The 56,013-nt window shown below is 36.2% G+C and overlaps 5 protein-coding genes and 2 pseudogenes across 7 annotated transcripts; 4 read left to right on the top strand and 3 right to left on the bottom strand.

Annotated features, from left to right (window-relative positions):
* Window positions 1–231: 231 nt before the first annotated feature.
* On the bottom strand, window positions 232–2,094 carry LOC113086872 (activin receptor type-2B-like; annotated as a pseudogene).
* Window positions 2,095–9,117: 7,023 nt separating this feature from the next.
* Window positions 9,118–12,357, bottom strand: LOC113086870 (gamma-crystallin N-A-like). The gene is made up of 4 exons (XM_026255515.1): window positions 12,250–12,357; window positions 10,806–11,054; window positions 9,930–10,075; window positions 9,118–9,518 (listed from the first exon to the last, which is right to left on the bottom strand). Exons 1-4 carry the CDS (start codon window positions 12,268–12,270, stop codon window positions 9,383–9,385), a joined length of 552 nt encoding a protein of 183 aa, XP_026111300.1. The 5' UTR covers window positions 12,271–12,357; the 3' UTR covers window positions 9,118–9,382.
* Window positions 12,358–12,857: 500 nt separating this feature from the next.
* Window positions 12,858–14,907, top strand: LOC113086876 (CD59 glycoprotein-like). Its single transcript, XM_026255522.1, has 4 exons — window positions 12,858–13,005; window positions 13,311–13,363; window positions 14,496–14,618; window positions 14,726–14,907. The coding sequence occupies exons 2-4, from the start codon at window positions 13,312–13,314 to the stop codon at window positions 14,833–14,835; spliced, it is 285 nt and encodes a 94-aa protein (XP_026111307.1). The 5' UTR covers window positions 12,858–13,005; window position 13,311; the 3' UTR covers window positions 14,836–14,907.
* A 1,659-nt stretch (window positions 14,908–16,566) lies between these two features.
* LOC113086874 (CD59 glycoprotein-like) lies at window positions 16,567–17,918 on the top strand. Its single transcript, XM_026255518.1, has 4 exons — window positions 16,567–16,636; window positions 16,756–16,821; window positions 17,179–17,298; window positions 17,568–17,918. The coding sequence occupies exons 1-4, from the start codon at window positions 16,585–16,587 to the stop codon at window positions 17,681–17,683; spliced, it is 354 nt and encodes a 117-aa protein (XP_026111303.1). The 5' UTR covers window positions 16,567–16,584; the 3' UTR covers window positions 17,684–17,918.
* A 1,018-nt stretch (window positions 17,919–18,936) lies between these two features.
* Window positions 18,937–20,814, top strand: LOC113086875 (three finger toxin MALT0052C-like). Of its 2 annotated transcripts, none has more exons than XM_026255520.1 (4): window positions 18,937–19,054; window positions 19,896–19,948; window positions 20,077–20,199; window positions 20,309–20,814. In XM_026255520.1, the coding sequence occupies exons 2-4, from the start codon at window positions 19,897–19,899 to the stop codon at window positions 20,416–20,418; spliced, it is 285 nt and encodes a 94-aa protein (XP_026111305.1). In that variant the 5' UTR covers window positions 18,937–19,054; window position 19,896; the 3' UTR covers window positions 20,419–20,814. The 2 variants fall into 2 exon arrangements, with proteins under 2 accessions (XP_026111305.1, XP_026111304.1); XM_026255519.1 differs by having other exon boundaries at window positions 18,939–19,054; window positions 19,893–19,948.
* Window positions 20,815–22,032: 1,218 nt separating this feature from the next.
* On the bottom strand, window positions 22,033–37,861 carry LOC113086871 (protein-glutamine gamma-glutamyltransferase K-like). Of its 2 annotated transcripts, XM_026255517.1 has the most exons (14): window positions 37,745–37,861; window positions 36,274–36,554; window positions 35,976–36,167; window positions 35,401–35,652; window positions 31,315–31,433; window positions 30,200–30,307; window positions 29,935–30,112; window positions 29,075–29,213; window positions 28,801–28,993; window positions 27,469–27,622; window positions 25,865–26,149; window positions 24,119–24,279; window positions 23,873–24,009; window positions 22,033–23,384 (listed from the first exon to the last, which is right to left on the bottom strand). In XM_026255517.1, exons 2-14 carry the CDS (start codon window positions 36,551–36,553, stop codon window positions 23,237–23,239), a joined length of 2,346 nt encoding a protein of 781 aa, XP_026111302.1. In that variant the 5' UTR covers window position 36,554; window positions 37,745–37,861; the 3' UTR covers window positions 22,033–23,236. The 2 variants fall into 2 exon arrangements, with proteins under 2 accessions (XP_026111302.1, XP_026111301.1); XM_026255516.1 differs by lacking the exon at window positions 37,745–37,861 and having other exon boundaries at window positions 36,274–36,746.
* Window positions 37,862–44,861: 7,000 nt separating this feature from the next.
* On the top strand, window positions 44,862–55,470 carry LOC113086869 (protein-glutamine gamma-glutamyltransferase K-like; annotated as a pseudogene).
* The last annotated feature ends 543 nt before the right edge of the window (window positions 55,471–56,013 follow it).

The following is a 56,013-nucleotide window of genomic DNA, read 5'->3' as shown; positions in this document are numbered from 1 at the left end:
TAAACAAAAACAACTGCTTTCTATGTGAAATAATTTCGTTAAAATTTAATTAAATAGCATCCTCACTCCGGTCTTCAGTGTCACATAATCCTTCAGAAATCATATATTGTAAGTATACTTATGCTATATTGCTTCAAGAAATATTTCTGATTATTATCACGTGTTTGAAAACAGTCGTGCTGCCTACAGTTTGAGGAAACTGTGAAGCAAACATATACATGGCTGTCAGACCTGGCCGATGTCGACGTGTCTGTAGAGTGGTTTTCGTTGGTGGTACGTCCAGCAGGCGAGCACCAGGGCCAGAGAAGAATGGCCAAAGGAAGAAGAGAGTAAACCAGCACACCCCACAGAGACGGCCCGGGCTGAGGAGGCTGGATCTTTACTGGGAGAAAACACACAACATAACGCCAGCAATAACAATAAGAGAAGTGTAAAAAAGAAAACGAAAAAATCACTCAATTATGAAAAAAACAAGCAATGGGTAAACCTCAATTTTATATTAATGCACTAACTCTTGTATCTACCATCACCTGCAGTTACACAACTAGGAGATATTTTTTGTTAACAGATGCAAATATTGATCAGATTTGCTATTGCAATCACTGACATTTTTGCATTAAAGCTTTACCTTTTAACCATGGTAATATCAGTGTAACATACAACACATTGCTTTATTCAACAAAACACTGAGAATTATGACTATTCACATGCCAGCCAAAGAGCATTAATCGAAGAACATTTCACATGAAGATATTTTAAAGACCGGGCACTCGGCTGTGAGGGGACATATGGAGACTGGGTTTACCTGCAGGAGTGATGGCTTCTGGCAGGTGTGTGAACTTCTCATTACAATAGTTTCCTTCACAGCAGCAGAAGAACACCTGCGGACTCTCCTCCGTGGCCACACACTCCTGTCTGCTCACACACACACACATAGAGAGAGAAGACAGTGATTAAGGGGTAGATCTAAAATTAGCCATAGTAAAATGGCACGGACTGTTGAATTCTTAACTGAATGAATTGCTAAATTAGAGCGATAAATCTAAATGTAGCAACTGTGATGTCTGCAAGGAAAGCACATGTGCAAAAACACTATTGTTTTCAGCCGTTCAGAACAGTTTACATGTTTCCAATCCTCACTGATCAATATCTACTGTCTGTGACTCATTTGCATGTTTTCACAAGAGAATATGGCTCTTGGCTTCAATAATTGCATAAGCTTTTATTATACCCAACAAACATGTTTTTTTTTCCAAAGCTATTCAAGCACTTTAAATTTCCCTAACAGTTTGAAATAAAATGATTTTATTTATAAACATTAGAATAATTGATATCTATTGATTTCTATCATTTGGAGTCAGTTACATTTGAATACTTGAATAAATCAACACTGATTGATTAAAAGACAGTACAGACATTTATAATTTACAAAAGATTAACATTTTTAAATCATCAGTTTCTATAACATATTAAGAAATAAAATGTTTTTTAACATTGATAATCAGAAATGCTTTCTGAGAAGCAAATCACCATGTTAGAACGATTTCTGAAGATCGTGTTACACTGAAAATGCAGCTTTGCATCACAGGAATAAATTACATTTTACAATATATTCACAAAGAAAGCAGTTATTTTGAATTACAATAATATTTCACAATTTACTGTATTTATTGCAAAACAAATGCAGCCTTGATGGGTATGAGAGCATCAAAAAAATACACAAATCTAGCTGACCCCACACTTTTTAAAACAACTGTATGTTTAATTAACTCCTGACTGTTATACTAAAAGAAACCTGAGATAACACAATAAATTAATTAACTTTGCATGCCTTAAACCTTATTTTGGCACAACAATGACAAAAGCAGTAGAATCAAACAGTGACATCATATAAAGAAGTTTTGACGTTACCTGTCGTAACAGTTGAAGTCGTCGAGCCAGCAGCCTTTTTTTGACCAGACGGATGGTTCCAGTGGAGTTCAACCAGGAGGCGTAACAGTGCAGCCTCTTGTCTTTCTCCCCTTCACACCTCTCAAAACCGCTCTGATTGGTTTTCTCCGTCCTCCAGTTATCATTGTAGTAGACGCACTCTCTAGTCCACCTCCGCCTGACTGCCTCCTGACAGAAAACACAGAGAGGAAGAGACTGAAATGCATTTCCTTGACCAACAGTTGACGGTACTGTCAAGATAACCAACATTCTTCGAAATATCTTCTTTTGTATTCAACAGAAGAAAGAAACTCGTACAGGTTTGGAACAACCTGAGTACATGATGGAGAATTTACATTTTTGGGTGAAACGATGCCTTTAATGCACAGTATTTACATTAATGCCTTGGAAACTCAATTTATGCAAACAAATTGAAAAATGTTTTGCTTGTGCATTTTTTAAATATATGATGTTTTTTATCTTTCTTCATGCTGACCATGAAGACATTAAAAAGTTGTGGCTGGTTTTGCGTTGTTATCCATCCAGGTATTAGTCAACAAATAACTTGTGTGTATATGTGTGTTGTGTGTGCTGTGTATGATATTATATATATATATATATATAATATATTATTTTCCCCCTTATTTTTTTAAAGAAAGCTTGTCACTTGAAAATCATTACAAATAAAACTATAAAAGTGTCTGTTTCTAGGGAAAAAACAGCATATTATGACAATGTTTGACAGGCTAACATAAGCAAGGAAGTTAATAGCACATTACATGCATAAAAAAACAAAGCTGTCCCTTTAAATTTGACGTATATCCACTTGCCACCCTTTCCCCCTGCAAACATGAGCCCAACCATGAGCCCACCTACTCACTGAACGCCCCAGGATCAAGAGAGACGGGGCCACAGAAGCTTTAGCACAGGGGGTTCATGTTATGAGTTGATGTCATCATGCGTTTATTGGCTAAACACACCATTAACAGATCAATGTTATGGCTTCTTTGTCACTGATACTGGCGCGTCACATGATAAGACTGAATTACATCAGCAGCCCCCTACTTAAAAACCCCACAGCACTCCGCTTTCCTCATTCTCTGACACACACACACACCACACACAAAAAGTGTATTTCTAAGATCCCCTGTGGTGCACTTTCACGCCAAAGTGCCCAGATTTTACCTTCCTTCACCACCCCGCAGCTGACACACACACACACACACACACACACACACACACTTGTATCAAAGGACTCTTTTGTTTTGAGGGGTTTCCTCCTCACAGGGACCTGTAAGGACTACATTACTAATCGAGCTTTCAGGATAAGAGATTTCCTCACTGTTCCCCTAAAACAATGATTCAAATCAATACATCAACAACTAGACAAAGCACAATAAATAAAAGGACAGTTTTGAATATTTGATAGACATATATATATATATATATATATACACACACACACACACTTCATAAAATAACAATAATAGAAAGAAAAATAAAAAGGATATAATTTTCCCTCAAACCTTTTGTTTTTACTTTGTTTTCTTTTTTACACCTGCTAACCTGATGTTTTTATCACACTTGAATAACATTTTAACCAACTTCATCACTTAAACAAAAGTCCAACATTGTTATTATTATTATTAGCTAATTTTTATTTGCCTTGTTTTTAATTAAACTCAATGCTCAACTCATTATTTATAATATTAAATTGACAACACTGGCATTCAACCTGATGCATAAAATATACAACACTAATTTTAATTTGTGTCAAAGTACACCACTGTTTTGAACGATAAACACTTAATCTGTTATGGCAGCTCATGGCAAAAAAAAAAGGTTTAAAATAAGTCCCACAAATTATCACAAGAACTAAACGCACTGACAATATATAAGGCAACACTTCATCCTAAAGATATGAAAAATGCTTAATTTATATTTGAGGTGTCTTATAAACCTGCAATGAAAACAAACTAAAATTGGCAAACCAAACGTTACATGAAAACAAGTTGTTTTGTGGAGATCGATTGTTTCAACAAACCACCAGCTGTTTTACTTTTGTTCGTTGTGCCCTCGCTGGCTTTCAACAACCAGAAATATCACATAAGCAACTTTAAAACGGATTACTAGAGCTGGATCAAACCTAAATAACGAAATATCTCAAACAGAGTTACAATAAATGTCTAATTCGTGCTCCAATTGAAGGCAAAGCTCAGTGGATTGGTTTGGTAACACTCTGGATGCGTCTCAAATCCTAGTGTGCTGCCTAAACAGCTAGCATCGTGGGCTTCACGTGAGAACTAGAACGCTGTCTAGATAGGTTCTTGATTTGGGAAAGTAACACAGCCAGTGACACTATGATCAGATAGTAACGATTTGATTGAACAGAATCTCTGTAAATGAGCGCCTTACCTGTGCACCAGACGAGTGCAAAAGTCAGCCAGGTAACAATCATATTCTTCCTTCGAGGATCCTGGCGATAAACGGTGTCTTTTATTCCGCGAAAGCATTTAAGAATGAAATGAAGCAGATGAAGGCGAAGGCCTGCGCGCTATTCTTCACCCGCTATAATAACAACACGAGCTCTTCACAACAACACGGTGTTTCCCTCAGAAGCGCACGGATCGGAAACAAAGTCCCTGATGCCGCAAACATCCAGCTTTTCATTCTGACCAGGCGGCAGCGGTGAGAGCGAGAGTTTGGGCGCTTGGAGAAGAAGCGAAGTCCCCCTGTGTGTGTCCTGGAGCGTGTTTCTCCCCCCTCTGTCGGGCCAGTTGGATGTGGAAGGAGGGATTGATATGAGAAAACCTGAACGGCGTCCAAAATGGCTCCTGAGAGCCACAGCAGCGGTGCCAGCGGGAAACCCGGATGTTCATCAGGGCCACTGGGGACCCACTGCTGCTTTATCATCAGTCCGATGAAAGCGATCGAGAGGAATAATGATAAAAAGTTTCTTATTAATTGTAACATAACTATTTAAATTACATTAAAACAATATATCAATCAAATATTAAACAAATTATCCTATAAACCTGAACAATAATGTTGTAATAACTTATAATATTTTCGTTATGTAATTAATTAAATTATAATTAGTAGCTATATGTGTCAAAATCAGTCATAAGGATAGATAAAAAAAAAAAAACGTGAAAATCACCTTTAAAGTTGTCTGAATGAAGAAGCAGTGGCATATTGCTAATTAATTTTTTTTAAATACAAAATATCGACATGGAACATGGTCTTTTTGTTATAAATTAAAATTGTATTTTGACCCATACACTGTATTGTTGGCTGTTGCTACAAATATGCCTGTGCAAATTTTTGTCTGGTTTTGTGCTCCAGAGTCACATATTTACATTTACATTTACATTTAGTCATTTAGCAGACGCTTTTATCTAAAGTGACTTACAAATGTGGAAGCAATCAAATCAACAAAGGAGCAATGATATTTAAGAATTCTTTTTTTTTAAGAATATAATTTATTAATTTAAGATTATAATTATATTTAACTTATATTTATTTGTCGGTTGGATGATTATATTAATAATAATAATAATAATAATAATAAAATAACGTTGTTGTCAAATCCTAGGCTTAATGAAGTAAACAAAGAATTGGTCTAACCGTGTTTTTGGTTTTGTGTTGTGTTTTTTTCTAATGGTCTTGAGTCTGGAAATAATGTTAAACAAAATTTCCCCCATTGTATTATTAAACAGTACATGGAAATTAAACATAGCGGCACTGGAGAATATTAATATCACACCCTACTCAAAGCTCATACATTCTGAAAGGCTACTTTATGCTATTTTAAAATACATCACATACATTTTTGGGTACATTCATCACTGGGCCAAAATGAAATGTCTGAAATGTTGCCTACATAGATTTATTAAATATAGCCTATGTAACATCTAATTTACAAATGTGTACGAATTGTTAAGTAATATTTAAAAAATAACAAATAAATAAATGGAATTCAATTAAAAAACATTAAAGTTAAACAGTGTGAACTGTGGTAAACTTAAAGCTCAGAATACTACTACTACTAATCAAAATGGTCTAATATTTGAGCAACAGAAAATTATACCGTTGTTATATAAAATATTAAGTTATATTATAATTCAGATTTAATTAGATACATTTTTATTCAAATGAAATATGATGGACTTTTGGATATATCCTGTTTCATCACTGGCCTGAAATGTTTGAAATATACCTGGTTTATGAGCATTGAAGTAAAACAGTACAAATATTGTGCTTGATTAATAATAATATTATATATATATATATATATATATATATATATATATATATATATATATATATATATATATATATATATAAATATAAACAATCATATTAAACATTGTGGATTTTGGATACAAGTCATGGAACATCCTACTTAAAAAAATATTAATAAATTACATAATTTATGATGATAATAATATATGAACAACAAACAATGATACTACTTTAGTTAGAGATTACTGTCTTTTTACATAATATGGTCTGAATTAATAAAATAAAATAATACGGATGTGCGTATTTGCCACTATATTATATATTTTAAAGCACATTAAAATTAACCCTGCTTTACCATTGGACTTGAATATAAAATGTCTAAAGCTAAACTGTAATTGATTAAAAATAAATGAACATGTCTGTGTTCAGTTTGTGTTCAGTTGTACTGTTCAAACTGTGCTATATTAGACTGAACTGTTTTCAAATGTGGCCTGATACTAGACTACATCATTAATGATGACCTGGACAGACTTAGTGAAGTAGTCAGCGCTAAACTCGGTCATGTCAAACGTTTCTTCTCTACACAACCAATCGATGACACAGCGTGAGAGAAACCCCCAGTGCTGCTTGACCCCAGAGGTCACGGCTTTGTCCGAACACCCCCCAACACCCCCCCCCCAACAAAAAAACATTCCTCCCCCAGGCCCCAGATACTCAGCTGTCATGAAGAAACCCAGGATATTCTCCTCAAACAGGCTTTCCAACAAAACGACTCGCACTTATGTCCAAGCAATGTGCTTGTGTTACATTGAGCTTAAACGAGCTGCTCTGAGAAGAAAAATCAAACATGCATCTGATCCCAATACCTACCAAAAGTTCACAACAAGTGTCAAATCTGTTTTAAAGGAATAGTTTAAAATAATACTAATAATAAAGTAATACAAATAAAACCAAAAAATATACTCATACTCAGGTCATCCAAGAGTTTGTTTCTACATCAGAACAGATTTGGAGAAATGTAGCATTCCATCAATTGCTCATCAACAGATGCTCTGCAGTGAATGGGTGCCGTCAGAATGAGAGTCCAAACAGCTGATAAAAACATCACAATAATCCACACCACTCCAGCTCATCAGTTTACATCTTGAGAAGTGAAAAGCTGCATGTTTGTAAGAAATAGATCCATCATTGAGATGTTTTACCTTCAAACCCTCGCTTCGGGCTAAAATATGCATTTGCTATCCTATTGCTTTCTCCAGTGAAAAAAAATGTTTGTTTTGGGTGAACTATTAAGCAGTCAAGTGTTACTTTTGTATATTTGCATACTTAATTTTTGTATATTTTTATATATATAATTATATATACATTGTGTCTGTGTGTGTGTCACATTACCTTGTGAATATATAATTATAAAGTGATGCAGGACTGGGGCAATGTGGGCGGTGTTTTATTGTGTTGCTATGAAGTTGTTAGGGAGGTTTCGGGGTGTTCTTTTTTCATGTCTTCTGCCCCCTGGTGGATAACTCATATTCTGAAGTAAAATGCTTAACATTTCCTGTGTTGGAATGCATATGATTTTTTTTGCTGTGAAATGTGTGTATCCAAAATATTGGTTATATATTTTCAGAGGTAACTGGGAATGTTTTCGTTTTTAAAGAACATTAATAATATGGAGAGAGAGAGAGAGAGAGAGAGAGAGAGAGAGAGAGAGAGAGAGAGAGAGAGAGAGAGAGAGAGAGAGAGAGAGTCATGATCCACTTGAGTTCCTAAATTTCTGTCTCTAGAGTCAAACAGGCCTAAACTAAAGAAAAAAGTGAGGAATATTAAAGTGACCGTGATATCTGTGAATTTCTTTGCTTCTTCTACAACAAGGCAACTAAAGAGCACTGAAATAAAGCAATCAGGAGGGAAACTGTATAAAGCAGAAGACATTGGTATCAGTTCACATCCAAATAACAGGCAGGACTGAATCTCCATCTGTACTGCATTTTAAAATACTATTACAAATTAGTGAGACAGAATTAGAAATATTTTTTTTTAAGTTGAAATATTGTAAAGTATAGAAAACTCTCCGCAGTCTGAGAGTGACAGTAAAAAGTGACGAAAAACAACAACAAGAATGGAAGGCATTGCAGGAGAGCCCCTCACCCACTCCATCACACCCACAGAATATCAGGAGCGCAAAAGACAAGAAAGACTATAAATACAGCCTGCTGAAGAACAACCCAGAGACGTTTCACAAAGGGGACAGAGCCATCATCACTGATCTGCTACTCTACACAACAGACTGCAATCTTTGGCACACAATCATCTGTAGAAACTGTACTAGAAACATTATAGAAAAATAGGAATCTGCAGTGGCAGACAAATCCAAATGTATGGAGAAAATGACACTAACAAGGCATTTCTAACTGAGAATATCTACCATAATGGAACCATAATGTTCTAGGGAAACTTCACCAGCCTGAAAGCTCTGGCAGAGGCTAAGAAACAAACTGGCCATCTAAAAGTATCTTTCTAGACAGATTTTATCCTCACAATCGAGATGGTGTCAATCTAGCCATCGAGAACATCAATTATATATTTGAATATTAGGCAATTTATCAAATCCTCTAAGAAAATCCTTAGAGGCACACATTAAAATGAAAAAAAACTATTTGATGTAGGCTGTAAAACCATGAGGAAAATCACACACACACACACACACACACACACCACCACCACACTGAATTTTAAATTGTTCAGAGAATTCATAGAATTGATTTATTCTATTTTATTTAATTATATGCATGCATGTATTTATTTATTATTATTATTTTAAATACACACCTGTTATAGATTCAGTGTAAACACTTTGCTTTGGCAATACATTGTAACAATTGTCATGCCAATAAAGCACATATTGAATTCAATTGAATCGAGAGTGAGAGAGAGAACAGCAACTTTTTCACAATTCACTTTTATTTCAACTCACTGCCTCAGCACAAATACAAAATAAAACAAACAAGAATATGTCTGTGCTAATTGCATTTCCTTTTCAAATAACTGATTCATCAATGAAATTCCATGAAGATAAAAAGCACATAGCTGTGTGATTCAGTAATGTACATCAAAGTTTAGGTTCATTTGATTTATTATTTGGGGTAAGTATACTTTTTTAAAACATAGATTTTCCTTTGTAAGTGAGGCTGTTTTGGGACGTAACGGTTTAGAAATAGTTAACCACCCTGCGGATAGACTGGATGTTGGGATTCTCAGCTTGCCAATCAATAAATGAGCAGTAGTTTCCTCTTTCCACAATGTACATGCGGCCACGATAGTCCGGCTCCTCGTACATCACCCAACTAAAATTGAAGAGGGGGAAAAAAGAGAAATTATTTAGTTTTCAATTTATTCTTCTATATGAATGACATTCAAAATTGATGACCATTGGTACATTTGTACATCATTTAAATTGCATTATTTTAAGTTTGCAAAACATGCAAAATTAGTTTTCTCAAATACATCATGTTGCATATATTTAATATGCGAAACTTGATGCAAATAATTTAGCATTAAAAGATTCTGAGTTTCCGCTCTATGTACTTTTTATCAAATTGCTTTAAACAGCTTACAGTTTTGCTACAGTAGAGGTTAAACAGCTTTATCTTATTCTGTGCATTAGACATTTTTAACAATTCAAGGTTTTTTGGACATTGGAGAAATACTTGATAACTAATAAAGCATCTCTTGAGGTTTGGCCCTGAAGAACTTACGCTCCGTCTCCGTAGACTTTAATGGAGTTGAGGCAGTTCTTGCTGAATCCGGTGCTCTGGAGGAAGGCACAGTCGTCACACAGTTCAACACACTGACCGGTGAAGTTCTGACCCTCATAAAGCTCCATCCGGTAGTGCTCCCCGTGCTGACAGACACAGACAAGCACATTATAAAAGAGGTGAGTATCTAATTTAAAAAAAATCATACAGTCAAGACTATAAATCTCAGAGGTCAGAAGTGTGACCCTTGATGGCATGCAATGTCCAAAATTGTTTAATTATTTTAACATTTTTAAGCATTTTGTAATTCTATACTTTTACATTTTTATTTAAATTTCAGCTCAAGTTGTAATTTGAGTTATTTTATACATAAAGTTAAACTACAGTAAATGAAAATGAGAAATGTTGGCAATTTTTTAGAGTTGTAAATAAATCAATATTGCATAAAATACAGTTGCGATCTTTGTGCTTCTGTCTAATTCAACTTTCTTTTCTGGGTTTAGATGTAGTATTGGTTTACTCTAATAACCTTGACACTTTGTCCCACATTGCACAATGCAATTAACTGATAAATGATCCCAAATGGACTATCAAAGGTTAATAAAAATGTATATGAAAAACTTGATTTAAACAATTTAATGATGTCATGCAACAGTGCAGCATGCTACTGTTATTTAAAAATCTTCTTAATAAAGTTTATTGGAGTATGTTCTACATGAAAATATCATTCCAGTTTTTCTACTTCAACGTCACACTCAATTCAGTGTGTCACGCTGTCGTTTCTCTGTAATTGTTTATGAAATTAACTAGCAATGGGTGAAAATGGTTTGTCTTAGCAGTACTCTTCATCTTTTCATGAAGTGTTTTGATCCTCACCATTTTGATTGGCTTGCAGGAGCCCATGTGATCATTGTGGGCGTTCCAGCGTTGGAAGTCAGGATACTCTCCTTTTTCCAGGATGTACTGCTGTCCCTTGAAATCGGGATGATCGAAACACACCCAGGCCCCACTCTCCACACGGATGGAGTTCACCCTGTTCATGAAACCACGGTCCTGGAAGTTTTCACAGTCTCCAAACACCTCCAGCCTCTGGCCTGTGAAGCACTTCCCCTCGTAGAACACTATCTGGGAGAAGAGGAACAACTCTTGGTTTATTGAGTTTTTTGATTCAGCTACAGTCACCGGTGGTGTACAGACTCTGTGAAACTGAAACTACATGAGATCACAGCGTGAGATTCATTAATCAACATCACACTTTCCATCTTGTGAAGTTTCTTACTCCGTCCTGGCATTTACCCAGCAGAGCATATGGAGCAAATGTAAGTTAGAATAGCTTGTTTGGGCAACTGCATTAATCAATTTATGGTTTTACTTCTGAAATTCTTTTTAATGAAATGACAATCTTAAAAAAATGTATGTTTCAAATTGATTAGAGAAAAATAAGGCAGTTTGTAGCAGTGAAATGTCAAATGCTGGAGACATTATCTATATTTCATTATATCTGAAAAGATAAAGTGTCTTGATCTTAATCAAGATCACAGTTTGATCTCTAAGAGGAAATTTGTTCACAACAGTGAAAACCTCAAACACAGACTGCAGAAATATACAGTTGCATTTTGACATCACCAGGCTCAACAATAATTTTTGTTCCATATAATGTAAAATCTTTGATTTCTTAGTTATGCACATGTATTTGCAGTTCGGCTAAACATGAATTTAACTTTTCGGTTGTCAAATTCTGCTTTTTTTATATATTTCACCATAGTTAACAAAGTTGAGGTCGAAATTGCAAAAAATTGTTTGTGATAATCAGGGAAGCATCAGTATGAATGGGCTGAAAAACATTCAAATGTCAAAATGTATAATTACGTATTCATTATAATTCCCAGCTATTAGAGCAAATTAAAAACCTAATAAATTATTTGTTGTAATATATTTATTTATTTATTGTTCGAATAGTTATTCAACTTTTTTCATTTTATTTTATTTCAGGTTTTCTTTTTTCTTTTTTGAGGCCACAGGTAAAAATATGTACATAATGTTATTGTTGAGTTCTGCAGCATGGAATGTGTTCACTTGGATATGTAATGTAAATGTATGCATTCATTTAAGAGTGCATTAATTTGGGTGCATGAGATGCATATACTGGTACTGTAGATATGCAAGTGTACATTATGCAAAAAAAAGAAAAGAAAACAAGAATTTTTTTTTTTTTTTTTTTGCCAAAATCTATTGCAAAATGTACAGTATATATATGAAACTTTATCTTTATCTTTAGCTGGTCAGCAAATGACAATATACCCTGAAATGTACTACTCACCTTCCCTGAATACTGTGACATCGTTCTCTGCCCGGATCCTGAGCAACTATCCAGTGGAGTGACAGAGAAGAGAAAGACAGAGAGAGCAACCGGAGGGAAACATCCGGACTGTCTGATATATGTGGCCTATACGCTCTGAAGAGTTATCGCGAGGTTTTACCCACAAAAGCGGCACAATGGAGAGCTTAGCGATTTCTGCATCATGGACAGTTTCTCTTGCACTGCTCTGCTGATATCGGAGTTCAGGAGGGCGAGAGGCACAATGGCACAATCGACTGTTAAAGCTCTGATTTACTGTCAGTGTTTGGGTGCGAGAACGACTGCTGCTGCTGCTGGAACACAGTCAAAACACAACACAGCTGAAGAACATAAACATGTCCATCCATCTATCCATCCATCCATCTATCTATCGTTCAGTCCATGGTTCTGCATGACCCCAGCTGCATGGGAAGCTGGAGGAAGGATGTTGCATACATCTACATCTCTACATGCGATTACACCACAGAACAACACCCTGTAAAGAAGAGCTGGGAACACACAAAGTCACACACATAAAGTTGAGAAATGTTGTTTCATTTTTCTGTGTAATGACCATATATTTATCTGTGCTGCATATGACCAGGGCTTGGTCTGTTTGCAGAAAGACAGAGAGAGAGAGGAGGGAGCTGATAAGAAACTGTAGGATAAAACTGAGGTTTCATATAGTCATACAGACAGAGAGAAGAACAGTTTTACTCAGTCCAACGCCATACAAAGGTGAGTTACACTTTACACACAGTTTTATTTATGGAAATTATTTTGTACAGTACATTAAAACATATAAATAAGCAATGCACGCATCATAAATCACAAGATAACATCTGGCAAATATGACTTTTGAGTATAGAGCTGCTTCAGAATAATTATAGTAATGGTCTGTTTTTGGTACATTCAAGATCCTTTGCTTTGGCTTTGGTTGGTTGTTGTCTAGTATTTTAATACTCTTGTCTTTTTACTTTTTCTTTAAATGTAATAAGTGTAGACATTCAACAGTCGCTTCTCTTCTGCGGTTTGTCTTCCAGAATGATGAAGTTCCTCTTATTGGCTGTTGTTCTCGTGCTGGTCGTGACTGGCGGTGAGTGAGATTATGGATCTATGACAGACTTGGGATCTATGACGCATTGTAACTATGCAATGTGTGCTGAAATATACATGATAATAAACATACAGGAAAGGAATATAAGAAAAAATATATTCAGAAGTATAGTATTGAAGTACTGCATAGCATGTGAGCAGGTTTGCATTTCTGGTGGAGATGAAATGTCTGAAATGTCTGAAGGAGAAGTACAAAAAATGTCCAAACCACAAACACAAAAGGAAAAGATGGTTATGTTCATGTGCATTGAAATGTAAATGATTTTAAAAATGTGTACAGTAAATATGTGCAATATTAACATAAAATGTAAGAAAATGTTACTGCAGGTAACCTTTACATGTAGAAACATTTAGATGAGTGACTCACAGACTGAAATGTATTGCAGTTATTAATGCTTATCATATGCAGGATAATAGAACAATCAATCACAGTATGAAAGCTTTCACTGGGGTGGTACCTTTTCTAAAGGTACACTTTTGTACTTTATAGGTAATATGTACACTTTAGGTACCAATATGGACTCTTTAGGTACTAAGGTGTGACCTTTGAAAAGGTACCGCCCCAGTGACAACTTTTGTACTTTTTATTTTATGAGACTGTATAATAATAACAAGTGGGGTCCAAAAGTCTGGAAATACACAAAGGTTTAGGATTTTGAAAATGCATAAAAAAAAATAATAATAATGCAAGATTAAGAACAGTGTACTGTATATTTTTTTTATCAAATAAATACTAAATCAAACAAATATATAAAAAATATGTAGCCTACATATCCAAATCATTTCCAAATTGGTGAGTATTAAGATAATCTATGATGCACTGACTGAATATGATGCATACACTTTGTGTGATGAAATTTTGCATGAATTGATTTTGTTGTCATAGAACAGATCATCAGATCAAAAACACAAAGGAAAATAACCTGTGTGGACAGGTTTTGCATTTCTAGTAGAGATGAAATGTCTGAAATGTCACATGTGAGCAGCAACAACTTTCCAAACCACAGTGTTAAAGGTTTTAAAATACTTTACGTTTATGTAAATGTGTTGTAAGCTCTGTGTTCATGCACAAACGTGAAGTGTGAAATCAAATAATGTCTCGTGTGTTTAAGGCACGGCTCTGGAATGCCTGCACTGTGTCCCAGAGAAAGCAGGAGGGGCTTGCGAGACCACCTTCGTAACCTGTCCACCGGACAAAGACGCGTGTGCCGCTGCCAAGTTCCGCAGAAGCCCATGTGAGTGATGAAGCCCACCAGATGAAGCCATCTGTTGATTTCAATGGGATGACAATTAGAGTTTGGAAAACATTTGATTAAATGTCTTGTGGTTTTGTTTGAAACAGACGGACATTACCAGAAGTGCATGTCCATGTCAGGCTGTGAGATGGTGAAACAGAATGCTTTCATCAACATCAAGTGCTGCCAGAAGGACTTCTGCAACACCTTTGATTGATCGGTCACTGCTATATATCTGCATGCTCATAAAACAGCTTTCAGTGTAACAGAGTACACATGAATCTAGTTACATGTGTTTATGCATGTTTTGTTGTTGTTGTTGAATTTATGAAAAAAAAAACAATATTTACACATTCAATCTGTCTTTTTTTGTGCAATGTGCAAAAAACTGTTTGTATCAAGTTGTTCATTAATATTAAAATAAAGCATGCTATAATTTGTGCTGATTATCTGATTTACTTGCTTTTTAAAATACAGTTTTCATAAAAAAAAAAAAAAAATATATATATATATATATATATATATATATATATATATACATACAAAAAAACATTTATTTACATCACAAGCTGAAATATATAGCAATTTTATTAGTGCATACTAATAGAGTATAATATGCATAATTTATAATATGCATACTAATAGAGTAATAATGAGAAAATACAAAGGGGTTACAAAGTTTCAGAACTGAAAAATTTTTTAAACAACAACCTGAACATAATTGTGCAATTTATCTCAAATAAATAAAATAACAATATAAACATAATAATATGGTATGTAATGATATAAATAATATTTATGTGAAATATTAAATAAAATGATGTGAAATTATAAATAATGTGAAACTTTCAAATGTAAATATTTTTGAAACACTGATTTCAATGGTGAGGTGTTGCAAAAGTTATCATTTTCCATGATGTCAAAATCAGATGTTTGTTACGGTTCTGACTCATGCATTTGATATGTGATCATACTGCAAAAAAACTGCGTCTTTCCCATCTAAACAATATTTAATCAATACACATTTCTTCGAGAAGTAATAACTTAAAACACGAAAAGTCATGTTTTTACTCTAAAAAAATATTTTTAATATTTTTGCTTTTCAAGTAAATGTATCATTATTTATGGATTTCTAGATGTTTGTAATGTAAAACAAGACAAGAATACTAAGACAATTCATTTAAAAGTGACACTGTTTATAGAAAAGTCTCAATAACCAGCAAATAAAATATGGTAAACCACAACTGCTGTTTGACTGCCATATAGATCTGATGAGCTTTACATCACATGTTTTTACATCACATAATTAATCACTGCTTGATCAAAAGACTGTCATCTTTCATTCCATCTTATCTGCAGTTAAATAAACCATGAGCAGAGCTAAATTCAACAGACATTAAAGCCGTGTGCACACATGAACCTTGGACTGGAAATGAACTCACACTCATTGAAACATTTCAAACACAGTAAACACTTGTTGAACAGATTCAGACTCCAAACAACAAGCAAAAGTGGTTCATATCCAGTAAACTACGTCACTAAAAGACATGTAGTAATTGATCACTTGATCACCTGTCCCCCTCGGGATCTTGTGTTCCTCAGTTTTGTTTTACACAATATTGAACTTTCCTGCCAATCCTCATACCAAAGAAAACATTTGTCATCTGTCAGTGTCTGTAAACCATCCATCATCTTCTCAGACCTTTCGTTCTTGAGAAAGAGGAAAACACAACCACACTAGATTAATTAGATATCCAAACACAGTTGATATTTCAGAAAACTTCCTTAATGGACTTAAAATAAGTGGTTTATTGTAGTAGAACAGGATCTTGCACAAGCACATGATTATTGAGTGTCTGTGAACTCATTTTAACACAATGATCTAGTTTAAAACACTTTGGGAATTCCAGAATTACTGGAAATGATTCATTCCTGAGTACATGACAGGTATATAAGAGAGACACACATGAGTGCTTATTATGAACTTACAATACACCCAATACTACATCACTTGGGAGGTAAGTTAATAAAACAACACACACAGATATTGATATATTAGTTTGTTTCTGAATTGCATTCATTTGTTGGTCCTTTCCCACTCTTATTGGTGACTTTTAATTATAAGTCATATTTTCAGCTCTGATCGACAGAATAATGAAGACTTTGCTGGGGGCCCTTGTTCTTGTTCTGGTGTTGAACTACGGTGAGTTAAAAGTTGATTAATAAAAGGTTAAACAGTAACTTAATTCAACTGAGAGACTATTGACTAATTATATATTTTACATATTTAACATTTACATTTTATTTAAAGTTTTAGTAAACTTATGTTTTTTTATCAGTTTGCTTTCTTTTATTTATATATACGCTATGTCTATTTAGTTTTTATACATTTTTGTTTCAGTTTTAGTTTAGTAAATAAAAATTGAAAATGTTTCCTTGGCTACATTTTTTCTTTTCTTTTCTTTAATATGATTGTGCAAACTGTTAAAGAACTCATGCTCAAGACTCTAATAAAGGTTAAGGGCTGATTTGGTGATAACGCAAGCACTTTGTGTTGCAGGATCTGCCCTGAAATGCAACAACTGTGTCCCTTTGAGTGGGACGCGCTGCACACAAACTCAAGAGACCTGTGGCTTTGGAAAAGACGCCTGTATCGCGGCCAGATTCAACTTCCCTCCATGTGAGTTTAACCTTCACACTGTAGACAGATATAAATGCATTATATTATTAAAAAATGTTCTAAAATACTGCCAACTTCAAAATTTCACATTTAATTCCGAATGTACCACAAAAAATGAAAATATACAAATAAAAACTAATTCAAACTATTAATGAAAACTATAATAGTATCTCACTAACACTGACGGATGCTACCAAACTGAACCTGTAATGTGATTCTTTGCATTATAGGAAAACCATGTTTGATTTTGATGTCTCTGTTTCTTCTAGTCATGAGCTTTCGGAGATGCAGCAGTACGACGGAGTGTCTCATACTCTCGAGTAACACTGCCATGAAAGTGAAATGCTGCCATTCTGATCTCTGCAATAACATGATCATCATTTAGACGGACTTCTGTCAACTCAGAACATGATCCTGCCATGTTTACAGTAATACAGATTTAGTTTATGATATGAGTTACTCATGTTGGGGATTTATTTCAGCATTTGCCACAGATAAATAATTTTGGAATATGTGAACAATTTACAATTTAACTGAAAAGACTAACTCAAATTTAAGAGTTTGAATAGATGTATGTTTCTGAAATTCAAAAGTGAAATAAAGTTATTGCACCAGCTAAATGGCCATTTCCTTGTTAATGACACAAGCATGCAAACTGATATTTTTTAGACCAATGAAAATGAACTCAACTATTTACATTGAGATCTTCATTTAGGTTTGAATCATATATGGCCTTAAAAAGTTTCTCAAGAACCAGAATCTATGATACTACTTGAGTTACAAAGCTCACAGGAAAACTAACAAACTCAGACAGAAAAGTTAGATGCAGTTGTTTTTATAGAGGGAAACAAGACACATTTCAAGTTTCAACGTTTTTTGTTCTCCAGACATTCCTCTTTTAAATAAAAAGTATCATGAATGCAAAGTGACCAACATTTGGATTTTAACCACTAAAAATGTGAACAGTTTAACCATTTACTCTTAAAGCCACATTGATATCCCAATATCTCTGAAAATGAACCCTGGGGTTGTAAAATAAGAATAGCAAAAGGAAAGTTGGTCAAGAACCACAATAACAAAAGACATGCAAACTGAGGGAAAACTGAGTTGACACGGGATGACCCTTCATTTAAAACTGAATGCATTTTGTCAAAGCAATGTAAAATTATCTACAGCTTAACCCAGATACAGACTGCTGTTATGATAACTGTGTGAAGAGTTTTAAAAACGTGACCTATTGAGAAATGTTTCCTAGACATTGCAAAACCTGTGCAGTACTGAGTGCAGCTCCCAGTCCAAACCACCTGGTGTCGCTCTCATCTCTAATCTGTCATTACTGTATACTGAAAACTAGTTGTAAAAGTCAGATGAATCATGACAAGTAGAGTTGGTAAAACCATAGACATTTTACAATATAAACAAACATTTCTAACAGTAGTGTAGCATGCTATACAAGTATTGTGTAAAGTCATTATGTTGCGTTTAAACAACTAGCCAAACAATTTTGTGTATTTTTGCTGTATGCATGTGCAATGTGCAAATTTCTGAGACTGAGTGCTTTAGACCGTGTATGAATTAACATCTGCTCTTGCACAACACATCATCCTACAAAACATTAACATTTTATCAATTGTCCCCAAGGGCATGCAGTAGGTTTGATTTTAACATTGGTGCAGAAATGTAATCGTATATAAGAGACAGACACAGGTGCATATGAACCAACTTCTTCTCAGCTCTGGCTCTGCTCCAAGTCAAGGTACGTTAACATTACGTTAACTTTGGTTTTAGATTAAGCTTTAATGGAATTATTGAAAAAATGTGGTAATATTTTCAGACATTGAAGTAACAGTATTTTCTCTCTGAAATCATAAAACACTATTGGATCTAAACTACTATTGTTCTCTGGTTTGTCTAGAATAGTAAGGCATTGGAAGATAATTTAACAATAACTCTGAGAAAATAACTCTAAAAAAAAAAACTCAAAATCAAAATAATGGTGCAATTTGAATTGTGATATACTACAATGAAAACTGAACCATATTTCTTCTTACATTGTCAGTATTATGATGCATAAATAAAAAAAAAACAAAATGCAATTTTGAGAATCATCCTTTCAAATCAGCCAAATTAATAAAAAATATATACAATATAATTTATACAATATGTTATTTCATATTATACTATAAAATATGATGTGCTACTTTATGAATAGAGTATCATCAAAATTATCACAGAATAAAAAGCCACAATAATATAAAAACAAATATTCATAATTATAATAATAACAACAAAATATTTAATAATACTTTTTTAAAATAAAATCTACAACTGTTCTAATATGCGTAAAATGTTCTAAATATTTTATTTTATTAAACAATGTTTTTTTCATTTTAATTGAACAATTAATAAATATGAAAGTTCATGTGACCTCTGGGTCTTACACATATGATGCAAACTATTTTTATTTTTTAGGCAAACTATATACCATACCTTCCAGTATTAACAATACATATTGTTGTAATTTTAAAATATATTGTGATATATGATATATTGTAGTCAGATTATTTAACTGATTATTTTTCTATTTCATTCAGCAGAATGATGAAGGTTCTGCTGCTGACTCTTGTTCTTGTCCTGATCTTGACGAATGGTGGGTTTTGTTTAAAAACAAACTGTTTTAGATCACAATCCTTATCTAAAGAGTTTGATCACTTGAAGTGTCACAAAATTAATTGTTCATAATCAGATGTTGTTTAATCAGCCTAATAACTGTTGTAGGATCTGCCCTGAAATGTTATAACTGTGTCCCCGGCTCCCCTGGAGGAAGTTGTGTGACCACTCAGGAGACGTGTGGCTATAAAAAAGACACCTGTGTGTCTGCCAGATTCACTATCGCTCCCTGTGAGTTTCCATCATGTGTGCAATTGATGCACAAAAATACAGGAGCTTTAGAAGGACTTTCACACAAACACATGAACAATGACACTCATGCACTTTCCCATTCCTCTAGATTCTCACTTCCGGAGGTGCATTAGCATGGCAGACTGCATGATTCTTCAGTCCAGTCCCACTATTAAAGTCAAGTGCTGTCAGACGGATCTGTGCAACACCCCGGTCTAGGAAGACCACCCTGTTATTGTTCTGTTTCAGGTCAGCAGACATGATTTTGTGGGGGCGATCACTTTTAGACTACACAAAATTGACTTGTTTTAGACGGAAAGCATATTTGTTGTACTTTAAAATGCCACTAAGCCTTATCCACCTTATTTCACAATGCCAAGTAAACTAACAAAAGTAACATCATTTCCATGGTACATTGGGCAATGTGATATTTTTAAATGTTTCAAAACCAAGGTTGAAAACAGTGTGACGTATCAAACTTGTATTCAGCAGAGCAACAGTCGTGTTTGTCAATTCAGAACATAACACTGCTAATATTAAATGATTAAAGAGGTGTCACTATCTTATTTACAGATTTTGTAATAGCAATAAATATCAAAATGAGTTACAAAATGAGTTGCTGTTGGTGATCCATTTACATTTTTTGATTTCATTTTTTTGTTGCTGTTGACTTTATAAAAAATAAAAATTTCTAAACTGTCTGTTATCACAAACATTTAATTAACAGTAGATAAACGTAAGCCTACAGATTCCCTCTAACCTCAGATCTACTCAAATGCTTCAACCGTTCACTGTACAAACTGTACACTTCCTGTACACTGACAACTATTTTTAAAAAGGAGATGAAAGTACAACAGGTGAAGCTGTATATATTATGCAAAAACAGACATTTCACACAGACAGAGTGGCTGTTGCAAAATGTCATTATGTTGCATATTTAAGTGAGAGGCAAACAATTTGTCAGTTTTTGTAGTCTGTGTATTGTGTTTAATGTGCAAAAATCAGTTCTGGTTTGAGTTTCCAAAAAGCTTCGCAAGCCTAAAAGAAGTTCGTAAAAATTATCGTACGATTGACCTTAATATATACGGTCTGTTTCCCAAAAGCATAGTAACACATAGTAGCACTTGGAAATCATTGTAGAGTGATCTGGAGTAATCGTAAAGCCCTAAGTGCACCGTAAGAAGACAGATTTATGCAGTCACCTGCAGGACAATCAGCAGATTACACCTTCAACTTGATTCAAGTGCAATGTGATTATAATATAAGGGCTTGATTGTGCTTTATTGTACACTTTATAACTCTTTTTCTTTCTTTATTTTTTATTAATCTATAAATAAATAAACTAAAAAGGCCAGGAAAAAAAAAATAGAAATACACATTTAAGTTAAATGACTGAAACAACAACAACAACAAAAACAACAAAAGAATAAAACTAGTAATCAAATGCTTCAAAGACTCGGAGGGACAATATGTCAATGGAAACCAGCTGTATTGGACCCGGAAAAACATCTCTCTCTCTCTCTCTCTGTACTGTACTATATAAGTAATTAAATTTAAATTAATTTATGCATTAAGCAGACGCTTCTATCCAAAGCGACTTACAGTGCATCCAGGCTAACATTTTTTGAGAATAAAAATGTTTAACCTGTGTAATGAAAGCACTGACAATGTTTGGACAGTCATATTGATTAAAAGATGAGATGATTAATTATCCATTTAGCATTATAAAGCATTATCTGTTTTTATAATGAGCATATCTTAATACACTGCTGTACTTTTAATAAGATGTGTCTGCATAGACTTATATACTATACTTCTGCATTGGCCCATTTATTTTTTATGTATATATTTATAAACGCATAAACATAGTTTTATTTCATTATATATTATTATGATATAGTATTTTAACTATCCCTTTTAATGTTGTTTATCATGACAATCTTTAAAAATGAACACAACTTTTGTGAATCCCGAAGCTTATGCACCACGGTCACGTGACTTTAACTTTTTCCACGAAAGTTTGAGTTAGAAATAAACGAGTTTGCAAGAGCGTGATTGTAAACACAAATGAGGCTGTAAAAACCGACTTGTGAGTAAAAGAGTCAACCTCTGAAGCCGTACTATTGCTCATTAAGCCACTTGTTAGAATAAAAGCTTAAATTAAAAATAAATCTAGAGTGGTGCATTACTGTATGACGTTGATTAGAATAAACGTGATCTTGAGCTTGTCTTATCAGAACCTAGACTAGACCCGACTTTGTTTTTGAGAGATGTTCGCATTCCTCCTCTGATTACAATTAAGTAACACTATGAGGGGCTAGATCCAGTATTTTGCTTTTTGAGATATTTTATATATATAAATATAAATACCTGACCATGTTTCTGACTTGTTCATACTAGAAATGGAAAGTAGGTTTAATTATTTAAACCACATCAAGAAACAAGTTAGAGCAGGTGTAAATAAAGTGTTAGTGTCTTCATACATTTTCATAGTTGAAGGTTCCCAGTTTTTGTAATAGCAAAATGATGTGAGGATACAACAGCATTATGCATCAGACCAATGCAGCTCAATATGAAATCATTATTAATATTAATCATTTACTCAAAGGAACATTAAATGAGTCAATAATAGTCATCATTGTGAACAGTATGCAATATAAGGCACTACACCTGCATAGAAACTAAATGCATGAGCTACATATGTTTATCCACAATAAAATATATATATTTTTAGGTTATCAGTCATCACATAAAATTTTAATACAGGTTTATATATCAGCTTACTTTTTCAGCATTGAACAGATCCATTTGATCAACTAAACTAAAGTAACATTTAATAGACACAATAAATCAAAGCAATACAGTTTTTTAAATAAATTATGTCTAAAATGAATTCAAAACAAACTTCAGATTAGGGACATACAGTAGGAACTATTTTATGTGAAAAAGAGGGTTATTTCTTGAAGAGATAACCACATGGCTCAATGTAAAGTACTTATATGTGCAGTTACTGATGATGCTGATAGTGTGAGTGAATTCACTGGCTCTCGTGAACGTCGATGTCGGTCACACCGTGCACCTGTGACAGCTGTCTGCAGTCCAGAGACGCCACCAGCTTCCTCTTGCCTGCTATCAAGGGGACGAAGTGCTCCGTCACCGTCACATTGGCATGTTTGCCCACATCACTGAGAAAACAGAGAAAGAGAAGACAAGAAAGAGAGAGATTAATGCAACATTCACAATATAATAAAAAAACTGATCTGAACTGAGTGCAGGTCATTCACATTTAATATGATTTAAAGTATAGGTTTTATAATTATTGTAGTACACTATTATAGTGTTTATTCATATTTGGAATTAGCTTTTAGCTGTTTATTTCAGTTTGACACCAAAGCAACTTTTGTCATTTAAGATTTATTTCAATTTAAGTTTTTGAATATTAGGTAATTAAATGTTTAAATTGTATTTTATTTAAGCTTCATTCTGATTACCAGTGGATCCTGTCTGAATTTCAATCATAATAATCCTGTTGGGAACTTTGTCCTTTGGGATCTAGATTTTATGTTGTGTTTTGATCATGTAAGAAATTCCCATTAGGATCCTTCAGGATTGTTTCCAAATGTTAGAACTCCGAGAGGAATCCTGCACACATTCCGCTCAGGATAACTCTTACCCCACTTTGATGGGATGGAGGTCTCTCAGCCCGAGTCCTTCCACTCGGATGACCACATCACGCAGAGTACAAGGAAGAGGATTTGTGAATGTGATCTTCGCAGATGTCTCCTTGCCCACATATGCCTCTCCGATAGACTACAACAAGAAATTAAGGATATTTACAAACCATCTCTGTTTTGAGAAACCAGAATTGTGTTCGAATGAACTGCACAGTGGTAAAAAGCGGAAGTTCTGGAAGTCTCACCTCGATGTGGAGATCAGGTGTTCGGAGCCTAAAGCTGGTCTGATTGGCCAAAACCTGCTGGGTCTCAGTGACCCGTCCTGACAGAGTCAGCATGAGTGCGGCCTGGTCCACCAGCTGATCCTGATACTGTGTGTATGGCAGCACCCAGTCAAGAGTCTTCTCTGGAGGACGTGAAATAGACACAAAGAGATCATCAGCAATGTTTATGAGCTTTACACATAAGATGTCTATGTACTGTAACATAAATATATTATTAATTTATAAAGATATACATTTGTTTTATATTGCTACCTAAAATTAAACTATAAAAGTAGTTTTTTCTAAATTAAATATAAAAAACTATAGAGGTGAAGTGATGCGAGTAGCGTGCTAGTACAGTGTGCACACTGGTACAGTGGTGCGAGTAGCGTGCTAGTACAGTGTGCACACTTGTGCAGTAATGTGAGTAGTGTGCCAGTACAGTGTGCACACTGATGCAGTGGTGCGAGTAGCGTGCTAGTACAGTGTGCACACTGGTGCAGTAGTGAGAGTAGCGTGCTAGTACAGTGTGCACACTTGTGCAGTAATGTGAGTAGTGTGCCAGTACAGTGTGCACACTGGTGCAGTGGTGCGAGTAGTGTGCTAGTACAGTGTGCACACTGGTGCAGTAGTGAGAGTAGCGTGCTAGTACAGTGTGCACACTTGTGCAGTAATGTGAGTAGTGTGCCAGTACAGTGTGCACACTGGTGCAGTGGTGCGAGTAGTGTGCTAGTACAGTGTGCACACTGGTGCAGTAGTGAGAGTAGTGTGCTAGTACAGTGTGCACACTGGTGCAGTGGTGCGAGTAGTGTGCTAGTACAGTGTGCACACTGGTGCAGTGGTGCGAGTAGTGTGCTAGTACAGTGTGCACACTGGTACAGTAGTGAGAGTAGCGTGCTAGTACAGTGTGCACACTTGTGCAGTAATGTGAGTAGTGTGCCAGTACAGTGTGCACACTGGTGCAGTGGTGCGAGTAGTGTGCTAGTACAGTGTGCACACTGGTGCAGTAGTGAGAGTAGCGTGCTAGTACAGTGTGCACACTGGTTCAGTGGTGCGAGTAGCGTGCTAGTACAGTGTTCACACTGGTGCAGTGGTGCGAGTAGCGTGCTAGTACAGTGTGCACACTGGTGCAGTGGTGCGAGTAGTGTGCTAGTACAGTGTGCACACTGGTGCAGTGGTGCGAGTAGTGTGCTAGTACAGTGTGCACACTGGTACAGTGGTGAGAGTAGCGTGCTAGTACAGTGTGCACACTTGTGCAGTAATGTGAGTAGTGTGCTAGTACAGTGTGCACACTGGTGCAGTGGTGCGAGTAGCGTGCTAGTACAGTGTGCACACTGGTGCAGTGGTGCGAGTAGCGTGCTAGTACAGTGTGCACACTGGTGCAGTGGTGCGAGTAGTGTGCTAGTACAGTGTGCACACTGGTGCAGTAGTGAGAGTAGTGTGCTAGTACAGTGTGCACACTGGTGCAGTGGTCCGAGTAGCGTGCTAGTACAGTGTGCACACTGGTGCAGTGGTGAGAGTAGCGTGCTAGTACAGTGTGCACACTGGTGCAGTGGTGCGAGTAGCGTGCTAGTACAGTGTGCACACTGGTGCAGTAGTATGAGTAGTGTGCTAGTACAGTGTGCACACTGGTACAGTAGTGCGAGTAGCGTGCTAGTACAGTGTGCACACTGGTACAGTGGTGTGAGTAGTGTGCTAGTATGCCAGTCCGAACAAACCCAAGCTCACCTTCCTGTGGGTTCAGCTCCACATTAAGCGTGTCCTTCTTCACGGTGTCCTTCAGGACGCCGGTGTAGTACATGACTGCCACCTGGCTGTGGAGGGTGGTTCTGCGCGGCTGAGAGCTGCTGTTCTTCACCACGATCTTCAGCTGAGCGTCTCCTCCCATGCGTGGACCTTCTCCCTCCATCTTCACCTCCACCTGCACATCATCAGCAATGGGACTGGAGTAGACGTTGGGTTTAGAGCCGTAGCGACAGGCGGTTTCCACTGCGATACGCTCCTCTTCTGAACCTGATGTGACACATTAAATAAGATAATTATACTGTATGTATCCTACATATTTCAAAATGTTTTCTTTTTTGTTGAGCAGAATAAAGAAACGCGCAAAGGTTTGAGGGTGAGCAAACATTGAGAGAATTTTTAGATTTGGGTGATCTGTCACTTTAAGTCTATTTTCTTATTGGTTTATATTTTGTGTAGCTGAGTAACTGAGACGATGCTGATCTTTTTTCCTGTTGGTGAAACTCGGTGAATTTTAAACTACCCATTCAGAGATAATGACAGGTATTTTGGTGAAAAGGCTGAGTGATTACGGCAGAGGAATGTTAAGCCATTTATCGCTGGTTTAAACAGATATTGTGTGCTCTTGGCTTCCTCTGTCCTGGCATTAGAAATCACTTCTGCTCGGTGTTGCTCTGGTAAGACAGCATCGACTAAGAACATGAGTTTAACTCCTGATTGTATGGATGAATCTCACAAAGAAAGGTTATATTGCTCCCTAAAAAATTTAATAGAAAAAACAAACAAACTTCAAAATAAAATAAGTTTTATTAATTTTTTTTTTTGCCAATAACACAATTTCTTTATGTATAATAATGTCTATTAAAATAAAGATTGTTATTACAAATAAATTAAAATAATTTATATAAAAAAGTATGAACATATACGAAAATCATTTAATTTAATATAAATAAAATATTTTAAATATTAAAATAACAATACATATTTTACAGTAATTCATTTACAGAACAAAAATAAATGTATTTATATTATAATTTATTTATATGTACATATGTGCAATATAAATAGTCATTAATGTATAATGTATTTCAATGTATTTATCGATATCATGTATATTAAGCTATAACAAATAATGTAAAACATTAACAGTTGTGTATATACTGTAAATTAATAAATAAGGTGTGTGTGTGTGTGTGTTTACAGTTTTAATCCAAAGTTGGATGCTTTGTTTCTTATATATATATATAAAAAAATACTAATAAATCGTTATTCGTTATATATCAAATCAATGTCTTTAGTAGTAATTTGACATTTCTTCACAGCTTTTGTGAGATTCACTCATATTACAATCTATTTATTTTTCTCCTGGCATTTGGATCTAATAAAGGAAACTACACTAGTTCCCATACGAGTGTTCTCATGATTTTAATAGCATGTGATTTCATCATTATATATACATTGGGCCTGTTGTATTACGCAATATTTAATCAGGGCTTCTTCTTTGACAGCTATAGTCTATGCTTCCTGTGTTTCAGGTTGGTACAGGCAAAACAAGATACTGAGATTGATGTCTGATGTGTGTTTCTCACCTTCAGGATATTTGTAAAGGTGTGTGATGTCGACACGTTCGTCCGAGCCCACAGCTTTAGTGCTGATGCAGTGGCCGACTGCTTTCTTGTCACTGTGGATCTGCTTGAAGGTGCCATCCAGGTTCCTCTGCCAGTAGATCTTATCACTGTTCACCTGCAGCAGAAAAAGCACAAGCTTTCAGCAGAAACTCCTTAAAGAGACGAGTCTGTCAAGATATATACAGGCTTCAGGCAGCACGTCAGGACCGGCCTGTTCTGAAGCACATTCACATTTAACAGCATCCACAAGTCTCTTAACTTCTGCACTGTGAAGTACTCCGAGTAAAACAGCACATTTCAAGAGAAACATGAGAGCAGGGCGATTCTATCCATTATGAATAAAAAAAAAACCCATAAGAACAGATGATGTCCAGTGTTGATATTAAAAATCACTTTGGGTTATCAAATACAGCTGAAATTTAATAAAATATAAATACAGTATTAGATGAAAAATGAAGCAATCTTAATGTTAACTAACTGAAAGGAAGCAAGTTTAAGCTGCAGTAGAAAAAATACTCAAATAAAACATCAATTACTGAAACTAAAAATAGAACATGAAAATGAAAATGTATCTAAATTTTTATAAATATTATAATAGTAGTATATAAATAACACTCAGATAGAATATTTATCATATAAGAAATACATAATAATTACTCAAATATAGTGTAATCCAAGTCATCCAAAAAGGAAAGTTTTGAAGAAATTAGCAAGTGCAAGTTATTATATTCTAATGAAAAAAAAGATGATGAATTGTGCACAAGCGCATGAATATAAAATCATAGTATTTTCTGGAAAAACAAGAAGTTGCACATGAAAATAAGTCACAGCGTGTCAAAATTGCATGTCATATTTCAGAAATAATGTAAAACAGCTGTAAATAAAACTAAAACTAAATCTTTACAAATATTATAAACATGTATTTTAATTCTTACTACATAAAAAGTCCCTGAAATGAAACTATATTCAGAACAGAACAGGAATTATATCTAAATAAATACACATTTATTATAAATAACAAGTCTAAATGTATTTCTTATATTAATAACAGATTTGAATATCAGTCGCTTTGGAATATAAGTTTCAGTACGTTTCATATTATTTTAAAAAGTGGATAATATTCCAGAAAAATATAATGGGTAAAAAAACTGGTACCTGTTTTCTAAAATAATTTTCAATGAATGTGCACTTCAAAATTTGATTTATGTAACATGTACGTTTCTAGACAGAAAGGCTGTGAATGCATCTTCTATGGCTGTTTATATGAAGATAATTTGACGTGTCTGGCCTCACCTCAGCAAAGACGAAAGGGGTGTCAAATTTAAGGTAGACCTGTCCGGAGCGAATAGCGGCCAGTGACGCTGGGCCACAGCGGAACGTCCCATAACTGGTCTCCTGAGGTGTGGAGTCCACGGCCTGCCAGCCGCCCAAACCAGGAGGCAGATCCGGACGGGCCATCCAGCAGTCGTTCCACACATGGAAGTTCCTGCAAAAGAGAGGAAATCACAGGAATGATACACCACTACAACAGCATGAAACTATTTCATGAAAATGAACAAATCCTCACCACACAGAGTCCGAGTTGAGATGATTGATTGGTTCCATATTCTCATCTAAATACACATCTGTTGTCAAGGACACATCCGTGTCATGTGCAGACTGGAAATTAGTTACAGAACGGGTAGGAATACCTAAACATCTCAATACTGGGACAGATAGAGAAAGAGAGCATGAGTTTAGCCATTCTTGTAAATATTCACTAGAATAATATACATTACTGTTCAAACTTTTGGAAGAAATTAATGCTTTTATTCTACAATGATACTGCACATTTTGACTTTAAGAGTTATACAATTAATTTCACCTAAACATTATTATTTCTTCCCACTGAATTATTCACTGAACTTTTGTTTGATTACAGTAGGTCTTATTTACTGTGACTCTATAAACAGCATAAAAGTAAAAATGGGGGTAATGGGGTGGCCTACACTTCTGCTGTCCAATCACAGTCGCTCTCTTTTGTGTTTTTGGGCTTGATGATATTGTGTTGACTGATGCATCTTCAGAAAGCAGTATTTTCAAACGCTAGATACATCTAGCACTTATCTGTGATTTTTTATTCACTGTTAATGCTTTAATATTAAACTCTTAAAAATAAAAGTTCCAAAAATCTCAAACAAGAACCGTTAGTGGTAGGTAGAAGAACGTCTGAAAATCTGAAGAACCTCTTTCCTCTATAAAGACCGGAAAGAATTCATGGATGTTAAAGGTTCTTCGTGGAACCATCAATGCCAGAAAATAACTTTATTTTCTAGAGTCTCTATGTCTACAGCTGGAATCCTGAATCATTAACCCTAAGCTTTCCTGCCGTACACAAAGCCAAGCGGAGACTGTTATCTGTTCACACACACACACACACACACACACCTGTGGTCGTGACCCCAGAAAACACCCAGCACTGGCCGTATTTGACGGGCGTCCCTCTTTCTCTGTGGTACTGCCGGAGGATTTCAACACTTCCACTCCAGGCCGTGGGAGACGTCCCGCCAGCATAATCCCCCGACCAGTTTCCCTCCAGAACACCAAGGTCATCCGGAGAATTGATCTAGAAGGGACAGATACATTCACTAACTATAATCAGGCTCTCTTCACAGATCTGTTCCAGCTGTGTTGCTGGATGTGTGGCACTCACCATGGCAGAAATGACTCGGACCACACTGACAGGATCTCCTCGTCCCGAGGGAGGAACATCGCTGTTATCCAGCACAAACAGACAGGCCTCCAGAATCCCTTCATCAAACTTGATGGAAGAGAGAGAGAGAGAGAGAGAGAGAGAGAGAGAGAGAGAGAGAGAGAGAGAGAGAGAGAGAGAGAGAGAGAGAGAGACAACCAGGTAAAATCACAAGTCTAAGCATGGCTCAAAATTCTGGTTGCAAAGTTGCCACACATTTTTGATATTGTGTAAGCACAGTAATCACATGTTTTTATTTCCAAGCCAGTCTACAATTATGGCATAATTGATTCCAGATTTACCGTAAATTTCACATATAAACAAAATGAACTGTGGTTTGGTGAGATGACTTTTCCTGTCTAAGTGGGCAGTTCTTGTGAGAATAAGTTAAAAAAAAGCTTCATGTGTTTGTGATATACATTTAAGTTTAGTCATTTAGCAGACACTTTTATTCAGATCGACTTACAAATGAAAACAATGGAAGCAGTCAAAATCAGCATGTGGTGCTTAAAAAAAACTAAATAGAATTCATGTTAAAACTATTAAATACTGTTTTTGATTTTTGAAATGATTTTTGAAATGAAGCTGAAATAAAAGTAAAACTCAGAAATTAAGAATTAGAAATGTTGCACGGCCAACTAACTGAAATGCATACATTTAAGTTGAACTACTAAAATTACAAAAAAATGAAATAAAAATTATTAACAAATTTAATATTAGTATTCCATTCAAGTGAACAAAATTACTAAACGTAACAAGGAAAACACTATTTATATGTGTGTTTGTGTGTGTGTGTTTTAATTGTTAAAACAATATGAAAATAACACTGACCAATATAAGTATGTGGTGTAGATACAGAAAAATAACAATCATTACATTTTCTTTCCATGGCAGATAAAATAAGTATTGCTGTGAAATTATCAGTTCGCTGATCACTGGTAGTTTTTGTCAAACATTATGTTTTATATCTCTGTTCTTTTCTGTATAAGGTTCTCACAAGGATTTGTCCACTAGCATGTTTTTCCCAGAAAGTGCTTTATTCTGCTTTATTCTTAGTGCATTATTCATCTTCGCACCTGGCCGAAGTTCCACGTACGAGCTCCAATCTGCTTCTCAGTGCCATAGTAGATTCTCCCAGTGTCATTTAAGACGTACTCCTTCAGCTCTTTCTCCCCCTCCATGTACACCGTGTCCTCTGAAGAGAGAGAGAGAGAGTCATGAGGGACCATGAGCAGACAGGATTTAATACGGTGGTTTGGGTCATTTTCAATTAAATTTAAATTACAGTGATGTCATCAATGTGAGCCACAGCAGGGCATCTACTGTGCTCTGTTTTCATCAAAAGCTCTGTGTTCTGGGGGTTATTGTCTGAACAAGAGGGGAGGTGCGATCAAACGGGAAAAGGGAAAAAAAATTGAGGCATAATGTAACGGAAATGACTAGAGAAGATGCCAGACGATTGAAAAGATTACAAAATGAATGGAAAAGTGAGTCATGCAAGAGAAAGTGTAATGGAAAGAGGCCAGAAAGAGTGAAGCATTGAGACAAAAAAACACAGCAGGCTCATACATACTTTAGTTTATGAAGGGGATTTTATATACTGGAAATGTTTTTTTTTTAAAGATGTAATCATATTAGTTTTCCTTTAACACAATATCACAATAAAATCAGCATATGTCCAATTTTCCAGTTTCTGAAACAGGGTTGGTATTGCTATTTAAAATGTATAAAAGGTATTAAAAATAATTTACTTTATTGAAATAAAGCTGAAATAAAATGAATATAAATATTAGATGGAAAAATGTCAACTTAATGTAAACAAATGTAAAAATAAAAATAAATGTTGTTTCAAGTTTAGTACACTGAAATTACAAGTATTTTAAAATAAAAATGACAAATAATTAAATAAAAAGAAATATAGTAATAAATGAAATATTTGAAAAATTTATAAACAAAAACAATTACTAAAACTAAAATTAAAATGAAATCTGAAAATAATATGAGTCTTTATTTTTTGCTTTCTTGGGAAAACATTTTCTTAATTTATTATTATTTATTTTTCCCCCAGTTAATCTTTTGTAAAATCACCTTAATTAATAAAAGCTAGTTCCTAATGTCATTACTCTCCATCATTATAAATGGGAAATCTAAATAAACAGCAGTAAATATTAGGGATACATTTGCTAAAGTTATAGAAATCGGTATGAAAATACCAAAATAACAATGTATGATTTAAAAAAAAAAATATTCCAATTAACAAATTTACATCCACTGAGAAATGCTTAACTTTACCTCTTTATCTGAATCTGCTTAAGCATTCTCTACATTTTATTGAGTAAATAATCAAGTTATGTCTAGTTGAAGCCAGCTACACCCTGTTATTGAAAGATTGTTTAAATGAAAACACATTCTTGCAGAGTTCACAGTGTTTTGCAGAGCAGGAACGAGCCAGCAGCTTTCAACAAAAGCACAGAGCATAAAAATTAGTGTTATAAAACAAAACAAGCTGAAAAAAAGAAAAGAATGAAAGGAAAGAGCCTGGAGTGAACAAGGGGCCAAGAAGGGAGAGAAAGAGAGCGGGAGAGGGAGGATATGTTTGACATGTGAAAATCCAGATGAGGTGGAACTGTAAAAGAAACATCAGGGAAAAAAGCAGAGAGAGAAAAGTTTTACAGTGCTTGGAGTGAAAGGTGTTTTGGCAGACCTCTCTTTCCTTACAAAACATCTCTGGCATTCAGTGCAGGAAGGATGACAAATCCTAAACCACCCGAGAAAACTAGCTTTAAACTATTAGACTAATAAGGACTCAAACACTTTGGGCCCTATTTTAACGATCTGAAACGCAAGTGTCAAAGCGCGAAGCGCAAGTAAGTTTGTGGGCGGGTCTCGGCGCTGTTGCTATTTTCCCGGCGGGATAAATGGCTCTTGCGCCCGGCGCAAATCTAAAATGGGTTGGTCTGAAGTAGCTTCATTATTCATAGGTGTGGTTTGGGCGTAACGTGAAATAAACCAATCAGAACTTCATCCAACATTCCCTTTAAAAGCAGGTGCGCAAGTTCCATTATGGATTGCTATTATTATGGCGTATTTACCAGGCGCACGCCAGGAGCAGTTCACAGCCGAGGAGACTGATGTTCTTGTAAGAGCAGTGAAAGACAGAGAAGTTGTTGTATGGGGATGGGAGAAACCCACCCAAAATAGCGTCGGTTAAACAGGCGTGGGAGGAAATAGCCACAATTTGTCAGATGTCCTTATATACACATATGTCTTGCCACTATTTGGCCAACAGGTCTGATCCTTAATTACTACAATTAGCCTGAATAATTTGTAAGCTAAATTTATGCCAATTTTTTCACATCTTCGTGTCACACCACAATGATTTCCGTCATCTCACGTGTTAATATTTTTTAGTGTAACAATTTATGATTTGCAAAAATAACTGTTGCATCTGTGTAGATTACATGAGCAAAGTGTATGCGCGTTGTGCACATTATGGTCAAGCATGCGCCCTTAAAATAGCATAATGAACAACGCGCAACGCGCCACTGACTTTAGACTAGGTTTTTTCTGGTCAGTGGCGCAATTGTTTAATGGAACAGCAAAATAGCACCAGGGATTGTTTGCGCCGGAACACGCCTCCTTTTTTGCGCTGAACCGCCCAGGGAGCGCAAGTTCATTCACTAGTTTAGCGACGTGCTTCTGTGGAGGGAAAAGCGCGCTTTGCGCGGGTGCAAAATAGGAATGACACATGCGTCGGTGTACAAAGTCAATTGCGCTGGGTGCAAGATAGGGCCCTTTGAATCAATGCAGAAGCATGTAAAAAAAAAAAAAAAAAAGTTATTTCATTATTATATGCATTAAATAAGTTCTTATTTATTTTGATTATTTATTTATTTTATATAACATATAATAATATATATTTATTTATTTTGATGAGCATTTCTATTGTTTGACTTATTATTGCATTGTTTTATCTAGTTCATGATTCTTATCAGATGCAACACCATAATGAGTCTACATCATGAAACAGATAGTGATCACAGTTTAGACAGTTCTTTTAAGAGAATCAAAACCATACAGAAAGAATGACTGTAATGAACCAGCTCTTTCATCCAAAGTAATTTACAGTGCATTCAGGCTAAGAGTTTTTACTGAACATGTGTTTCCTGGGAATCAAACCCACAAACTTGCACTGCTGACGCAATGCTCTACGATTGAGCCACAGGAACACTGTGAACTGTAAACACTTTTTCAAAGCTGCTTGACAGAGATGATGTAAAAACTCTTGTAAGGACAAGATTATTTGCGAGTTACAGCCAGTACCTGCAGACAAGCAGCTGCTGGAAGACATGGATTACAAGAAAACCTTCATTTCTCCTGAAGACTGACGTAAGTCAATGGGTTGCAAATGCAAACTTGCAGCTTCATGTTATTTTGCATTAATTGTTGCCTGTGCAATATTACAGGCTGAATATATCAGAGACGTGCTTCAATAGAGGTGTGCATTGGCTTCTTGAGAATGAATGAGTTCAGATAAAAGAAAAGTTTAGAGTCATCGTCTATCTACGCAAACTTGATTTCATACATCACTGTATGTGGCATAACATGATTAATTAACATTGCAATCTTTGTGCTGATGAAAAAGCAAACTTTGTCAATAAACATCATAAAATATATTCTTAAGGTAAGACGATGTGGTTTCCATAACTTTCAGCTTTCAAACAAGTGGAAAGAGGACATCTGAAATAAACATTTAAGTGTTTATTTTACTGCATTTTATCTATTTGCATCTGTAGATTTCAGTTTTTCACTGAATCATCAGAATTAGTTCAAACAGCTGATATTTTAGCATTAGTTGGAAGATAAAACATCTTGATCGATTTGTTTCTTACAAACATGCAGCTTTTCATTAAAGTCATTCATTGTTGAGTGCTGTGGATTATTGTGATGTTTTTATGAGCTTTTAGACTCATTCTGGCGGCACCCATTCACTGCAGAGGAAACATTGGTGAGCAACTGATGCAGTGCTAAATTTCTCCAAATCTGATGAAGAAACAAACTCATCTACATCTTGGATTGCATCAGGATGGGTACATTTTCAGTAAATTACATTTTTTTTGTAATATATCCTTTGAAGTAAGCTTGAACTTTATTATTCTTACCTTCACACCAGGGATTGAAGAGCATGTAGATGTCTTTGTCGTGGTCATGCGTGGTAGTTTCGCCCGTCTTCAGGTTTTGTGTTGTGATGGTCAGCTTGTACTTCCCGATAACAGCAGTGACGGGGGAGTTGACAGAAAGCCTCACCCTGTTGTCCTTCTGCTCCACCATCTTTGCCTCCCAGCGTTCATCCTGGAGCTCGTCCACCAGCGGTATGATGATGTGTGTCTTCTTCGACACCTGCGGGAGCGACCCTGCATGAAGACATCACACATATGGGTTAAGACATTTTCAGAATTTTATTTAAAATACTAAAGAAACTAAAACTAAATATAAAGTAAATAAATTCAATTGATATCAAATATACAGACTTAAGATTTCACTCAAAAAAGAGAGAAAGCCAAAGAAGTTAAATAAATAAATAAATACATACATACATACAGTTTAAATATGTATAATGATTCTTAGACATATTTATTTGTTATAAAAAACTGAAAAAGTCTAGATTTTACTGCACTGAAAGTATACATTCCTGAAATCTGACCATATAGTTCCTGAGATTTAACTTCGTGCTCACCCGTCTTCATTTCCAGGTGAAGTTTATCTGTGTTTGGGTTGAAAGGTCGTGAGAGGTCGAGCTCTATTTGAAAGGTCTGTCCTCTGCGGATGATGAGCTGGTCACTGCTGTATTGATCCGTGTGATGCTCCGTCTTGTTCTGATCTGATTTCTCACTCAGCAGATCGACAGAGCGCACTGCTAGAGTCAACTCTGAAGAGAAAGAGAGAGAGAAGAAGAAAAAGATTGAGTTTGAGAAACTTCAGCTGAAGTGTATGAAAAGAAGTCTCAAATCTCATCCTCAGACCGAGCTCCTCACCGTCCAGCTCTGTATCTCCGTTGAGAGTCGGTGGAGTCGGTCTTTCTTTCTCTACGTCCCCGGGAGCCACACCATCCACGTCACCGCTCACATCATTCGAGCTGCTCTGTCTCCTGACACAACATGGACAAGCTCTCTGAAACCAGTGCCAGCATCCGCTCTCTTTCCTCACGATGGACCCGCTGTGTTTCTCTGAGATGGCCTGGCCATTGCTGGCAGAAACACCATGAAAACGTCCGACAGCGGCGTTATCTCGGATTGATAGTCTTTGTCCTGGCATCCTGCAAAACATCATACAAAATAATTAGATGGAAAATAGTGTAAAGATTTGGAATCCGCACGCAGACAATAAATATTTAGCAATTCATTTATTGATGATGATGTGAAGCAAACACAAAGAGAACGCAAATGTGATTTTAAAACTAAGATTCATAATGAAGGACAATCAAAGAAATAAAGAATTGTTACTTTATAAAAACATTTAAACTGATGTTTGTTTGACATGCACATTTTATATGAAAGAGCATGACAGATGTGCCTCAGATTGCCATTAAAATATATGTCAGTAATTATTCCAAAATGATCAGTGATCACTAGCACTTTGGTACAGAAAATATTGAATGAAAAGGAACAGAAATGCTGACGTTGCATGTGGATTCGTTCCCAGTGACTAAATAAACAGCCAAAATGAGAACCGTGTGTTTCCTCCAAATGGCCTTGTGTTCTCCATCTTCTCAACTTGTTTTCTTCTGTTTTCTCAAGACTTTTCTCACAATCACCAAATTCCATTTGTGAGACGTATTCCTTTCAACTAAACATAAACCAGACATTCCTCTGCATTACCTTCTCAACAGAGAGTAGATTAAATGGACAGAAAATTGAGACTTTTAAATATTCTTCTCATCAGATTTTCCTCTTCAGGCCCCAATAATCTCACTTTTAAACTTCTCAAACATTAACTGTTTTATTATTTTGTGCAGAAGCCAGCAGACAATGATAAGAGATATTCTGAGATCTGTATGAATATATGTTAACTAGAGGTTTTCATTGAGTTCCCCACCCTGTCAAATCATAGTGCTGTACTAAATTCATAAGCAGAATCATGCAGTCAGTATCCAGCTTTAAATGTGCTTCTTGCTAAAGCATAAGAAATTATTCTAATGCAAAAAAGCATCAGCTTTTATTATGCAACGTATATGCTTAAGGCATATCGAGCAAATACATAATTACAGAATAACTGTGGCTTGTAAACGTGGTTTTAGTTTCTACTCCAAATACAGAAACACTAAAAGTGTTTACTTTCTATGTGGCATCTCACAGAAACCGTTATAGTTTTTATGATCATGGACGATAATCTTCAGAACATTAAAACTTGGAAAAAACTCCCAAGAATTCAGCGCATTACAGACACATTTATTCACAGAACAAACAGCGAGAGTAATACAAAAACGAATAAAAAGTTTAGACTTACTTTTTTTGTTTTCTTCACGATATTCTTAGAATGTTCTTCAGATATATGTATGAGTTTCAAGACTGCACGCGAACAAGCTCGCACCAAGTAGAAACGACATTGGCCAAGTCTCGCCAAAAGCCCCCCCCCCACACACCCCCCCTCCACACACACACACACACACACACACACACACTCCCCACCCACCACGTTACAATTTATGGGCAGTGCAAGTCAATTTGTTGTTGTATGTGAGCTATGAGTCAACAAGAAAAATGTCTCCAGTCCACCATATATACTTGTTAATTTCAAAGTTTAAATCAGGGACACCGAATTGACTGTACATTGATCACTGCTGAATGCTGAAAAAAATAAATAAAAAAAATAGAACTATCACAAAAAATACAATGGTTTCCACTACAGTTATTTCAGACATTACAAACAATCGACTTTTAAAACCATTTCCAATTTTTTTTTTTTTTTCACAAGCCACCAATAGAAGGTGATGGTCAACAGTAGAGACCCACTGGGTATATTACAGTTTCTATTATAACCAGTACAATTTCCTTTTATAACAAGTAAAACCATTACAAATTCTGTGATGGTGTCTGTTGTTTTTTAAGCATGGTAAGATTTGGTATTTAATTACTTTAACATTATGAATATTTCTTACAATATAAATTCTTCCTCAATTCATAGAGCAGATATGACTGGTTTATTGCAGCAGAGCAATCATATTTCCCTTAAACCCTAATAATAGTGTAAAGTAAGTGAAACTGCAGTGTTCAGGCTTTATGGCACCTCTTTCATACAGGCTATGTATTTTTACGTTTCAAACCTTGCCTTTACTGAGGGGTGTAAATGTTACTTAAAGGGATGGTTCACCCAATAATTAAAAATCTGTCATTATTCACCCTTATATCTTTCCAAACCTATAAGACCCTCGTTCATCATAATTTTATGAAGCTAGGATACTTTTTTTACATCAAAAACAACATGCGTGTTTGTGTCATGGGACTCTCAAAAATGGCGGAGGACAGTGACGGCGAGTAATTAACAACAGAATTAACGGCAGAATCATTTTTGGGTTGAACTATCCCGTATAAGTACCACCACGGCATAAGAACACGCAGTGTGTATCACACTCTGTCAAGTTATTATTGAGTGAAGATTTTTTATCGTTCTGTTATTCAGGTTGTGGCATCGTTTATGGGAAACACCTAATCATCGAAACATTTGTGCAAGGCTACTCACAGCGCTTGGTCACGTGTCGCGCAGGAACGTTTCGGAACCAAAACTTAGAAATTGCTCACGGTTCCGGTTCTTTTTAAAATACAGAACCGGTTCTTGTTCTCGGTTCCTGACCCTAGTGCTGGATGATGTCACCAATTAGGCCAACTTCTAGTTAGAAGACAACCCTATCAGACAGGGAGTGAAACACATAACTCCAAATTTGATTTGATAATATCTTAAAAATAAGCTTAATTAAACTGTTTTTCTTAAAAACAACCAAATAAATAAAAATATATATATTTATTTTAATATTTACAATATATTATTTCATATTATAATATAAAATATTATGTGCTACTTTATGAATAGAGTATCATCAAAATTATCACAGTATAAAAAGCCACAATAGTACAAAAAACAAATATTCATAATGATAATAATATATATTTTTTTTATCAAATATTACATTTTGAATAAAATCTATAACTGTGCTAATATGCTTAAAATTCTCTAAATATTTTATTTATAATTATAATACATAATATATATATATTTTTTCATAAAACAATGTATTTTCATTTTAATTGAACAGTTAATAAATATGAAAGCTCATGTGAGCTCTGGATCTAACATATATGTTGCAAACAATTTTTATTTTTTAGGTAAACTATATACCATACCTTCCAGTATTAGCAATACATATTGTTGTAATTTTAAAATATATTGTGCCATGAAATATTGTAGTCAGATTATTCAACTGATTATTTTTCTATTTCATTCAGCAGAATGATGAAGGTTCTGCTGCTGACTCTTGTTCTTGTCCTGATCTTGACGAATGGTGGGTTTCGTTTAAAACCAAACTGTTTTAGATCACAATCCTTATCTAAAGAGTTTGATCACTTGAAGTGTCCACAAAATTAATTGTTCATAATCAGATGTTGTTTAATCAGCCTAATAACTGTTGTAGGATCTGCCCTGAAATGTTATAACTGTGTCCCCGGCTCCCCTGGAGGAAGTTGTGTGACCACTCAGGAGACGTGTGGCTATAAAAAAGACACCTGTGTGTCTGCCAGATTCACTATCGCTCCCTGTGAGTTTCCTAGTATTATAACTGGATTTTGCACACACACACACACACACACAATTAAAAATAAAATAATGTATAAAAATACTTTTACAGTGAAAAATAGATCAGCATGGTCGAATAACCTCTTTTTCTTATATTTTCTTATCCATTCCTCTAGATTCTTACTTCCGGAGGTGCATTAGCATGGCAGCCTGCATCATTCTTCAGTCCAGTCCCAGTATTAAAGTCAGTTGCTGTCAGAGGAATCTGTGAAACACCCTGGTTATTAAAACCCCAAAATCTCAATGCATATCAAACCATAAGTGAAAAATGATCCAAACAGTGGCATTTCAGTAGTGCATGTCACACATATATAAATTAGTAGAGTTATTTACTAATGCAAGACCAGTTATAGGCTAATTATGAGTTATAGGATCTTACGTGCAAATTAATATTAAGGTGATTGTTTCAGTATGGGCACTTTTTCATATCTAAAAACTAAAGCTTACAAATTTGCATGAACAATGATGCATTAAGGACATAATTTTGCTACAGCTGTTCCTCATTTGACCTGTGTCTTCAAGTCTGAGTGTTTAGTTCATTTGTCATGCAACAGATTCAGAATGAACAGATTGTTCATAAATGACTCTTCACCAATGTGCATATACAGGCATTACTTAAAGAAAATATGAATACTGAGCACAATATAACAAGTAAAATAAGGCTGGATGTAAATACAGTACTGTTTGATTGATGATAATAAATAATTATTTCTCAAGTCATAATTCTGACTTATATTCTGACTTTTTATGTAATAATTACGTACATATAATTTTTTTCTTACATGGCGAAAACTTAAAGGTCAAGCCACGTGGACTGCATTGTGGGATACTGTGCTTGTCAGGGTTTGCAAGGGAGGAACTCAAGTGCAGACAGGATTCAACACAAAAGGGTTTATTAAATACAAAAAGGGAAAACAAAAACCCACGAGGGGGGAAAACAAGGGCTAGGGTAAGGACTAAATAACCAAACAAGACAGGGCTGACCAGATAAAGACACTAAACACTAACTATAAACAAACACTCACGGTATACAGGATACAATCACAGTCACCAGTGTGGAACACATCTGAGAAGCACATAAGTAACACAATGAACCGACGCAAGACAGAGCACACTAGGAGATCTAAATAGGGGTACTAATCAAGACACGACAGGTGTTACAGATAGGACAATCAAGACACGACTAGGTTAACAAGGGGGGCGGGGCAAGGGAACGAGACAACACAAGCACATGGCCCAAAGACAAGGCCATGCGCTTGTACACAAAACATGGGTCTGTCATGATCCTGCCTCAAGACTAGGAAAAATCAAGGACACGAGGGCAGAATCATGACAGTGCTTTGTTGTATACTGCACACTTCTAGGTTATTCTGTGCAAACATAAAAAACAGCTTTTCCTCAATAGATTTTTTTTCACATAAAAAAAAATAAGACACACCTTCATATAATTCATCCAGATTATTTTGATTTGACTGCTTATTTATTTTCCACTACAGTCTCTATGAATCAGTAAATGATGTTATTTATTTATTTTACGTCCCTTTTAGGTCATAAATAGCAAGATATTTCCCATATAGGGGTGATAATTAGTATTGTGTAAAAATATTATTATTTATAAGAAGAGAGAAAGATTAATACAAGTGGCATGAGAAATGTGAAACTGTAATACAGTTGTGTCAGAAAACCACACATGGCAATAGGCAAAAAAAAAAAAATATCATATAAAAATGCTGACTATCTTGCATTTAGTCACGTGCTTTTGCTTTTGTGACCTCTGAGGTTTTCTGTTCCTATGCAATGGTTTTACTGAAAACCACAATATATTACTCAGAAAAGTTACTATTGACCTTAAGTTCCTCTGACTTTTTGACCTCCGCTGCATTCAGTTGAGTTTGAGTTAATAGAATGCAGCACATTATAGTCAGGGGCGTGTCTAGAGCATTTTCAGTGGGGGGGCCATGCTGGGGCACTGCCTCCTAATGGGGTGGCCGCCACTGCCCCCCCCCCCCCAAAAAAAAAGCGAAATTCTAAAGTGTATTACGTATATCCTATTGATTTTATTATTATTTTTAACTTGAATAAGTTACTTGTAAACAAATGCAGTAATAAAGGACATTTTTGATTACTTTAGTTTTTGTCATCCCTGTATATATCCATTAAGTTAAATTTGAGAATACATATATATATTTTTTTTTTTTTCATTGAAAGAAACTCCCTATATCTTTACTTCTTTTCATGGCTTGCCACTGCTCTCTTCCCTGCCTTCAAAAGAAACACTTATGTGTGTCTGTTTTTCTCGATCTCAAAAAAAAAAATTCAAATTGTAAATGAAATGCACAGAATGCATCCACAACATTTCATGTGTAAATGGCTAAGTTAGGCCTGACAATTTAACTGACTCTCTAACTGACTTACTCTCATGCATTAACAAGTAACGTGTCACCAGACAATTATTATTATGGAACATTCTGTGCATATTGTCATTTGGTGCAATCTTGCTATATGTGGTCACTGTCACAAAATAAACTGATACAAAATATGCAAATCAACATGACATGTTTATTGTTTGATAGCCCCCCATCGTATTTTACTTTTATTGTGTTTTATTAAACGTTGATTGAACATTCGATTGAAATCAACCACGACCAACGCGAGCAGAGCCTCACGGGGTAAAAACATTGATCTGAGAAAACCATACAAACATTTTAAACCATACATAAAGGTTACCTACCAGCTCTTTGTTTGGTGTCTTGTGATGTTTCGTTCTTGAACGACGAATCTTTAATGTAGGGAAGAACAAGTCGTCTCTATGACGGCGACCTCACTTTGATTGTTTTTTTTGTTTGTTTTTTTACAGTGGATTCTAATCTTCAAAAATGACCGTGTTGTATGATTTATATCTTTTGAGTTCACCCTTCAGATTAGACTATAGAACTGTAGTGTTACTTGTTTAGGATTCAAAATGCTTTTAATTTATGTCATTATGTCCTTTTTGAGCAAGCATCTTATACATATATTATTAAAAATGGATTAAAAATTAAACTAGGCTATAAATACTTTATTAGATTATTAGATTATTATATAGCCTAGTGTTTATTTACTGATAGACAGTCAAAAAGACAAATTAATCAATATTTTATTTATTAAAAGGTTTTATTTATTTATAAAATAATAACATCACAGATCCTCAAGAAACAGTAACAAAAACACAGTGACAGAAATGTCAGAAATAGCGCATTGGTCTGTCACGTGATTAAGGAATGATTTGAACCCGAAGACTTGTCAGACACGAGGTGAGTTAATCACAGACTGAAGACCCAGGTCAAGAATTAATTAATTAAGTCCAAGATCGCGACGAGCGTTGTTTCTCTGAAGACGCTGCACTTCTTTGAATCCCGAACTTCAGTAGAGTCTATAGACTGATTTGCCATAAAATGAACCAATCACAAGACATCTTATAGGGGGGGCACCTGGGGTGGCCAATCGAATTTCAGGGGGGGCCGGTGCCCCCCCTGGCCACCACGTAGACCCGCCCCTGATTATAGTCTCAAAAACCTTAATAAACAATAACAGCGAAAAATCAACAAAAGTTAACCACTCAATGAAATGAAAAGACATTTCTGTGTTGTCTTATATTAAATCATGGGATGAACATATCAAAGAAAGAGTCAAAGAGAGACGTTTAGAGACCATCCGATTGGTCAAAAATGTGGACACACCTGTGAGGGCAGGATAGGGTTGGGAATCGTTAGAAATTTTCTGGTTTCTGTTGCACCTAACGGTTCCAGTTTCGATATCGGTTCCATAAAAATCATTAATTAACTATAAAAAAAAAGTGGTAAGGAAAAATGCACAATACTCAACTACTCAAAGCTCAGTACTCTTCATTACTTACTGTCAACGTAATTTAAAGGTTGGCAATGTCAAAATTCAGCATATATTACAGTATACAAACTTTCAGGTTCCGATTTTAGTTTCATTTAAATGAACTATTATTATGTTGTAGTTTTTTTGCTATTTTACCTTCACTGAATATAGTGTTGCTGGAAGTTATGAGTAATGTCAATCAATCAGCATGTTGATGTTTTTTACACTATCAATAACATTTTGCTTTTCAGGCAGGAATAATCTGGTTGGCCAAATAGTCCCTTGAGGCCTGAGACACTCCTTCATTTCTCGAAATTAATGAAATATGAACTGTTATACTTATAACCATGTATACGCACTCTCCATAAAGCCCCTATTTTACAAGTAATAATGCAGTCAGGAGATGTTGTGATGCAATGAGTGGTTTCCACATTTTTTAATATTCTTGAAAATGACCTGTACACTAATATATACCTCAAACTTACATAACAATAACAGTTTATTTATTTAGTGGTGCAAGTTGAAGTCAGTAGTCCTATGTATATTAATGACAATATGGGACAAATATAATGTAATTTTGTGATGGCAGGTGCTGTATGTGCAGTCAGACAAAACGACGTGCAGTTATCAAAGGCGAGAGTGCACTACAGACAGAACGTGTTCGGCAGTTGACGCGACGCGACGCAGCGCAGCACAGCGCGTCTGTGGAATCTGCGTCATTGGAATCAATGTGCTCAGTAATTAATCATCGAAACAATTGCGCAAGGCTGCTCACAGCGCCTGCTTGGTCACTTGTCGCGTAGGAATGTTGTCGGAACCGAAACTTAGAAATTGCTCACGGTTCCGGTTCTTTTTAAAAAACAGAACCGGTTCTTGTTCTCGGTTCCCGATGATGTCACCAATTAGGCCAACTGGGTGAACTGGGGCCTTATAAACCTCGCGTGAGAGCAGTGTCGTTTCTACTTGCTGCGAGCTTGTTCGCGTGCAGTCTTGAAACTCATACGTATATCTGAAGAACATTCTAAGAATATCGTGAGGAAAACAAAAAAGTAAGTCTAAACTTTTTATTCGTTTTTGTGTTACTCTCGCTGTTTGTTCTGTGAAGAAATGTGTCTGTAATGCGCTGAATTATTGGGAGGTTTTTCCAAGTTTTAATTTTCTGAAGATTATCGTCCATGATCATAAAAACTATAACGGTTTCTGTGAGATGCCACATAGAAAGTAAACACTTTTATGCTGTGTTCACACCAAACGCGAATAGAGCGCATACCTGTCAAGTTTTGGATTTGAAAATAAGGGAAATTTTCCAGCGCCCATTGCGAGCAGTCCCACCACCCCAACAAAGCTCCAGTATCCCTTACATTTTAAGACAGGTGTTATAGCCCAAATTAAAACACAAAAGGGTATATATGAAGAGCATTTATTTAAAGGCTTATTTGCATATTTTCTGTTAATTTAACATTGATGTCTTTACATTTACATTTTATTTTAATTCCACACATTCTTTTCATTTCATATTGCTTTTCTTTAACAGTTTTTCTTTTCATTTCACATAACTTTTCTTTTACTCTTTTAGTGAGTTGTTTTACCAATTTGTTGCAGACTTTGCATTCTTTAAAAAAAGTAAATTCGCTGTCCCATTTATCCTGGTATTTACACATGGGTTTTGGTTTTTTGGCAGGTGTGCCTTCACTCTCTATTGTAGCATCCATCATCCGTCTCTGTTTTTTCTTTTGTTGTTGTTGTTTTTCCCACGTTATAACTCATGTCATCTGACCTCACACACCCCTCGCGACAGGCTACTACAGGTGGGAGTAATCGCGAGACTAGTGACAGAGCTCAGATTGGGAACGTTTTTATTATTATTATTTTATTAATAACGCAGGTAAAAAAAAAAAAAAAAAAATACGGGAGATTTACGGGAAAATACTAATACGGGAGGACGGCGGGAAAGAAGGGTAAAATACGTGACTTTCCCGGCCAAAACGGGATACTTGACAGGTATGATAGAGCGTCTGGCGCGAATGATTTCAATGTTAAGTCAATGCAAAGGCGCGTTTACGCGCGTCTGGAGGTCTCGCGGCGCGAATGGGGCGTTAGGCGCGGCGCGGAAGACGCGAATTCGCCTCATTCGCGCGTCTTTTTCGCCGCGAATGACGCGAATTGACGCGCGAATAGAGCGCTTCGCGCGAAACGCGCGTTAAGCGCGAATGGTGCTTTTTGTGCATTTAGCGTTCATTTAGCTTCATTCGCGCGAGTAATTCGCTTCATTCGCGCGTGGAATTAACTTCACAACAGACGCGAATTCGCGTCATGGGGGGCTTCTGCCAGCTGAGTTCACGCAGCATTTTCAACCGCCATTTTTATTCGGATAATTTTCAAAATATTACTGTTACTGTGTCATGAAATGCAGTTTTAAAAGTATTTCAGGCGAGAATGTAGTTGTTTTAAACTCAGATATGTGGTCTATTTATAATGACAGCGTCTATTTAAAAAAATGTGTTTCGCTGATCTCGGAGATGAGCTCCATGCGACCAGCGGGAGCTCCGTCATCATGTATCCGCCGAGAGCAGCCTCGGCTCGGCTAGACCTTCTGACATTTGCCGCTGGCTCTGATGTCTCTTTAGTGGTTCAAGATAAAATATAATTCGTTTGGGGTAAAATGAAACGTTTCTTATCAATTGGCCTTTATTCAATTTATTTATTAATATGTTTTTTATATACATATATGTCCTTTTTATTCCTGTCTCTATAGAAATATGTACTTTTGTCATATAGCTCCGGTTGACTGCTCACTGACAACATCTGTCGTTCCTCCTTGTTGAATGAGTGGAGAAGGGTATTCCTGCACAACCGGAGGCTGCAGGAACATACTGTTGAATGAGTGACTCCTAGCAGGCTCCTGATTGGTTAACGCGGCGCGAATTGACGCCAAAGTTGAAATTTTTCAACTCGGGCGGCAGACGCGAATTCGCGTCAAACGCTAAATGCACAAAAAGCACCTTCTCGCTTAACGCGCGTTTCGCGCGAAACGCCCTATTCGCGCGTCAATTCGCGTCATTCGCGCGAACTAGACGCGCGAATGAGGCGAATTCGCGTCTTCCGCGCCGCGCTTAACGCCCCATTCGCGCCGCGAGACCTCCAGACGCGCGTAAACGCGCCTTTGCATTGACTTAACATTGAAATCATTCGCGCCAGACGCTCTATTCGCGTTTGGTGTGAACACAGCATCAAAATGGTCAAGCGGCAAACTAGGCGCGGTAGACGCGAATTTGACGCTCTATTCGCGTTTGGTGTGAACACAGCATTAGTGTCTCTGTATTTGGAGTAGAAACGAAAACCAAGTTTACAAGCCACAGTTATTCTGTAATTATGTAGGTATTTGTTCGATATGCCTTAAGCATAGACGTTGCATAATAAAAGCTGATGCTTTTTTTCATTCGAATAATTTCTTATGCTTTGGCAAGAAGCACATTTAAAGCTGGATACTGACTGCATGATTGTTACGAATGCACACACGAAACAAGAGATCTAATTGCAGTGTTTTAATAGGGTAATCCAAAAAATCAAAGTCCAACAGGCAAAAGGTCAATAACAGAAGCGCAGTCCGAAAAACACAAGAAAGCCGGGTGACCGAAAACAAGGAGTCCACGAAACTGATAGAAACAGACCGGTTTATATAGACAGGTGAAAACGATGAAAGTGGAGACAGCTGAGTGCAGTTAACAGGTGTGCAATTAACAGTGATGAAAGGGACAGACTTTTGTGGAAATGTAGTGCCTGCAGTGGGGTGACTGTATTTTTTTAACTGAAAGGTAAACATAACCAAACATGTTAGCTCTGATGTGTTTAAAAGCAAACTAATTGAGAGGCAAAAGATGATGGAAGTCAGCAAAATTTATCAAATTGTTACAATACATTTAAATAAGAGGATAACTGATCAGTAACATGCTCCGAGTAATTGGCCTGTTTTATAGCTAAAGACTTAAAAAAGCTCCCAGTTATGTTTTGTTGATGTATTACATCCATGTATTCTCGGTCCTGCGAGCTCCACCAGCACTGCACATTTTCTGTCTCTCTCATCTCACACTTTCATGATTCAACTCCTCCGCTCATTAGTAGAGACCTCAAGCCGTGAAACATGTGTCAGATATAGAGAGACTAATACTGAATGTGAGGTGTTCGGGGTGATTGCAGGGAGTTTTAAAATGAATACCAGATCATCGAGTTTATATTGAAATCTTTAGATTTGTATTGTATTGTATTGTATTGTATTGTTTGTATCTCTGCAAATCTGAGCACTGTTTGAGAAGTTTAAAAGTGAGATTATTGGGGCCTGAAGAGGAAAATCTGATGAGAAGAATATTTAAAAAGTCTCAATTTGCTGTCCATTTAATCTACTCCCTGTTGAGAAGGTAATGCAGAGGAATGTCTGGTTTAAGTTGAAAGGAATATGTCTCACAAACGGAATTTGGTGATTGTGAGAAAAGTCTTGAGAAAACAGAAGAAAACAAGTTGAGAAGATTGAGAACACAAGGCCATTTTGACTTTATTCAGTGTCACTGGGAACGAATCCACATGCAACGTCAGCATTTCTGTTCCTTTTCATTCAATATTTTCTGTACCAAAGTGCTAGTGATCACTGATCATTTTTGAATAATTACTGACATATATTTTAATGGCAATCTGAGGCACATCTGTCATGCTCTTTTCTATAAAATGTGCATGTCAAACAAACATCAGTTTAAATGTTTTTATAAAGTAACAATTCTTTATTTCTTTGATTGTCCTTCATTATGAATCTTAGTTTTAAAATCACATTTGCGTTCTCTTTGTGTTTGCTTCACATCATCATCAATGAATGAATTGCTAAATATTTATTGTCTGCGTGCGGATTCCAAATCGTTACACTATTTTCCATCTAATTATTTTGTATGATGTTTTGCAGGATGCCAGGACAAAGACTATCAATCCGAATTAACGCCGCTCTCGGACGTTTTCATGGTGAAAACCCCATTTCCATCGCGAGGAAAGAGTGCGAATGCCGGCACAGGTTTCAAAGAGATTGTCTATGTCTCTACCGGAGACAAAGTAACCCGTATGATGTGAGCGGTGACGTGGATGGTGTGGCTCTCAACGGAGATACAGAGCTGGACGGTGAGGAGCTCGGTCTGAGGATGAGATTTGAGACTTCTTTTCATACACTTCAGCTGAAGTTCCTCAAACTATCTTTTTCTTCTCTCTCTCTCTCTTTCTCATCAGAGTTGACTCTAGCAGTGCGCTCTGTCGATCTGCTGAGTGAGAAATCAGATCAGAACAAGACGGAGCATCACACGGATCAATACAGCAGTGACCAGCTCATCATCCGCAGAGGACAGACCTTTCAAATAGAGCTCGACCTCTCACGACCTTTCAACCCAAACACAGATAAACTTCACCTGGAAATGAAGACAGGTGAGCACGAAGTTAAATCTCAGGAACTATATGGTCAGATTTCAGGAATACATGCTTTCAGTGTTCAATGCTGCTTTTAAACATGCAGTAAAAACCTCAAGTACACTGGTATAAATATAGACTTTTTCCAATTGTTAATTACAAATAAATATATAAAAAAATCATTATAGATATTTAAACTATGTATGTATTTATTTATTTATTAACTTCTTTGGCTTTCTCTCTTTTTTGAGTGAAATCTTAAGTCTGTATATTTGATATCAATTGAATTTATTTACTTTATATTTAGTTTTAGTTTCTTTAGTATTTTAAATAAAATTCTGAAAATGTCTTAACCCATATGTGTGATGTCTTCATGCAGGGTCGCTCCCGCAGGTGTCGAAGAAGACACACATCATCATACCGCTGGTGGACGAGCTCCAGGATGAACGCTGGGAGGCAAAGATGGTGGAGCAGAAGGACAACAGGGTGAGGCTTTCTGTCAACTCCCCCGTCACTGCTGTTATCGGGAAGTACAAGCTGACCATCACATCACAAAACCTGAAGACGGGCGAAACTACCACGCATGACCACGACAAAGACATCTACATGCTCTTCAATCCCTGGTGTGAAGGTAAGAATAATAAAGTTCAAGCTTACTTCAAAGGATATATTACAAAAAAAATGTAATTTACTGAAAATGTACCCATCCTGATGCAATCCAAGATGTAGATGAGTTTGTTTCTTCATCAGATTTGGAGAAATTTAGCACTGCATCAGTTGCTCACCAATGTTTCCTCTGCAGTGAATGGGTGCCGTCAGAATGAGTCTAAAAGCTGATAAAAACATCACCATAATCCACAGCACTCAACAATGAATGACTTTAATGAAAAGCTGCATGTTTGTAAGAAACTAATCGATCAAGATGTTTTATCTTCCAACTAATGCTAAAATATCAGCTGTTTGAACTAATTCTGATGATTCAGTGAAAAACTGAAATCTACAGATGCAAATAGATAAAATGCAGTAAAATAAACACTTAAATGTTTATTTCAGATGTCCTCTTCCATAACTTTCACATTTCAAACAAGTGGAAAATCCTTACCTTAAGAATTTATTTTATGCTTTTTATTGCCAAAGTTTGCGGTTTCATCAGCACAGATCACTGTAATTTAAAATGACCCAAACCACCGTATTAAATCCTGTAACTGTCTGCTCATGGTCCCTCATGTCTCTCTCTCTCTCTCTTCAGATGACACGGTGTACATGGAGGGGAGAAAGAGCTGAAGGAGTACGTCTTGAATGACACTGGAAGAATCTACTATGGCACTGAGAAGCAGATTGGAGCTCGTACGTGGAACTTCGGCCAGGTGCGAAGATAAATATATAAAAAAAAAAATTAAAACCCACACATAAATGGTGTTTTCATTGTTACATTTATTAATTTTGTTCACTTGAATGGAATAATAATGTTACTTTATATTATTATTTTTTTTGTAATTCTAGTAGTTCAACTTAAACATTTGTATTTCATTTAGTTGGCGGTGAAACATTTCTAATTAATTTCTGATTTTAGTTTTACATTAAATGTTTAACAATATTTAATAGTTTTAACATTAATTCTATTTAGATTTTTTTTTAAACCCCACATGCTGATTTTGACTGCTTCCATTGTTCTCATTTGTAAGTCGATTTGAATAAAAGTGATGTATATCACAAAAACGTGAACCTTTTTTATTATTAATTTTTTTTTTTTACTTATTCTCACAAGAACTGCCCACTTAGACAGGAAAAGTCATCTCACCAAACCACAGTTCATTTTGTTTATATGTGGTGTTTACGGTAAATCTGGCATCAGTTTTAAAATTTTACCTGGTTGTCTCTCTCTCTCTCTCTCTCTCTTCCATCAAGTTTGATGAAGGGATTCTGGAGGCCTGTCTGTTTGTGCTGGATAACAGCGATGTTCCTCCCTCGGGAAGAGGAGACCCTGTCAGTGTGGTCCGAGTCATTTCTGCCATGGTGAGTGCCACACATCCAGCAACACAGCTGGAACAGATCTGTGAAGAGAGCCTGATTATAGTTAGTGAATGTATCTGTCCCTTCTAGATCAATTCTCCGGATGACCTTGGTGTTCTGGAGGGAAACTGGTCGGGGGATTACGCTGGCGGGACGTCTCCCACGGCCTGGAGTGGAAGTGTTGAAATCCTCCGGCAGTACCACAGAGAAAGAGGAACGCCCGTCAAATACGGCCAGTGCTGGGTGTTTTCTGGGGTCACGACCACAGGTGTGTGTGTGTGTGTGTGTGTGTGTGTGAACAGATAACACTCTCCGCTTGGCTTTGTGTACGGCAGGAAAGCTTAGGGTTAATGATTCAGGATTCCAGCTGTAGACATAGAGACTCTAGAAAATAAAGTTATTTTCTGGCATTGATGGTTCCATGAAGAAGCTTTAACATCCATGGAATCTTTCCGGTCTTTATAGAGGAAACAGTTTCTTTAGATTTTCAGACGTTCTTCTACCTACCACTAACGGTTCTTGTTTGAGATTTTAAAGAGTTTAATATTAAAGCATTAACTGTGAATAAAAAAATCACAGATAAGTGCTAGATGTATCTAGCGTTTGAAAATGCTGCTTTCTGAAGATGCATCAGTCAACACAATATCATCAAGCCCAAAAATACAAAAGAGAGCGACTGTGATTGGACAGCAGAAGTGTAGGCCACCCCATTACCCCCATTTTTACTTTTATGCTGTTTATAGAGTCACAGTAAATAAGACCTACTGTAATCAAACAAAAGTTCAGTGAATAATTCAGTGGGAAGAAATAATAATGTTTAGGTGAAATTAATTGTATAACTCTTAAAGTCAAAATGTGCAGTATCATTGTAGAATAAAAGCATTAATTTCTTCCAAAAGTTTGAACAGAAATGTATATTATTCTAGTGAATATTTACAAGAATGGCTAAACTCATGCTCTCTTTCTCTATCTGTCCCAGTATTGAGATGTTTAGGTATTCCTACCCGTTCTGTAACTAATTTCCAGTCTGCACATGACACGGATGTGTCCTTGACGACAGATGTGTATTTAGATGAGAATATGGAACCAATCAATCATCTCAACTCGGACTCTGGTGTGGTGAGGATTTGTTCATTTTCATGAAATAGTTTCATGCTGTTGTAGTGGTGTATCATTCCTGTGATTTCCTCTCTTTTGCAGGAACTTCCATGTGTGGAACGACTGCTGGATGGCCCGTCCGGATCTGCCTCCTGGTTTGGGCGGCTGGCAGGCCGTGGACTCCACACCTCAGGAGACCAGTTATGGGACGTTCCGCTGTGGCCCAGCGTCACTGGCCGCTATTCGCTCCGGACAGGTCTACCTTAAATTTGACACCCCTTTCGTCTTTGCTGAGGTGAGGCCAGACACGTCAAATTATCTTCATATAAACAGCCATAGAAGATGCATTCACAGCCTTTCTGTCTAGAAACGTGCATGACAGATAAATCAAATTTTGAAGTGCACATTCATTGAAAATTATATTTTTCTGGAATATAATCCGTTTTTTTTAATAATATGAAACGTACTGAACTTATATTCCAAAGTGACTGATATTCAAATCTATTATTAATATAAGAAATACATTTAGACTTGGTATTTATAATAAATGTGTATTTATTTCGATATAATTCCTGTTCTGTTCTGAATATAGTTTCATTTCAGGGACTTTTTATGTAGTAAGAATTAAAATACATGTTTATAATATTTTGTAAAGATTTAGTTTTATTTACAGCTGTTTTACATTATTTCTGAAATATGACATGCAATTTTGACACGCTGTGACTTATTTTCATGTGCAACTTCTTGTTTTTCCAGAAAATACTATAATTTTATATTCATGCGGTTGTGCATAATTCATCATCTTTTTTGTTCATTAGAATATAATAACTTGCACTTGCTAATTTCTTCAAAACTTTCCTTTTTGGATGTCTTGGATTTCACTATATTTGAGTAATTATGTATTTCTTATATGATAAATATTCTATTTGAGTGTTATTTATATACTACTATTATAATATTTATAAAAATTTAGATAAATTTTCATTTTCATGTTCTATTTTTAGTTTCAGTAATTGATGTTTTATTTGAGTATTTTTTCTACTGCAGCTTAAACTTGCTTCCTTTCAGTTAGTTAACATTAAGATTGCTTCATTTTTCATCTAATACTCTATTTATATTTTATTAAATTTCGGCTGTATTTGATAACCCAAAGTGATTTTTAATATCAACACTGGACATCATCTGTTCTTATGGGGGTTTTTTTTATTCATAATGGATAGAATCGCCCTGCTCTCATGTTTCTCTTGAAATGTGCTGTTTTACTCGGAGTACTTCACAATGCAGAAGTTAAGAGACTTGTGGATGCTGTTAAATGTGAATGTGCTTCAGAACAGGCCGGTCCTGACGTGCTGCCTGAAGCCTGTATATATCTTGACAGACTCGTCTCTTTAAGGAGTTTCTGCTGTAACCTTGTGCTTTTTCTGCTGCAGGTGAACAGTGATAAGATCTACTGGCAGAGGAACCTGGATGGCACCTTCAAGCAGATCCACAGTGACAAGAAAGCAGTCGGCCACTGCATCAGCACTAAAGCTGTGGGCTCGGACGAACGTGTCGACATCACACACCTTTACAAATATCCTGAAGGTGAGAAACGCACATCAGACATCAATCTCAGTATCTTGTTTTGCCTGTACCAACCTGAAACACAGGAAGCATAAACTATAGCTGTCAAAGAAGAAGCCCTGATTAAATATTGCGTAATACAAACGGCCCACGTATATATAATGATGAAATCACATGCTATTAAAATCATGAGAACACTCGTATGGGAACTAGTGTAGTTTCCTTTAGTAGATCCAAATGCCAGGAGAAAAATAAATAGATTGTAATATGAGTGAATCTCACAAAAGCTGTGAAGAAATGTCATATTGTTACTAAAGACGTTGATTTGATATTAAGATTTATTTGTATTTTATTTTTTATAAAAAACAAAAGCATCCAACTTTGTTAATTAATTATTAATGTTCATTTTTTTATATAAATTATTTTAATTTATTATTTGTAATGACAATTTTTATTTGAATATACATTATCATGCATGTATACATACGATACATTTTTTTGAAAAACTTTTTTTTTTTTTTTAGGGAGCAATATAACCTTTCTTTGTGAGATTTTTATCCATACAATCAGGAGTTAAACTCATGTTCTTAGTCGATGCTGTCTTACCAGAGCAACACAGAGCCAGAAAATGATTTCTAATGCCAGGACAGAGGAAGCCAAGAGCACACATATCTGTTTAAACCAGCGATAAATGGCTTAACATTCCTCTGCCGTAATCACTCAGCCTTTTCACCAAAATACCTGTCATTATCTCTGAATGGGTAGTTTTAAAATTCACCGAATTTCACCAACAGGAAAAAAGATCAGCATCGTCTCAGTTACTTCAGCTACACAAAAATATAAACCAATAAGAAAATAGACTTAAAGTGACAGATCACCCAAATCTAAAAATTCTCATCAATGTTTGCTCACCCACAAACCTTATTCTGCTCAACACAAAAGAAAACATTTTGAAATATGTAGGATACATACAGTATAATTATCTTATTTAATGTGTCACATCAGGTTCAGAAGAGGAGCGTATCGCAGTGGAAACCGCCTGTCGCTACGGCTCTAAACCCAACGTCTACTCCAGTCCCATTGCTGAGGATGTGCAGGTGGAGGTGAAGATGGAGGGAGAAGGTCCACGCATGGGAGAAGACGCTCAGCTGAAGATCGTGGTGAAGAACAGCAGCTCTCAGCCGCGCAGAACCACCCTCCACAGCCAGGTGGCAGTCATGTACTACACCGGCGTCCTGAAGGACACCGTGAAGAAGGACACGCTTAATGTGGAGCTGAACCCACAGGAAGGTGAGCTTGGGTTTGTTCGGACTGGCATACTAGCACACTACTCACACTACTGTACCAGTGTGCACACTGTACTAAGCACGCTACTTCGCACTACTGTACCAGTGTGCACACTGTACTAGCACGCTACTCGCACCACTGCACCAGTGTGCACACTGTACTAGCACGCTACTCGCACCACTGCACCAGTGTGCACACTGTACTAGCACGCTACTCGCAGACCACTGCACCAGTGTGCACACTGTTACTACACGCTATACTCGCACTACTGCACCAGTGTGCACACTGTACTAGCACGCTACAACACTCGCACCACTGCACCAGTGTGCACACTGTACTAGCACGCTACTTCGGCACCACTGTTACCAGTTTGTGCACACTGTTACTAGCACGCTATACTCGCACCACTGCACCAGTGTGCACACGGTACTAGCATGCTACTCGCAACGCACTGCACCAGTGTGCACACTGTACTCAGCACGCTACTCGCACCACTGCACCAGTGTGCACACTGTACTAGCACGCTACTCGCACTAACTGTACCAGTGTGCACACTGTACTAGCACGCTACTTTTCGCAGTGTCCACTGCACCAGTGTGCACACTGTACTAGCACGCTACTCGCACCACTGCACCAGTGTGCACACTGTACTAGCATGCTACTCG

The sequence above is a fragment of the Carassius auratus genome, unplaced genomic scaffold (genome assembly GCF_003368295.1).
Source record: "Carassius auratus strain Wakin unplaced genomic scaffold, ASM336829v1 scaf_tig00044234, whole genome shotgun sequence".
NCBI lineage: Eukaryota > Metazoa > Chordata > Actinopteri > Cypriniformes > Cyprinidae > Carassius > Carassius auratus.
The sequence above is the reverse complement of the archived record's forward strand: the minus strand, read 5'-3'. Positions and strand labels throughout refer to the sequence as shown.

Coding starts and splice junctions, on each gene's coding strand:
- LOC113086870 (XM_026255515.1), bottom strand. CDS start 12,270: ATGTCACAGTATTCAGGGAAG. Junction 11,055..12,249: donor TGTCACAGTATTCAGGGAAG/GTGAGTAGTACA, acceptor CTCTTCTCCCAG/ATAGTGTTCTACGAGGGGAA. Junction 10,076..10,805: donor CCTGCAAGCCAATCAAAATG/GTGAGGATCAAA, acceptor TGTGTCTGTCAG/CACGGGGAGCACTACCGGAT.
- LOC113086876 (XM_026255522.1), top strand. CDS start 13,312: ATGATGAAGTTCCTCTTATTGGCTGTTGTTCTCGTGCTGGTCGTGACT. Junction 13,364..14,495: donor CGTGCTGGTCGTGACTGGCG/GTGAGTGAGATT, acceptor CGTGTGTTTAAG/GCACGGCTCTGGAATGCCTG. Junction 14,619..14,725: donor CAAGTTCCGCAGAAGCCCAT/GTGAGTGATGAA, acceptor TGTTTGAAACAG/ACGGACATTACCAGAAGTGC.
- LOC113086874 (XM_026255518.1), top strand. CDS start 16,585: ATGAGTGCTTATTATGAACTTACAATACACCCAATACTACATCACTTG. Junction 16,822..17,178: donor TGTTCTGGTGTTGAACTACG/GTGAGTTAAAAG, acceptor TTTGTGTTGCAG/GATCTGCCCTGAAATGCAAC. Junction 17,299..17,567: donor CAGATTCAACTTCCCTCCAT/GTGAGTTTAACC, acceptor TGTTTCTTCTAG/TCATGAGCTTTCGGAGATGC.
- LOC113086875 (XM_026255520.1), top strand. CDS start 19,897: ATGATGAAGGTTCTGCTGCTGACTCTTGTTCTTGTCCTGATCTTGACG. Junction 19,949..20,076: donor TGTCCTGATCTTGACGAATG/GTGGGTTTTGTT, acceptor TAACTGTTGTAG/GATCTGCCCTGAAATGTTAT. Junction 20,200..20,308: donor CAGATTCACTATCGCTCCCT/GTGAGTTTCCAT, acceptor CCATTCCTCTAG/ATTCTCACTTCCGGAGGTGC.
- LOC113086871 (XM_026255516.1), bottom strand. CDS start 36,568: ATGATGTTTTGCAGGATGCCAGGACAAAGACTATCAATCCGAGATAAC. Junction 30,308..31,314: donor GTACGTGGAACTTCGGCCAG/GTGCGAAGATGA, acceptor TCTTCCATCAAG/TTTGATGAAGGGATTCTGGA. Junction 23,385..23,872: donor CTCCATCCCATCAAAGTGGG/GTAAGAGTTATC, acceptor CTGTTTTCTCAG/TGATGTGGGCAAACATGCCA.